General features: G+C 39.7%; 2 protein-coding genes across 2 annotated transcripts; one reads left to right on the top strand and one right to left on the bottom strand.

Annotated features, from left to right (window-relative positions):
- Positions 1 to 7,249: 7,249 nt before the first annotated feature.
- Positions 7,250 to 43,716, bottom strand: jak1 (Janus kinase 1). The gene is made up of 25 exons (XM_083970499.1): positions 43,459 to 43,716; positions 32,615 to 32,826; positions 31,645 to 31,768; positions 28,491 to 28,644; positions 27,698 to 27,849; positions 26,115 to 26,383; positions 25,052 to 25,161; positions 24,449 to 24,628; positions 23,823 to 23,980; positions 23,481 to 23,595; positions 22,734 to 22,932; positions 20,414 to 20,511; positions 19,447 to 19,599; positions 19,269 to 19,356; positions 19,045 to 19,172; positions 18,724 to 18,862; positions 15,960 to 16,111; positions 15,670 to 15,820; positions 14,681 to 14,769; positions 14,148 to 14,340; positions 13,508 to 13,632; positions 12,738 to 12,910; positions 11,548 to 11,665; positions 10,644 to 10,754; positions 7,250 to 9,588 (listed from the first exon to the last, which is right to left on the bottom strand). The coding sequence occupies exons 2-25, from the start codon at positions 32,817 to 32,819 to the stop codon at positions 9,472 to 9,474; spliced, it is 3,501 nt and encodes a 1,166-aa protein (XP_083826625.1). The 5' UTR covers positions 32,820 to 32,826; positions 43,459 to 43,716; the 3' UTR covers positions 7,250 to 9,471.
- Positions 43,717 to 51,245: 7,529 nt separating this feature from the next.
- ak4 (adenylate kinase 4) lies at positions 51,246 to 59,032 on the top strand. Its single transcript, XM_083970522.1, has 5 exons — positions 51,246 to 51,819; positions 52,638 to 52,757; positions 55,236 to 55,408; positions 56,298 to 56,416; positions 56,855 to 59,032. The coding sequence occupies exons 1-5, from the start codon at positions 51,678 to 51,680 to the stop codon at positions 56,979 to 56,981; spliced, it is 681 nt and encodes a 226-aa protein (XP_083826648.1). The 5' UTR covers positions 51,246 to 51,677; the 3' UTR covers positions 56,982 to 59,032.
- The last annotated feature ends 4,727 nt before the right edge of the window (positions 59,033 to 63,759 follow it).

The following is a 63,759-nucleotide window of genomic DNA, read 5'->3' as shown; positions in this document are numbered from 1 at the left end:
CCTTTTTTTCCCCAGTTCTTTGTCCCGCTGCACATCTGTATGAGTGCACAAAATAAATGTTCTCACATCTGTTGCATTCAATGGCTCTGCTCCTGGTTTTTTCCCCTACATTTTAAAACTGAGCTGTCAGAGAAAACTTCCTCCCACTGTTTTGTGGATTCATATGGTACAATTCACGTCCAGCTTCCCCCACTGACCCTGAAAACTAAAACTTGAGTTTACAGAAACTGCCCGCTTGATTAATTCTATTTAACCTATGAACACTGTAAAAAAAAAAAAAAAAAAATATTTTTTTTATTTCTCAGTCCCATTTTCTTCAAAATATCAAATATTGTACTTTATACATGGCATGTTTCCATTGAATTTGATTGTTTGCCTTGTTGAAGCGTATGTCCTTTCTGACACGTGTTGTTTTTTTGGCTGTGCTGTTTTAAAATGCTTTGACCTTCTATTAATGTGAAAAAAACAAATTGAAAGAGTTAAAGAGATTAGATTTCTTAAAAGTATGAATTCATTATGAACACAAATTTATAAAAGACAATTTTCAATTTTGTTTCTACTGAACAAAATAATATTTATATCACTGATGTCTTTCAGTAATGACTGCAAACTACTATATAAATACCTGCCTTCACGTTGCAGAAAAGTCATTCATATAATTTGAATTTTAGCTGTGAGTTTCATTTGAGTTTGAATAATGCAGCTTGAATTTCTAAATAACCCACCCAATAATTCATCAGGTTAGATATTACTCATCTTGCAGATTAAAGATACAGTAACAAATCAAATCCACAGTCTGACTGAGTCTGAGTCAGACGTGTTGAAGCCCCGCCTCCCTCTGCTCGGTGCCGCTGCCTCAACAGCTAAACTGTCTGTTTGATCTGCTATTTCAGGAAGAACTGAGCAAACTCATTTCTGAACAAAGGACAGGGATCCAATAAGTCGAGACACACACACACACACAGCTCCACTGTAAGGGAAGTTTGAGCGGGTCTGCAGTCAAATGCACTCTCCTTCCCTCTCTCTCTCTCTATCTCTCTCTCTCTCCATTTGTGGTTTCTTGTCAGATGCTTTTTGTATTTCCTCTCTCAGTCACTTCTCTTTCATTGATCTTGTTTAAACTCTCCAGACCGACACTTTAGTCGACTCGGCCCTGACTTCACTTGTATCAGTTGAGCGCGCTCACCGCTCACGTGTGAACATGCTCCTCTGCACGAGTGAGGCCGTCGACCAGGCTCAGACTCAGACACACTGTTTGATTTACTTCCTGCTGTGAGTGGAGGAGAAGTGGTCGGCTCTGTCTCTGTCTCTGTCCCCCACCTCTCTGAAAGGCAAGAAGTCATGTCTATCTGTCCCTCTGTCGGTCTGTCTCTCTGTCTCTCCTACAGTGCAAGTGTGTGTCTGTGTGTGTCCAGGCCAGAGACAGGAGCTCAGTGTGTGTGGACGTGAACAGCTGACGCAGCAGAATTTAGAAATCACTGTCTGCTTTTCTGTTTTCCCGTCTGTCTGTTTATCTGCCTGTCTGGTTTCCTCTGTCTCTCTTCTCTGTCTTCTTGTCTGTCTATCTGTCTGTCTGTCTGCCTGTCTGTCTCTCTTTGTACAGTATTCTTGTTTGGTTGTCTACCTCTCTCTCTCTTCACTGCAAAAACTCAGAATCTTTCCAAGAATATTTGTCTTATTTCTTGTCAAAATGTCTCATTTCTAGTCAAAACTAATCTCTTTCCACTTAAAATAAGACTCATCACCTAAAAACGAACTTGTTTTTAGATAATTTTCACTTGAAATAAGTAAAAAAAAATCTGCCAGTGAAAGCAAGATGTTTGTGCTTGTAATAAGAAAGAAAAACTTGCTCCACTATTTCAAGTGAAAATACGCTTGAAAGAAGTAAAAAGTGTCTAAAAACGAGATTTGTTTTGACTAGAAATTGCATTTTGACTAGAAATAAGACAAATATTCTTGGTAAGATTTTGAGTTTTTGCAGTGTTCTTCTTGCCTGTCTGTCTTCTCTAACCTGTCTGTCTATCTCTCTATCTCGTCTTATCTGTCTGTCTCTCGTTGACTTCTTGTCTGGCTGTCTATCTCTCTGTCTACTTGTCTGTATACAGTATCTGTCTCTCTGCCACGACACATTCAGGTGCTGACGTCAGTCCTACCTGAATTATTTTAGTGATAGTTCAGCAGTCGTGTCAGCGTTTTCTCTGCATTTTGTCTCACTTTCTCCAAAGCTATTACTTTAGTATACTGCTGAGCTGTGTGTGTGTGTGTGTGTGAGAGAGAGAGAGAGAGAGAGAGAGAGAGAGAGAGAGAGAGAATCAAAATCAGATTCAAGTGCACGAAGAGAGAGATTCAAACATGTGAAGTGAGTTTTGAGGATGGGATGCAAACAGACGTTTTACTGAACTTGAATGAGTTGTTGTCATGTGAAAACAAAGTGAGAGCAGAAGGAACTTCACTGGACTCGACCAGGAAGTGAAGTGTCTGATGCTGATCTATAGGTTTTAAGTTTCAGGTTTTTCCTTGCTGCAGGAAACAAAGTGCGAAACTGTAACTAAATAGCTGTTGATAGTGTTAATGGTCTTGGCGGCACGTCTCGCCTCTAATTAACTGTTAATTGTTCCTTTGTTCGTTTTAATCATAGACGGAGAAATGTCCAAATATGGAACAGCGCTCTTCCTGTGTGTGACCTCTTTGATCCGTGACTGACGAGACATCGGTGTAATTAGCCCGTTAGAACAGTTGCCAACATCCGTATGGTGTTTAAACAGCGTGAGGACAATTACAGGAGAAACGACTGTTCAGAAATTGACCAGAAATATTCCCAGAGAAGAAAAAAAAGACATTTATAGTCAGCTTGAAGTACGAACTTGTTGAACTGAATTGATTTGGCCTGTTTGAGGCAAAGACGTCCCAGGTTCATGTTCTATCTGACAAACTTGACATGAGTTTCTTTATTGGTTGACAATAGATTTATTGTCATCAATTAATGCCAAAAACCTCCTGGTTCCAACTTCTCAACTGGGTGTTTGTTTTTAAAGTCATACATAATGGATGACGACTCATTCGAATGTCATAACTGGCATTTTTTCACCGTTTTTTCCACTATTTTCTGACTTTTTATCAACCCAAAAATGGAAATAATGATCAGATAATCAATACTGAAAATAATGGTTCCAGTAGTTGCAGCCTTTGGAGAAGCTTCTTCTCTCTGTCGTGGTTTCACTTCAGCTCAACTGGCTCAAACCAGCCGTCGAACGTCACTTTCTGCTGTAGGTCATGTTTGCGTGTTACCATAGCAGCGAAAAGCCACATGTCTTTGTGTTTGTTTGTTTGTTGTGGTGGTGGTGCGACCTTGAAGTTATTTTTTCCATCATTTGTGTTGTCTGCTCGACTGTGTGTATCCATGGAAACACCTGTCTGGATTTCAGTGAGAAGAAACGTATGTACTGTACATCACATGTAAATGACATGCACATATCGAGTAGATTTCCTGTAACTTCCACCTCTGGACAGATGTGAGAGTCGGACCCAGTTTGTGCTGAAGCCGGAGACGGAGGGAGAGCAGCACATGTTTTTTTTTGTTTTTTTTACATTTCACTGAGAGATCAATCTCAAACAGCTTCAGGTGTTGTGTTTAAGAACATGTTTTCACATGTTCACCTTTCTCGCACTCTGACCTGCAGATTCATTACAGCTTCTATCTATCACTTCGAGTTATATTGAGTTTCTTCCGTCACTGATTCACAGATAATGAGAGTTGAACCGGTGTTTGCTTGGGCTGCTCTGTGTGTGTGTGTGCGTGTGTGAGAGTAGTTCTCTAAAAATGTGGCGCTCCTGGCAGGTAGTGGCAGTAAGGAGAGACAGGCTGAAAGACAGAGGAGTGGAAAAACAACTCCAGCTGCCTTCAGCCTCTCAGTCTGCAGGGATCTTCTTTTTTCTCTTTCTCTTTCTCTTCTTCCTGCTCACTGAGGAGTGCTGCTTATGTCTGCCACAGTCCTGCATCCTGAACGTACCTGTAGAGCTGTCACACACACACACACACACACACACACACACACATAGACACATACACACACAGGAAACGTCTCTCCTCCTGCTCTGGTATTAGTATCAGATGGACTCTCACAGACCATTTCACACAGCCTCTCCGAGCATGAGCCAAAACTACATGAATATGTTATTAAGCTCATGTTTTTTTTTGTTTTTTTCTGCTTATTATTGTCTCTCCTGTGGAGTAAATTGTCCTGCCTCTCCAATATCAACAGAGAAAACAATCTCTGTCTGCATTTTTACCGCAGGCCAGCTGACAAACACCATTCCTCCCCCACTGCTGGAGCGATATCTGACAGCAGTCTAATTGTAGACGCTCAGATACAAACACTTAAGGTCACAGTTGGCATCGAGCCCCCAAACCTGTCACTCATGGTGTGTGAATGTGTGTGAATGTGGCTTTGATGCAGATTTTGTGGGATGTTTCTGCACAATCACATTCACAGGACAGAGCTGATGATATTGTTGTCTGTTTCTTTATTGTCAACAAATCCCATGAAAGGACGAAATCCAACAATGGCCGAATGCGTCTCTTAACGGTTTCTGTCTTCCTGCTGCTAACGTGATTACCAGCTCCTACTGAAGACGTCAATCATTAACGCTGGGCGCTGTCGTTTCTTAGTAGAGGGGAAATAAGACATTTTCCAGGGACTATTTTCTGCTGCGGATGAATCTAAATTTGGGGGCTTAAGTGAGAAAAACATATAAAACCTATACAGTAACATGTCCAATTGGGTGACATCAGAGCTATAAATCATAAAATCAAGTTTTGAATCAAAAATTCAAAACTGTTTAAATCTTTTTCATATGATTCGTTGCCATTGAGATCAATAGAGAACATCACCAGTGTCCAAGCATTACAGCAAAAGGCACATTATCATTATTATTGTATTGACTCCTCTAAATAAGTGGCCATGAAACGTGCCATAGCATTTGTGCGTCTGTTACACATCAGTATACACTCATTTAGTTTCTGTGGCCGGACATTAGCCGTGTCTTTTGCCGAGGAGCCGCCTGCTGGGAAGTGTGTGTTGGTGTGATAAATCTCCAACAGAGAAATATGAGCGGCTTTTTACTTGGATTTGTGGGAAACAGCAGGCGGAGCCTCAGCGGCCCTGAAACTACTGCACATTAATCTCTGGTGAGGCACGCGGCTTGTTCTTCTTAATTTATGATCCTAACATATTGATCAGGTGAGAAGCTGTGTGTGTGTGTGAGAGAGAGAGAGAGGAGTGTGGGGAGGGGTCATCAAAAATATCACATGAACCAGATCAATATAAACGGCTCCTGCAGAATGTAAATCAGTGGTGGAAGAAGACGACATGAGAATCGTAAAAGGCAACAAAACCAGGATGTAAAATGACTCCATTACAGCAACAGCTCCTAAAAAACATCAGATACAGTATGTTCTTCAGTAGATCGACACAGTGACGACTTACAGTACTGTGCAAACGTTTTAGGCAGGCGTGAAAAAATGCTGTTATGTCAGAATGCTTATCCATCATGCAATACCATCAGGACCCAGATTTATTCACAACAACCCCAAACATTCAGCCAGTGTCATTTAGGATATTTGGAAAAAACCACTGGCCCAGGTCCTTCAAAAACTGTGTGCAGGTGTACCGACCTAGAAGAATTGATGCTGTTTTGAAGGCAAAGGGTTGTCACACCAAATATTGATTTGATTTAGGATTCTCGTCTCTTTATTCACTGCATTTTGTTAATTGGTTGAAAAATTAACACTTACATCTTGCCTAAAACCTTTGCACAGTACTGTATGTAAACACATGAGGATGAGGAGATGTGATCTTCCTCCTCCTCCTCATCTGACCACTTCACTCAGCCGTGTCTCTGGGCTTGGTTGTGCACATCCGCCTTGATTCTTATTGTTCCAGATGCCACAACGGCTCCTTGACCTCTGCACAGCTCAGTCTCATTTGGGGGAAACACCTTTTAAGAGGCGTCATGTGATGTGAAGACAGTCGTGACTCTTCCTGTCGTGCCATCACATCACCTTAAAGATTTTTATTTCTTGTGCCATCCTCTCAGATTTATCACATGATCGTCTTTCTTTCTTCTTGCACCTTCTCTTACAAGATGATATCCAAACATGTGGATCCTAAAAGTATCAGTTTGGTGCCATTCATCATCCTGAAAGCCTTTAGTTCACTTCACTTCTATTCCCCCCAAACAATCACAGACAAATCATTTTTTTTAGAGTTGAACTGATATTGCATCTTTAAACAGTGGCTCCCACAGTTTGATTGTGTAATAGAATACAAAATAGGGAAGAAATGCCAGTTGACGTGCGTGCGTGTGTGTGTGCGATGTCTCACTGAGACTGAGGGAGAAAAGGTTCGATCTCTTTAGTTCCTGTGCCTCTGTGCCACCGAGACGCGATGTCCTCATGATGATTGTACACTAAAACAACAGCACAAACAAAGCCAGCGTGTGCGCACACGGGCTGAAGGGTGTTTCTTGAATCTCGTAGGCGGGTGCAGTTTGCACCTCAGAGAGTTCACGATCAGTTCTGTTTTTGTTTTTTGTCTTTAGTTATTAACAGAGATATGATATTTTTGTGTCTTCATTTAAACCAGAGTAGAAAATCTTATTTGTAGTCTTTTTTTTTTTTTTTTGTAAATGTGCGTGTTCGATAAACACAAACTCGGCTGATTTGACTTCAGGTTAAAAACCCCAAAGTTGTCAGTTGTTGTGTAAACGGAGCCTCCTGCTCCTCTCAGCTTCAGTGTGCTGCCATTGGACCAGTGTGAAAACTACTACTCATCAGTGGTGAGGCTGCTGGAATTTGCAATATTGAATGACGAACCACTCATGGTGTGTGTGAGTGTGCGTTGATCACAAAGCTTTGCAATACTGAATATGATCTGATTTTCTGACACACTTTATTGGCTGTAGATAAATCTAGATTTGCTGTGCTTCTTGTTTTGTAAACAGTTTTTTTTTCCTTTTCCAAGTATGTGGATTTCTTTTTCCTATCTGACCTGAAATATATACTGTAGATTTTGCAGAAATTTTATATCACACTGACATTGATATTGTTTTACTGTGAATAAGGTATTTCTAGAGCAATTTCAGCATGCCTACGTAGATCTGTAATATATAGAACAAATTGTTTTCAGTATTGATGATGATAATAATAATGATGAAACTGCATTTGGACTGACACAGACAGAACACAACAAACATTGATTTTATTTATTTTTTCATTGTGTATTTATGGATACTTTTACCTTCCATAATTCATACTTTGGTCTTATATTTTGAAAAATATATTTCTTTTCTCTTATTTTGAGCAGAAGGAATTGTCTTTTACATTCCTAAATAAAATGTGGACTGAAGCTCATCTTTGTCTCCTCTTCAGCCCCTTTTTTTGTCGTTGTTGTTAATTTCCGCCAACATTCACAGTAAAAGCCGCGGGGTTGCGTCGGACTCGACTGACCGTTTTTACAAGTGGTGATATGTGACCGAGCGACACTTCACAGCTCCACAGAACAAACCCTCTGCTCAAACTGCATCGCCTATACACAGATAAAATACATCATCTATCATGGGGGAGGATTAAAATGAATATTTTACAAATAAAATGCAAATGTAACGATGTCTGCCAACAAAAGAAAAATTTGCAGAAACAATAAATGCCATTCACTGATAATCTTCAATCTCTCATTTCAGAAAATCTTCTCAACTCCTTCTACATACAGTCCTTTTCTCTCTCACTACTCATACATATATATCTGTATACATAATGTGTGTATATGAGTAAATGTATATAAAAATAATGTAAAGTATATTTGTGTGTGTATGCTGCCCTCAAGTGTCTCTCGCAGGTACTTCTCTTAATCTCTCCTGAGACACACAAGTTTTTTCTTTTAAAGATTTAGGTAGATTCATCAGTCAAGACTGTGTGTGTGCACTTGTGTGCGTGTGTTTATGGCAAAGGAAGCCACCACAGAGGCAGTGCATTAGCATCTGCTTGTGTGTCTACACAGATTTTTGTCATCACACGTGTGAACGACAGTCATGAAACGTGGCGAGATGGTCGTGTTTCCACCTGTGAGCGTCAAGTCCGTGTGTGTGTGATGACTACTGACTGCTCATTGGTTGAAACACCGACGTGGTCACTTGCGTGATGTGGTCTCTAAATTCTCCAGCAGCATTTTCTTTTCTGATCTCCAACTGCTGAAGATTTTGCAAAGAGCAAAAAAAAGAAACTTCTTGTCACTACTTCTGCAAAATCTCTTCCACCTCTGGTGGTTGGAGGAGCAGGACGAGAGCATCAGAACCATGTTTTAGTCTTTAGAAACCCGTAAATAAAAGAAAAAAAAAAAGAAAATGAGATTTTCTGTTCTGGTTCTAAAGTAGCTCACACTTCCTCTCTACAAAGAAAGAAATATTCATTCTAATACATTTCAGACAGACAGCAGACAGCAAATAAAGAGCAATCTGTGAGAATATTATATTTTCTGAAAATGGTTAAAAATGTCCTCAAGGTCAAATCTAAACCCAATTCATATCACAGGAAAAGACAGGAAAACATTAAATTGAATCAATGAATGAAAGAAAAAACCCATTATCGATTCATTGTTTTAACTGTAAAATGACGGCGACTGAGCAGCGAGGACGACGACGCTGCTGCTGCTAATTCAGTGACTGAAAAGATAAACATGTATCAGATATCGCTCCACAAACTAAAACAGATACATATCAGGTGATTTTTTTTTTCCTCTCCAAACAGGAGTGCATGAAACAAAACAGCAGTGGCACAAAGAAACGCTGAAACCAACATCTTCAGTATCTGTCGATGCCTGTGCTCCCGTCCCGTCCACTGGAGCACTTCTCTCTGCTGCACGACTGTGAGCGATAAAAACTGTTCCTCTCTCAGCTCGGTTTCCAACTTTGAGACTGATGTCAGTCCTGAGTCCACACTATTAAAAAGGCTCATTAGAATATACGAGTGACGAGTCCACGAGTTTGACACTTCTCACGATACAGTTACATGTGTTAGATAATCCTTGGAAGTCCTTTTGGAAGATAGGTCACATTAAGTGTGGGCGAAGGCTATAAGGTTCGATGGGATTTACTTGATTCATTAACGATATTCAGACGCTAAGTTAAGAAGAAGGAAGTGAAAAGTATCAGCCCAGCAAATAAAAATATAAAAAAATATAGCAGGCTAAATAGTAGTTGATTAGGACTTACACATTCTTATATAAGGGTTTTTAAAGAGTTAAATGTGAAGAAGCATGACTGAAGCTCTGACCCTTCAGATATGTCCCACTGTAAAATCAAAAGCAGCAAAAAGCTGATGCTGATCTCAGTCCAGTTCTGGCATTTGCATCTGCTCCCAGGTCCGCATGCAAGAAGTCCACAGCGCTCCCAGAGTCTCACAGAGCTGGAGGGTTGTTAAAAGTTTTGTTGCTGCAGCTGCTGCTGCATGTTGCTCAGCTCCTCGATCAGGCGCTTGAAGGAGATTCTCCTCTCGGGCGCCTGCTCCCAGCACTTACGCATCAGCTCGTAAACCTGCACAACACACACACACACACAGCGTCAGTGTTTATGTTGAGACAGAAGCTGTACGTGACAACCTTCAAAGCAGCGGTTACTCTCTTTTCCCCAAATTTAAATCTGTCAACTCTGTGGAATTCATATTTTTTTATTAAATGTGACATTTAACTGAAGCATGAACTGTTCAGAGACATTAGTCTGGTTTGGCTGATTCCTGATCTGCTCTTTAAGGTCAATAGAGACCACAGTACCTCCAAATGTTCATGTTTTAATAACTTAAATCATCTAACACTTGACTCCAGGGTAACTAAATATCTTCAATGTTGAAAAAAGATAATGGAAAGTGGATTTGTGTACGGAAAGCCAGGTTTTTCACAGGTCAGACTTGAGTTAGGTTTAGAGTTTAAGTAAAAGGGAGATTATTTCATGTTATGATATGTCCTGATATTTAAAATCATTCCATACAAAGTGCAAAACACAAAGTAGTCTCTAGGAATAAATAAGTCGGTCAGAAAACGATGTTCAAGTGAACTGTACATGTTTCCCGCACTGAATATTTGACTCCACTCAAAAATAAAGGAACACTGGTCGAGGTTCACTGCTTCCCTTCCTAACACTGACCACTGATCATCCTGGAGTTCGTTTAACTATTAAAGTTTCTACACACTGTGACTGAAACATAGGAAAATATAAAAAATAAAGAAACAACTGTGGTAGGACTGAGAGTGCAGGTCAAACCCCAGACAGTGGAAAACAGAAAATGACCTAGAAAATGTGAACGATTGAGGAACATGAAATAAACAAGTGTGACATTTTAACCACATGCTTCGTCTGCATAAAGATTTATTCACCAAATCTGTTTCTGTTCCTTTTTTTTTTTTTTTTTTACCAATATACCAACATTTCCTCCTCATACAGTAAAAACAGTTTTTTGTAATATTTGTAAGTTTAAGTTTCCTGAAGGCCAAACATTTAAATAAAGACATTTCTGCAAGATTGACTAGATAAAACCTGTGTCCTTGTCTTGTCATGATTGTGTTCATGTTTGTTATGAGAAGACGGTTCCTTACGGGCTCGGGACAGCTCTCTGGGCGTGGCAACCTCTTCCCCTCCTGCAGCACCTTGACCAGGCGGATGATGGTCATCTGTCCGTGGGTTCGACCAATCATACTGAAGAAGAGCTGTGTGGAGGAGGATGGGGAGAGGTTAGAGAGGAAACAACACATGACTCTGTTCAACACCGACTCCTTTCTGATTTAAAGAGAACCCTCCTCTCATCCATGTGCATTTGTTTACAACGAAGACGGCGAAAAATCAATACATGGAGCGGTGGATAACGTTATATTATACGATGTGTGCATTTGTGTAGTCTTAACCATCATAAACAAAAGATTGCAGGTTATGGAGCGTGATGTTGCAAGGTTGGTTTTCAGCCATGAGACGCCAGGTGGAAGGCAGAGAGCCTCCATTCTCACTCCTAACAAGTCATGTAGTTAACTATCATAATTAGTCCGGAGCTTTTTAATTAAGGTAAAAATGTAGCATAACCACGGGAGAAATCCTGCTTAGTTCCTCTTTAAATGTAGAACAGGCTGAAGCAACAGTTTCTGTGTGCTCCGCATGTTGTAGCTTTTTCTATTTCATCCACTTCACCTTTAGCATTAACCTGACCTGTGGCTGTGTCACTGCCTGCCTCCCTGTAATGGACGACGGTGGCAGATCCTCAACTTAGCTCTTATTCATTGGCGCAGCTCCTGGTGGAGTCTGTCATATTTCACTCTGGCTGCGGACCAGCACCATCTGCCACAAACCCTGGCTGTGTGACTGTGACTGTGACTGTGGGTGTGTGTGTGTGGTTGGTTGTTGTTGTTGCCGTGATGTATTCAGTTCTCTTATTTCAACAGGACTGGTTCATTGTGTGTTGGTTGGATGTGTATTTTTAATGTGTGTGTAATCATGATGATCCACACTGACCGTCATCGGGCTCTTGGACGAGTCGCAGTAGGTGATGAGCTCGTACATCGTCACCCCGAAGGACCAGACATCTGAGGCGAGGTAGAACTTGCACTGGGTCAGACACTCTGGGGCATACCTGCACAACACAGACATCAGGTGTTAACAGCATCAACTCCTGTTCAGTTCACTACGATCTGTAATACCGACTCATTTCTCACTTGTGTATTGTGGAAAATATATTTTCTTGAACCACGAATAATCGATCTTTTATTGCCAACACTAAACTAGCAAAAACAATCATCAACTTTAAATTGATACGGCAAATTATTAGCAGACAGTTAATCTGTTTTCACATCCAGCAGCATTGAAAGAACATGATTTATTAGGAGTTGTTTTTCTGGCCACCTGGTGAACATAACTCCAAAATCCACACTGTACAAAATTAACATCAATTAGAAAGGCAAGGCAAGGTAATTTTATTTGTATAGCCCGTTTTTACAAACAGATTGTCTCAAAGGGCTTCACATAGCATCATAACAACATCCTCTGCCCTTAGACCCTCACATCGACTGAGGAAAAACTCAGAAACAAATGAGTGTTGTTCATGTAGAATAAACAAATAATTTGTTTCTTGTTATGCACCTGCAACAAAGTCATAGATGTGTTTGTTTCAAGGAACTACTACTATAACACCTAAGTACTTTGTAGAAACCAGAAAAATCCCAAGACTCTCTCAAAGATCTGTGAATCAGGGTCAAACAGTTCACTCCCCTTTACAATACACTAATTTAATTTGTCGATGACTGAGACGATTCCAGCTCAGATGATACAAACCCAGTGTCTGGAAGCTGAACCGGCAGCTCGACATGGCTCCACCGTCTCCTCTCTGACTTGTCATTTCATTCACACCTTGCTCTTTACATTCATTTCCTTTGCTTTATGTCACCTGACACCGGAGTCAATCCATCGCAGAAAAGACTTCATTTAATTTGCACCTCAGAATTGATCATTTTTCCATATTTCACACAGTTATTCCCTCTTCACTTCATCTACTATAACCCGTCTGTAGTTAATTCATTTTCATTCAGGATCTCCTTCCCTTTTATTCCCTCCTTCCGTTTTCAAAGGGTTTTCTAACAATACGATCTCAGCTATCACAAGAGGTTCAAATTGACAGAGCTCTTCTATCCTCCCTTCCCTGAACTCACCAGAAAACGGGGCTGTCGTGGTCGTCCTTCACGGTGTAGTATCCGTCGTTGTCCTTGATGCTCTTGGTGAGGCCGAAGTCTCCGATCTTCACCGTGCTCTCGTTCTCCACCAGCACATTTCTGGCAGCCAGGTCTCTGTGGATGTAATTTTTAGATCCCAAATAGTCCATTCCCTGAGAAAGAGAAAGAAAAAGAAAAACACAGATTCAGATCAGGGTCTCTATCCATACAAGCTGAGAGTGACTGAAATGTTTGCAGATTAAAACCTGAAGCTGTTGATGAAAACACTCTGCATCAAATGTCAAATTAACTCAGTGTCGGAGCCTTTTGCTTAAAGTTTGGGATGTCTTCATGTTTTCCTACACTCTTATGATGCTCAATTGAATTCTTCTTTTCTCTAAAATAGTTTTATTTGACTTGTAGTGCACACTGTAACCTTCTAACATTGTAAACTGCCATACTGTATACATTAAGTTTATGATTGTCATTTTATTTTCAGATCATAACCTGCCCTGTTTGAAGGTTCCTGTTCATCTTTATCTGTTCATACAGTACCTTAATCAAATGATGAGACCATCACATGACTACAGTGTTTAAAAAAAAAGTTTCAACACTTCCTATATAGAGGGTGTGGGGCGGAGTGGCATTTAAAGAAGCGAGCACGGCTTATTATTTAAAGTAGCTCCACGGTCGTCAGGTGTAAAATGTTTCAGGTCATGGTGTTTCACTGTTAAATGTCAGCAGGTCTGAGGACACTGTAACTGTGTTACCTTGCATATCTGGACGGCGTAGCTGAGCAGGGTGCCGAGGCTGGTCTTGCTTTTGTTTCGGGGGAGATACTCCTTCAAACTGCCCATTGGAAGATACTCCATGATCAGCTTGCTGGCCTGGCCACCTATGAGCAGAAAGAGAGAGAAGAACAGGTTCATGTTTGAAGAACAAATTAGTTTCAGGTTCTTCTATAAGAAATACAGTCAAAACCTTACATTAAAAAACAGGTTTAAAGTGTTAAAGTGTATTTTTCTATCAAGGTGATGTGAAGAAGATGCGGCAAATTTGTCTAGAGCAGCGGGAAGTGTCGTTAATGCCCCTAAGGTTTGTTCAAAGTTTGCCAAACTAAAACAGATTTGCCAAGTTTGAGGTTTTATGTCGTAAATGTTATTGACGTCGTATGGTAAAATACAAAATGGTAAATACTGACATCATTTAAAGTAACTGGGAGCTTCTTTCTAAGTGAAACTGCTGCAAAACTGTTGTCTGACTCTAGAAGTTTGGTTCTACTTGTAAAACTGCGCGTCACATGCTAAAAACACATCTTTGGGAAACCTTTCATGTGATCTTAAATGTGTTTGTCTTCTATCCGTCTTTCTGTCTCTCTGTGTACATCTTTGTACGTCTGACCGATCTTACCTTCCTCTTGGCAGATTCCTTTATATTTAACAATGTTCTCATGGTAGAGCGCCTTCAGGATGTTGATTTCGCTTGAGAGGTTGTTGCTCTGCTCCTCCCGGTTCTCGGGCTTCAGCGACTTCACTGCCACCAGCTCGCCAGTCCTATCTCCCCGAGGGTCGTAGCGACAGAGCTCCACTTTCCCAAAGTGGCCCTGCACAGGGAGCATGAGAAATTGAAGTTGTTTGAAGAGTCATTTATTAGCTCGGCTCTGTGTGGCGCTAAATGTCTAAATACCTTCAGTTCTGCATCTGTAGATAATACCATCATCGTATTTTCTTTCATCCTTACAGCTCATTTAAAGACATGATTCACTACAAGACTGCTAATAATATTGATGCCATTCTTCAAATTCTTAGAGTACGAAATGCACTGCAGGAAATGTAATGCAAATCACCTGCTTTGTTTGTTTGTTTGTTGAAGTGATGATTGTTACAAATGATAAGATCTGTAGTGCAGAGATTAAAACACAAGGACACGCAGGGACACCTCACCTCTCCCAGTTCTCTGATCTTCCTCAGGAATCTCTTCTCAAATATAGTCGGGTCCACTTCAGAAAGAGGTTGCCGTTCGAGGGGTGGGTCTGAGATGTGAAAAAAAGATTAACACATCAACCTGGCGGCTCTTTTCTTCAGCAACAGCTCACTTGCATCATAGGAAGTCTATTGTGGTTGACAGTGTCAAAGTTTCCACTAGAATTTGGTTGTGTAACTGCTCACTTGTTCTCCTTTCTGCACAAATGGCCACTTTTATTGTTCAAGCAACAATTAGGTGTCATCATCATGTATTACACACACTTTATTTGTCTTGAGAGCAATTTGCAATAGACAAGGTGGTTTTGCACCTGTCTTAGGACTTAGACATAAGAAGGTCAGGCGTATTAAGCTTTAGCTTTAGTAAGACTGACTGCAGAATCTAATTATGGCCAGCAGGTGGAAGAAAAGAGTCCATGAAGCTGCAATGGGGCCCAGCTGAGGGGCAGATCGGTGATAATGCACCCAGTGAACTTCCTCATGAACACGAGTAAACAACTCTCTCTCTCTCTTTTTGCACTGTTTATGAGCTGCTGCTGCTGCTGCTGCTGCTGCTGCTGCTGCTGCTGCTGCTGCTGCTGCTGCTAGGTGAGATACAAAACATGCAAAACATTCAGCTCATATTCCAACTGAAAACAACCGTCTTGAATTTCTGACCCCTGTACCTGCTCGGATCCTGTCCTGCACTTTGCATTCTTGGACTGTTTGATCATATCTTAATGGCTCACATCTCTGCACAGTGTTGAGGTGCAAAAGCCTGACGCATGGGCAATAAAACCAAAAGTGCAGAAACAAGATGCTGCCTGAGGTTTTACTTCACATGAGCACGAAACATAACATGCAAAATTCTCTACTCTATCTCTCTATATATAAATAGTATACATACTGTATGTGTGTGTGTGTGCATGTGTAGACAATGCGTATAATATATTCATTTTGCTAATACATACTTTGTGTTCCTAGCGACTCGATATCTCTGACGATGCCCCTTAAGAAAGGTCTCTTCATGGGGTCGTAGTTCATGCAGAGGGTCATCAGATCAGCCAGGTCTGTGCAGTCTGGGGTGGCCAGTTGGCACTCTGTCTCATAAAATCTCTCCTTCTGCTCGGCACAGACACAGATAAAAGTGAATAGTAAATGCATGTTAGCAGACAAGGCGTTAAAAATAAATGATTAACAGGGATGTTTGGGATAGCTATCGAAGTTTTGATGCATCAATTATCTTGTGTGTGTCACATACCTCTGTGAGTTTCTTGTCTTTGAGGGGCACTTCTCCATCGTAGCAGATCTCCCACAGGGTGGTACCAAAGCCCCACTTGTCGGCCGCGATGCTAAGGGCGGATGTGTTCTTCACACACTCCGGAGCGATCCATGGGATACGATGCACACACTCTGGAGAGGTCAACAAAGTCAACTTGAGCGACAGTGAAACAACTAAGCACAGATCTGTTACAGTCAAGCTTGCTGTATGAGCTGCAGGAGACACACTCTGATCATTTTTGAATGCGCTGTAATGAACCCCCCCCCCCCCCCCCCCCTCCCTCAAGACAAATGACGCTCCTTTAAGATGTGAGACATGCCAATAAAATGAATATTTTGTATATTTCTCTTTCTCTGTTCTCTTCATACAAGTCTGAATGCATGCCTTAAATGATGTTTAAGGGTGTTGTTGTATTATATCCATCATTTTAATTGTTATATAAATCTCTCTCTTTTTTTTTTTTTAATAATAGATATATACACTAATCCTTCGGCACCTTTAAATGGATGCTGATGGTGGAGTCCACACACACAAAGGCGCAATTTAGACCCAGAGACTGTGCAATACTGAGAGGCAAGATGCAATAGGCTATAGGAGAAAGTGCAATAATTTTTTTTTTTTTTTTACTATAATTATTTATTACTTGTGTTAACCAGGAACTTGGTCGTACTGTCTGTAAGTGATCTCTGTTGGTTGTGTGCGTGAGTATGTGATATGGTGTATGGTTTTATAATCTGTATGCAGGATGTACAGCATTGATTGTCCATGACAATTTTCCCTCCGGGGACATTAAAGTTTATTTTGATTTGATTTGATTAATAAGACAATTAAAAAAAAATTTTAAAGAAAAAAAGTCAGCAATAAAGATATGAGTGTTTTTTGCGTAACTTGTCTCTTCTACCAAAAAACTACATCTGCAGGGTCTTAAAATAATAGTTCTTAGGTTTTTATAAGAAGAAAATCCATAATCCATATAATTGTTACAACAACAGGTGGAGAAAAACCTCCATGCTGAATACTTGTGTTAATGCACTGTTTGGAGGTAATGTTTGGGATGTGATTGCATGGATCTCAGCCAACACCATGATCCACACCAACAGTGTTTGGCTTTAAATATTGACTGCCTGCCTCCATGGCATCTAAAAAGCATTGGCCGCGTCTGACTGGAATATATCACTGACTGGAAGCAAAAGGCAACTCTCTCTCCACATCTGGCTTCTGGCTCCAGAAATCCATAACATCAGATGAAGTGGCATGTGTGTGTGTGTGTTAGCAAGTGCATGCAGCTCTGAATGAAATCCAGCATGACTGACGAGGAGTAAAGAGGAGGAGAGGCAGTTAAGAGGCTAAATGGAGACAGGAATGGGAGTGGGGGGAAGAGATAATTGGGTGTAATAGTTGGAAAGAAGGACAACAAAAAAAGCAAAAAGAGAGAAAGTGATGCATAGATTTGACGGGGTTGGTGTAAAGCAATCAGAGACTGCTGGGAAGAAAGGAAGAGTGCTCCCGGTGGGTTTCTGAGCACTTTATCCACTATGTGTTCAATCAGATCTATGCATGAGGCCATCGATATGTAACTGGAAGACTGGTTCATCTGCAAAGAGATGAAGACAGAAGAAAGAGTTCTGGGAACCGAGAGCGAGAGAGCGCAGTATCCCCAAGAGCGTGCAGCGATGGACATTTGCACAGAAACATTTCCAGTCCATCCTGTGGGTTGCCAGTATACATCTGTGCAACCACACTGCGTTACATCCCACGAGTTCTGGCTATAATAGACAAACGGAAACATGAGGCGGCTATTTGAGGGGAACTGTGCAATCTGAGAAATGTCCTTGTTGTGTTGTCTTCCCTGAACTTAAGATTTAGTTTTCACAAACCAAATTACAGCCCAAGAGGGAAATGTACCCAGTGCAATGTTATTGATTTTGTGGCAAATGTCATTCCCATCACAACCTGCTTCATCTCAAAGGTTCTTTACTTCTACTGTATGTTTCATTTTATTGTTTTCTTTTCTTAATTGTCTTCAAACTTGGCTCAATTAACACCTGTGAGGTTTTGTGCACCTCGTACGGTTGGGACACTATCGCTGTGACAACATGTGTCCACACAGACACCTGCCAGTGCTCGAAACACAAACCTCTGTGGTAGTTCCCACCACGGCTGATGTCTCCAGGAACACATTTTCCCACAGTGACACAGACGATGTAAAAACAATACCAGATTGTTACTCAGATAGGGCAGTGCATAGAAGAAGCTGCACCACGCATCTTATTACTTCATAAAGGTTAAAGGGTGTTGCATGTTTTGTAATTACTGGGAAGAGGCCAGTCATCATTCTCATGGACTCAAGTCTCAACATCACACTGTGTGTGTGTCGGTCTCATGTTCAAAATAATAATAATTTTAATTGCCCTCGCAGCCAATTTATATCGCTGGATTTCTAGTTAGATTTAAGAAATTAGTTTAATTAACTAAACCATTAATTATCCAAATGATTCCAGTTAAACTTAATTGCACATACTGGGCGTGTCCTCATTTTAGTTTTACTTTCATTTCTATCTGAATTGTTTGAAAAAACGGAACCTATTGGGAAATTTTCCATTGGCTATTATTACAATCATTTAGGTTTCACTTTTAGTACCAGTGAGACAGAGGGTGTGTGTGTGTGTGTGTGTGTGTGTGTGTGTGTGTGTGTGTGTGTGTGTGTGTGTGTGTGTGTGTGTGTGTGCGCGCGTGCTCTCACCCTCTCTTGTGAGCACTGTGATTGGTATTCCCGGGTCGCTGAGCTTGATGAAAGGTTCTCCTTCATCCGGGCCAAGTCCGTCTCTGGCCAGCAGGATGTTCTTAGCGCAAACATAGCCATGGACCAGCTTTTTGTCCTCCTACAAACACACACACACGCACAAACATACACAATTAACCTAATGTATTAGTGCATAATCAAAATGTTATATTTTCAGATCATGTTTGAAGAATTGTGTAGGTAAGGCTGTGACTGCAAACAACATTATATTACTTTGCTATGTAAAATTTGTGTGTATGTATTTGTGCTTTTCTCTCTTACCAAGTAGCTGAGAGCTGACGCCAGCTGGATGGCCACCTGGAACTTCCACGCCGTCTCCAGCGGCTCTTGCTGTCTCCTCAAGAACACGTCCAATGGTCCGTGTTGGACGTACTCCTCCACCATGATATCTGGTCACACACACGAGAAGAAAAAAAAAAGAAGGTTAAGACACAGCCCCACATTTGTAAACTCACACACCTACACTCTTTATAATATGCACTTACTCTCCAAGTGGCGGACACACACTCCATACAGCAGCACGATGTGTTTATGGGACACTTGTCGCATCATGCTGGCTGTTTCGAAGAAGGCCTGTGAACCCAAAGGCAAAGGTGAACACCGTTAGGATATCGGATGTAATCAAAGTCATAATTAGATCAGGTGTGTGAAAGTGTGTCTCACCAAGGAGATGTCCCTGTGTCCAGAACCCAGCACCTTCAGGACCACCTTGACTTCCTGGAAGGATGAGTAACCTGCGTCCTCGTCCTCCTCACTCTTCACCCTCAGTGTGCCTGAGTAAATGTTGGTCCTTGTGCCCAGGCCGAGGTGCTCCTCCTGGTTAACACAGAAAACAGGGAATTACTTTAAACATCGACATCCATAACTCAAACTATGGTTGTCATAAGAAAAGGATTTCTGCAACCAAATTACAGCCTTTTTTTCTACAAACTCCACTGTTTAACACAATTATTATATATTATAATAAAATATATTTGGTTACACTTTACTTGAAGGTATCGTCATAAGAGTGACATGACACTGTCATAAGACTGACATGACACAGTCATGAACGTGTCATAAACATTATGTCAATGTCATAACGTTGTCATTAAGTGTCATTCGGTTTTTGTAGGGTTAGGGTTAACCGAATGACACTTAATGACAACGTTATGACATTGACATAATGTTTATGACACGTTCATGACTGTGTCATGTCAGTCTTATGGCAGTGTCATGTCACTCTTATGACGATACCTTCAAGTAAAGTGTTACCATATATTTTCTGTCACTGAAAACCGCTAGTTAAAGTTTGTTTATTCATTGTAGTTCATTCAATGTCTGCTCTTGCACGCTCACTGAAGTGCATTGTGTTATGCTGACAGATGTTTCTATTATTCTTTCCACCCCATTTATATCAATGAGGGGAGGCTAATAACAGAAACACCTCTCTGTATTGTCAGCCTAAAGTATATCACATACACTGCATTCATTTTAGCAGTTTTTTTTTATTCTAATGAAAGACTACATGTAAATAAGAATTGTACAACTTATATGCTGTCATTTGACATTTTTACATCCTGTAATGTGATTATAACAACTGCATTGCTATTGTAACATGGGAGATAGACATGAACTTGTGATGACGTACCTGTTCAAGGTCCTCCTTGAGAATGCGATCGAAGGTGACCATGGGTTTCTGAGGGGCCTGTTCTCTATCTTTAGTGACCACCAGCAGGTTAGAAACCTCTGCAGCAGAAACACAAACAACATTTAATATGTGCACGCTAGAGTGTACAGTTTATTTACATAACTGAAGCATGTAGACGGTGTTTTCGATTTTTCTCTGTTCAATCAACTTGCAGAAACTGTATTGTTGTCAAAGTTGTCAACAAGTCTGACAACAAATTCAATTTATATGAAATAAAGCAGAACTAGTATTCAGAGGAAGCTAAAGCCTCAGTTGAAGTGTGCCTCACAGCAGCCAGCGATGTTATATATACATCTGTATCTATATACACACACACACACACACTGGCATACAACATGAAAGCAAAACATGCGGTAAAACAGGCACTCAACAATTACGTCAATGTGGAGATGATGTGAAGAGCTATTCAGGTTAGGTTACTAGACTGGTTCAGTTTATTTTTTGTGTGTAGACAGCAATGTGTGGGAGGACAAACTTAAAATGGGACTGTGCCTGTTACCGTACTATGTATATGTGGGTCTAAGCGTGTCTGTGGGTGTCTAATGTTGTGAAAAAAACAGCACTCTGTGGTTTCAGGGAGAGAGAGAGAGAGAGAGAGAGAGAGAGAGAGAGAGAGAGAGAGAGAGAGAGAGAGAGAGACGGGTGTCTGCTGCACTCAATCAGCTTTATCCTACATTCACCGTCAAAGAGTTGTTACAGAGAACGTGTCCCGTGATATGATGATAAAAGTCAAATACAACATGCAACCACTCCGACCATCCAATATTACTTATCACACTGCACACACTCCTGAAACTTTCATCCGGATCTAGGCCTAACCTTTATCATTTATTTATTTATTTTAGGTGAAAATGAATTTTTTTTTTTTTTTAGTTGGACTAGAAAATTCTAGTTCAACTAATCACAACCCATATTATCAAACTATGATGTTTTTCTGCATATCGTGCAGCCAAACAGTTTCTATCTCATTGTGGGGATGTGGGCATGGCAGGCATTATTTGTTATTGTGAAAACATGGATGTTGCATAACACCATAAACATTTGTATAGTGACAATAACAAAGTACTGTCCTTCTCCTCTAAAGCAAATAATAAAGCCACACCCTTAACCAATACAGCTCTGTATATACGTAATAATCAACACCGTGCCACACCACACAAACATAAACACCTCAACACATCCATGTTTGCATGCATACATGGCTCCACCTTTCCCTAAGTGAAGTAAACATGAGAGCTAGTTTGGCTCCGGAAACCCACATTTACAACTCTCTTCCTCCCTGACACCATTTCACACAGACACACAGACACACACACAGACACACACACAGACACACACACACACACATATTGTTCCTGCCAGCATTGCCTCACCTACCCTCAGCTAGAGAGAGATACAAGTACACAGCCTTACACTTAAAGAGGCACCTACACTCAAAATGTAATGTGGGGGGGTTAAAGCTTTGTTTCATTGACCTCTGTGGGTTGAAAGGTTCGGGTCTGCTGCACTTGTGACCCCTTGATCCAACATCGCAGTTAGGTGTGGTCTGTTGTACTTGTTACCACACCCAGCTGTGATGAAGATGTGCACAAAGCAGCACAGAGAAACGTTGTACTGACACTGCACACACAGAGGATGCAGAGACCACTTTTTGCCCAGGCAAAATTTCCAGCCAGCTGTGGCATTTATCACCGTCATGATATCTTTTCTCTATACTTACTAACTCTGCATCCTTGTATTGTATTTAGTGCAAACCCCGGGGTTGATAACAACTGCTCTGCTGGGCTTATATAACACAGCACAAAATCTCCTGGTCACACAAGTAGTAAACAATTTAAATGTTATTTTACTGTCTCAGATGTCTCAGATACTCCTTCGAGACTGATGATGCTGATTAACTTTATCTCCTCTAAATCTGTCTGCACTATTCCGCAATATATGACTGTACATTTTTTGAGCATGACAGTTGATGCTGTAAAAGTATTCAGTCATTTCCCTATCTGAAAAGAAAGAAACAAACTGAGCATGAATGCACACAGGTATATGTATTCTCCAGAAAAACAACAGCTGTGCAGTCAGTCAGCCTGTTTAAATGTAATTATTCAAAACCGTTGATGGTTCACCTGAGAATCTGTGGTATATCTGTCTGTCTGTATCTATATATGTGACTGTCTGTGCTTAAGGTGATCTCTAGCTCTGTGTGTGTCTGTTCATTTGAGTATTGGACAGTAATTCATGTGCCTTTGTGTAGGTCACGTACCTCTAGGCTGTGGAGGGCAGCAGCGGACCAGCTGGAACTGGAGGTTGTCGGTACGAAGACTCTGGCCCTCCAGGTGCTCGAGCAACTCCCTGAGAGTGGGCCGCAGTGTTTCAGTGCCATACAGACGGTACCCATCAGAGACCACCTCGATCTGGAAGTTCTTATAGTGGCGCACAGGACGAGAGTCCCTCAGGTCAATCTGGTGGGAGAAGAGAGAGAAAACGAGGAGAAGGGTTAAAAAAAAAAAATGTACAGAGAGAGAAACTCAAGAAAGAAGGCAAGTATAGTGGATCAAAGATGAGAACAGACAAGTATTACGGGAAATGTGGAATTCTTTGGGACCCAGTGTGGGTCTTCTTTGTCAATATGAGTGTTTGTACAAGTGTTTCCTCCCATGCTGACTCATAATGTTACATCTAAGCATAATCTAAGCATCCTCTAATCTAATACAAAACAAACTGGAAATGTTTGTTACTTCTATTTGAGTCATGCCCTCTGAACACAAGATCTCTCCAGTTCATCCACTGACATGTCTGTTTTTTACCTTTTGTAACAATACAGCATTCGCACATATCGTGTTTCACTATAGCCACAAAGCACAGTATCATGTTCAGAGAACTCAGTCATTTCCTGGTTTGACAACAGATTCCTTCCACCTTGAAATAATATTGAAGTTCAGTTATATGTATTTAACTGTGGTAATATTTGTATTTGTTTAAACTCTGAAAACACTTAATTTTACTCCACCTCAGTGCAGACCACAGTGATGATGATGTACTGGTAGTCGGTGCAGCTCCAGCGCAGGATGTATGTGCCCTCATCATTGCCCTCTTGGCGCAGCTTGTGGATGGCATACTCCGTACTGGAGAGGGTAAAACACGATAAATTACTTTTTATCAACAGTAGGTTACATTTTATAAGAGCGATAGATGATGAAAATGATTGATTAAATTGTTTGCTGACTGCACTAGTTTAGCAGGTACAGTAGCAAAATCAACATTTAGACAAACAATGATTTAGATCAACAACAAGGATGTGTGTCTACAAAGAACAACACACATCGCAGTAAAGAAAGCTGTTGGTACAAACCAGATGGGCCCATGGCAGCCGTCGTTAATGTTGTTTACTACTGAAGATGGGGCCACCTCCTTGCACAGGTAGTGATGGGCATCCACTGTCAGCCTGAAGTACCCGTCCACAAGGGCTGCGAAGGACAGAGCCTCGGATCGAGAGGCCATTTTCATCTCCTGTAAAGAGAAACGACCGGGGAAGACAGACCAAGAGATGAAGATGATGATCAGAGGAGCAGCTATTACAAAGCCACAACACTCCAGAGGCCTATCTGAGAGAGTGGTGATGTATAACCTAACTAGATCCCACTTTCAAATGAAGGCTTAAGTCACCATTAGTCATGGCTAATGGCATGCAGGAAGAGGGAGCTCTGCTTCAACACGTTGCTTTAGAAAGTTAATGTTCCCTTTAGTCACATTAACTTGGAATACAAATAGACGCAGGAGCTCAAGTTGTTTAAATTCCTGCCAGTAAGTGAGCATATTATGGCCGTGGTAAGAAGCCTGGTTTCTACAGTTGGTGACCAGCAGGTTTGAGTTATTATTATATCAAAACGTTATTCAAAAAAGCAGATTCAGGTCTCATTGACATTACAGACGTTGATTCCAAATGAACTTCAGTGAGCTTTGATTTGTCCGTCTCACCATCCTCTTGTTGTCCTGTCGGTAGATGGTGACCGTCTCCTCTTTGATGACAACATGAGTGATCTGATGGAAGTCACAGAACTCCACCCAGCCTTCGTTCGCCTCTTTGTTTTTGTCGTTTTTCTGCTTTCCATCCATCTTGTTTTTCTTTGACTTGCCCTTTTCTTTGGAGACGGGGATCTATTTTAAAAGATAAACACAGCAGACGTACACACAAGTTAAACAAGGATATGATTCATGAACGTTTCGAAATATTCACAAATTTTTTAATGATACTGTATGTTACTTGTCACCCACAGTTCCTATTAAGAAATACTAAAAGAAAATGCACATGCCAAACTGCTATTACAGAAATCACACATGTAAAACTATAAAAAAAAAAATAATAATAATTGGTTTAAATAATTACTAATTTGATCCAGGAAAAGGTAATAAAATTGTGATAAAATACTTTTAATACATTTTCATATACAGTATATTCGCCTCGGCTCTACACATGTTATCAATAGAATATTTTTAGGACTACGCTCTCTAAATAACCGTTTAGAGATTTGTCTGCTAGACAAGGTCCCTGAGGTATTATTCTGACAGTCTTTGACTCACTTTGGCAGGCTTCTTCCTCCAGGAAACGCCAGTGGTGCCAGTAACCAGGACTTGCATGTCACTGCTTGTCTCCATTTTGTGACTCTGACTCTGGCTCTGGTTGAAGTAGCCTAGAAAGAGCAAGAAAACATTAGAATGCAGCGGTTACACATCACACCCTAATATTTAATTACTTGACGTTTGCGGTGATTATGCAGCAACGGATCACGTCAAGGAAATGTCTTATTAGCCATATGGCTACTGGATGTTTATTTTGAAAGAAGATCCTGATCTTAAATAGGTTACTCAAACCATCCAGATCTGCCTCGGTGGTTGAAAACTTCACACACTGGTTAGACTCATCAAGGGTCTGGTGTACTGTGTGATAAGTGGGTCGACGTGACAAGTAAACAATCTTGTTTCTTTCACTTTTGGTTTTCGCCATTTGCACATAGTCGCACAGTGTTTTGGTATATTTTCTTACATCACGTTAATAACAATCATTTTATCCATCTCCCTCTCTTGGCTTGCCGCAACAGTTTTCCTCCAGTCTTTGCAACATGGAAGCTCACAGGGATTATCTTGTGAAACAAGAGTTAATTCTATAATCTCCTGTAATTCTAGAAAAAACTACATCTGAAACATGAACCCACACTGAGTTGTTGTATGCACCAAATCTCACAAAGGTTAAGGATTTTTTGTTTACCAAACATTATACGTACGTGAATTTCACAAGATTAATATTTACTAGAACAGGCAAGTGTCTAATGATTTGTTGATGCATACGGCCGCAGGGAGATGTGCTTTGTTGTCAACAGCCAGACTACTGCTCTCGCAACACGGAGCCAGACTGACATTAAACCTCACACTATAATAAACACATCAGGTCTACCTCAGTCCTCTTACCTACTGGATTTTATTCAGAAAGACGTGTTGATATACTGTTAGGATTAATCTGCTGCACAGATCTATAATGTTTAAAATTCTTACTGTGGGGTAATGGGTTAGCTGTTAATGTTATGAACAGCCCTAGTTGAAAACTTTAAACCATGGACACTGCCTCATCGCTCTTTTGAAATCTTACCATAACCTCCTCCGTTGCAGAGATCTCCTTCTTGTCTGAGACTGAGCGCTCTGGGCTCAAGCAGTTCGCTGCCCAGGCCGCTGGTCAGGCCCTCCAGAGTGGCCAAGTACTTGATCTTCAGGTCATACGTTGTGATGTTGCTGTCCTTGACGGTACGGCGGTTGAACTCATTAAGGAACTTCTTGAAGACGTTGTTGATGCGGATGCGTGTCAGAATGTTGCGCTGCTTGATGTTGCAGTTCAGGGACTCAGGGATAAAGCGTTTGTAGCTGATGGGAATGAGACAAAAAGACAGGCAGAAATTCATGAGCAACTTGCAGCATTTATATCCAAAAGCTTTGAGAAAGTGCTTTGAATGTAAGGAAAGCTAATGTGTCCCATTCCCTCTAAAAGATTATGGACTGTGTAGCTAATTCTGTGCTAGTCCCATACACAGAATTTAGCCTTGAAACTGCTTCAAGTCACACTGACTGTCCCCAACAAGCATCTCAACTCATTATTTATCTCTGTCTCATTTCACTTCAAAAGCAAAACATTTATGCTGCTGGAATTGCACCAAAACAACACCAAAGAGAGAGAGAGAGACAGCTCAGTGCCACCTGACTTGTAAAGTTTAGTTGGCCAACTTTTGAGAATTCTCCATCACCATAAACAAAGACAAGATCTTTGCTCTTCAAAGTCTGACAGGAATTCAGAAAATGCTCTGAAATAAACAACAATCTATTTTCTCCGGCCAGTGAATAAAACCTTTGAATATAACTCACGGGAGAGTTAGCATTTGTTGTTTGTTGTGTCACCCCCTGTGGAGGTGCAACATGTCTGTTTTTTGGGGACAAAATGTGCTTGTAGGCTCAGTGCCACTTAGTGCGGAGTCACCTGTCCTTGAAAAGCAACACGAGTAAGAACAAGTCAAATAATTCAGGGTGTATACAGGAATCTTGAAGTTAATTTTAATAGCTTTTTAAGACTTTTTCAAGACCTTCTCAATATTTTTCAATACCTCACCGCCACTTCAAGCTGTAACCATTTACATCAGTGACACTTTTAACGTAACAGTTTTAGTTTGTGATAAAGACTATAGACCACTATGATACAACAGAATTCAAAATAGGCTAGGATAATAAATCAAAGGCAAAGTTTATAAAAAAACAACAACAATCTTCTTTTCTTTTTCATGTACCGGTTCATCTTTGTTTTTTAATAAAATGAATAAATTCACACACTTTTACAATGTTTTTTAAGACTCAAACTCTTGGACAGCTAATTCAGAAAAAAATACCTTCAAAATTTAAGACTTCATAAAGTCATGGAAAGACTTTTTTATACTTTTTAAGGGTCTTAATTTTCCCAAAATCGATTTATCACCTTTTAATACTTTTCAGGACCCGGCGGATACCCTGTAATTTCACACGGTGGCATTGGAAAGCTCATGTCGCCCTCTCTCTCAAAGATATAGATACAGGGTTTAATTTTAGGATCGTAATCATGAGCCTGTGGAGGTCGTACCATCAACACTAATTTACAAGATCAATACTTCAAGCACATGCCATACTGAATTTGTGTTGGGTGTGTGTGTTTATTACCTTATTTCCTGGGAGGGATTGGGCATGTTCATGGTATAGTGAGTGATTGCGAGCACGGCCATGCCCAGACACTCGTTCTCTATGTCATGCTGCTCTGCCTCTGACTGGGACATCCTCAAACGAACCACACCCTTTTGAAAGTCATGCTGGCCCTGAGAAATAAACAAACATTCATTTATTGTGTTTAGAAGGAAAGTAAACAACGAGACACATCAAACACATTATGAACATAACCAACCCTTTTTGAGATAGAGCTTGCGAATTAGCCCCGATGATTTGGTGCTTGATGTGACAAACAATGAAATTAAGACGCATTTATTGGATATTCAGGTGTATTTCTTATATTTTGAACCACTGACAAGTCAGTTAAGTTGTTATTTGTGGTTTGGTTTTATTTTTAATGAAGGCAGAATTAAACTCTCAACAGTGGCTCTAAATTAAACAGAACAGTGTGCTGTCTATTGCTGACCTTAAGTGCACTTCCTGATATTGTTACAGTACATTTCCTCCTAGTTGTTGATGTTTTGAAACTCAACTGTGAACTCGGTTCAGACAAAATGTACTTTCAAAAGTATGTCAAAAGGAACAAATAATAAATACACTATACATTTTTTTTTCTTTTAGTGTAGTCAAATATTTTTAGCTGATCTGTCCAATATTTTCCTCTTATGAACAAATATATGAGGTCTAAAACACTCCCATGACGATCCCAAGATGAAGAGTCATCATTATTGCGTGATAATAGTTGAGAATTGTTTCCAGAATAAGTCAAAAGCAAAAGGCAAAGACAGACCTGTGCAAACAGGTAGTCCAGCGATGCGGCATCCAGTAGGGGCGTCCCCTCAGGCGTCTTCTGTGGGCTAAGTCCTCCTCTGAGTTTACTGATGCAGTGTCTCCAAACTGGAGATTCTCCTTCAGTGGTGCCATGCCAATTTCTGAAATAAAACCTGACCGGAGAGACACATAGGACAGTTTGTCATATGAATACCAAGTGTGAATGCATGCTTGAACCTGTTATTATTTAACCCTAAACTTAACAAGTTTTGAAATTGCTGCCTGAAATTTCTATAATGCAAGGAAGTCCTTGAGTCATTGTCACTGCACTGATAGCATTTTAGCCTCTGATGAAAGAGATGCCTTCAAGAGGAAGTGCTCTTTTGGCTTCTTCATTCTGCTCAGTTACTTAAGTGTAAAGGTTAATGTTCATTAATTCTCATTTTGTAATCTACACTTAACTTTACCTTTGATGCAAAAACTACCTAGTGACTGAGACTCTCAGTGCTGGGCAACATCTCACTATTCTTTCAGGCTTTGACCCATTTTCCTGTTTTCTCTGAAATGAAGCAATTTTTCAGCTAGCCTGCGCTCTTCAGAGGAAATATATGATCTGACGTCTGTACACCTTCCCAGACCAACAGCACCACACTGGTAGTGCAACACACTGTTGTGTTTCATAACACAACACTTGCTTGAATGAAGACACCTCTCTTTGTGCCTTAAATGCACAGCATGTTGTTTTCTCTCAATCAAAACAATGAGAAATGTGCAGGAGGTTTCACCAGACAGCAAACTGTCTGCAGAGGTGTCCTCCTCTCCAAAACAAACACATCAGGTTATTTAAACTTGTAAAAACACTGAATAAAGCATTTACATGAAATGGTTGCGAGCCGAGCTACAGGTAAAATTTGCAGAGCTTGTTTCTCTGGTAAGTTACAATATCTTCTTCTGATTAGCATTATATTCTTAAAAACAACCAAGACCTGGAAAGTCCTTCATAAAAATGCATCTTAAAACTGGATAACAAGTGAATTTTGACCACATTTTGCAGACAACCACAAGTGCACAAAGGGGATGACCGACGCCACTGACACCCGACCAAATGAAACAAACTGTTATCTTTATTAAGTTAATGACTTAAAATGGGTAGAAACATTTGGAATAATGCATAAAGTGCACAAATAAAAAAAACAAAAAACACATGCAACACAGGTCTTGGTTTAATTAGTTTTTTCTTTTTGTTTATCAATTGTTTATCATGATGTGTATCTTGGATCTGAAGGAGCTAATTACCCGTTGGAACAAAGGTTTCTACACAAAACTTCATATTCAGCGCACTTCAACTGAAACGATGAAAAGCGATTATATGGTTCAAATGGCCATTAACGAATTCTAGCAAACTAAAATCAGATACTAAACATGACAGATATCAAACATTATTATGTTGCATGGCCTTTATAAGAGTCCTAGCATGCTGACAATAACCTTAAGCTTATTGGAGGACTATTGGCACAACTGAAGACTTGTTTTTTTCCACTTGACGGAGATCCATTCTGCTGGCACTTGCATCCCTGTGTGTGTGTTTATGTGTGTGTGTGTGTGTGTGTTGAACTTTTGTTTGAACTGTGTTTATACTCGAGATTGTGTGTATGTCTTGACTTGACCACAATAACCTTGTTTGGAAGACTGCTGCACTATGGTAGGCAAAGCAGGCTGCAGCAAGAATTACACAAACACACATACACACACACACACACACACACCACAGTTGGGCTCTCTGCACACTCGCTTTTCTCTCTCCACTAGCTTTTGTCAGAGCAGAGCACAGAGAAAGAGGAAGTGTAATTGACACCACAGCAATGTGTTTTTTCCCTCTTTGCATGAGGTGCTATCAAACTTGTAGAACAGATTCTCTGAAGAGAGACTTAACCTGTTTGTGTCCAGATGTGACACTCCTGGTATTAGTTCATGCCACAATATTTAAAACGCCACTCTCTGATGGACTGGTAACTTTCATCTTTCAGTTGAATTTGACAGGTTTGTCAGATCTGTCTGTTTTTTTTCTTTCCTCTTATTAAGAAAAACGTAAATCCAGATCTAACAAGTCTGTGGAAACTTGTGTGTGCGTGTGTGTGACTTGGCTTGTCAAGCCAAATTGTGCAATTTGCCAAGTTACGATTTCATGTCCAGTAGTTATTTGTTACATTATCGTCAACATCGTTTTTCACAGTACACAATGAACCGCATTGTCACAAAGAGACAGACTGTACTGGGACATATAGTTCATATAATGGTGTGATGAAGGTGTGCCCTTTTGATTCTTCCTTTAGCACTGTATACACCTGACACACTCAACATGTCGTCTATTATTATTTAATCTAAGAAACATTTCACTTTCTCATTTGGATTTTAACGCTGAGACTTTTAAGATGAAATAAAAGTTTAAACAGTTAACAGCATTTGGAAGGTGTGATGTGTACTTGATTCCTCTTGCAAATCATTTATCTATCCACAGAGACTAACAATACTAATATTTTTCAAAGGAGGTTAAATCGAAAGCAACTGGACTTAGTTATTTGTCCAGTTGCTTTCGATTTAACCTCCTTTGAAATACTATGACCTGGACAAATGAGAATATGCACCGGCTCCAACAATACTAATAATATCCCTCATTTGCCACAGTCTTTCAACTTCTTTTGAAGAATCCTGAAATCCATTATCACTCAGCCTCAGTTTCACCCCTACTTTAGAAAGAAAACATCAGAAAAGGAAAGAGTCCTCCTGCCTATCTACGAGTTAGAGTGGGTTCAAGTGGCCTTTAGAGTAGCCACAACACTCCCAGATGATTCACTACGGCTCTACTCACTCCTCCAGACATGACACACCCCTGGAGCCAGTTTTCATAGCCAGGGGACAGCAACACCTAATCATGTGGTTTTGGTGTAGAGGTTTGACTGGGCACCCAGCACAGAACAAGGCATATTGGTCCCAGTGTCGCACGTTCAGATGAGTTTCTTTCCTCAATGATATTCAAACTATAACTCTTACTTTGGGTCCTTACCTCCCTTTACCTTTTCAAATTACATTTCTACTACACCACACTTCATATTCAGTGCATTTTAATTAAAAGTGATGAAATGGACACAAATGAATGATGACGGCAGCCTTACCTCATCCGATAGTGCAACCTGATATTGGTTTCGTCTGTGATCTTGAACTCATGGTTGGGGGGATACCATGTTTCAGTTAACTCGTCGTACAGGGAAAACAGATTATGGCACAGGGGAGAGATTGCTGGGAAAGGGAAGAGAAAAGAGGAAAAGAGGTCGATATTCAGACCAATTGTTAAGAGTGGGAGCAGTGATTTGCAGCCCCTGTGTCCACACAGACAGGATTTAGGAGCAATGGCAGAGAGACTGAGCCCTGTGCTTCTAACCAATCACAGAGGGCCAGAGTGAGGGCTATCAACGGTACTGATTCCTGCATATTGTATCTTTAAAGGTGAGACGGTAATACATGTAAGGTGTGATTTTAGATAACAGTAGCAGTCTCTGTGGCAAAGTCTTCCAATAAATACTCTGCATTGCCACACTTCATAAGGTAGGCTAATCATTAACTCATTAACAATTAATGACCATTTGTTACAGATCAAGACATTTAAATGATCCCTTATTACATGTCAGGGTAGTTTTACTACCAGTTTACTAGTTAGCCTCTATTATAATAAACATTAAATAATACTTATCATTAGAATCAGTTTCTACTATCTCTGGCCTGTTCTTTCCTTCCCCCCTTGTGTGACTGTGTCTTTTCTGTGTACTTGCTGTAAATATCTTCATTTTATTCATTTACCTACTTTCATTTTGTTTTGTTTTATTCAAGATGTTCCTAAACTTCTAAATGTTAGTGCACACCAGACACAGTAAAACATTACTGCTTATTATAGATACCTTGGGTGATGATGACCTGATTTTAAGAGTACGGATGCAACAATTCATTGGACATCTACTTGTCACATAGGGCACACAGTATAATTTCTAACAAGCTGCTCAGTACTGGCAACAAACAGAGACTAAATCAGGAATTCAAGACTGTGGTAACTTGCCAACATGTTTTTTTTTTTTGTTTTTTTTTACTCACAGCATTTTTTGGCAGCATCCACACAGAGCTCCTCAGCAGTGTAGCATCCTTTTAAGTACTCTAGCTGGTGCACGTCCGGCGAGTAAAAGTGGATCTCCAGGCCCCAAGTGGTAGTAGGAGAAGAGGAGAGTGGAGCCCTCTTGCTGGACTTCCTCATCTTCCCACAGAGTTGCCTGCCTAACTCCATCACCCACAGAGTTGGCATTCAGACACTGGATACATGAAGTGAAAAAGAGAAATGGGAGAAGTGACAATTAAAAATACATTAAACTTTTTTTGTTGTCAGTTTCTGTATGTGGCAACTTTCTTTGCTTTCATACTGTGTGAACTCCAGAAAAATTTGGTAGTTTTGATAAATCGACCAACAAGTTTCACCAAATAAAAACAAATCAAAAATCCACATAGTTGGATAGATATATTTACTTTATTAATCCCGAAGGAAATTCAGGTGTGGTCAATTGCTCACTGCACTTTTTCATCACGAAGAACATGGGCGCTATCCTTCATGTGGCTTGACTTCCATATTAACTGCCTTACTGCCATAAATACTCACCAAATGTACATTCATTTGTAAACAGTCCCCCACTAATGCACTGTTTACTCCTTTTACAATAATGGACGACTGTGCAGAGCTGCTACATGAAATTATTTATTTCTATAAATTAGATTTCATATCAGTACACCATTTTGAACAACTAATGTCTATAGTCGGAAGAACTGCGTTTCGAGTTGATTAACAAGGACAAAGAAGTTAAAAGAAAACAATAAGGAAACTAAAAGTAATGCCTGCCTTATCCTTGCAGCTCTGCATTTGATTCTGCTGAGTATGAATAAAACAAAGGAGAAGAAATACCGTATGTCGGAAACCACAGAGTTTTTAAATCAGAGAATTACATTAATGGTCACATAATCCTTAATCCAATTCATTCTTCTCGTATAAACAACAATTTATCATATTTTGAATAATTAAAGTTGTTCCAAAAGTAATTGCCAATAATATAAATATTTCATCTAACATAATTATTAAGGACATTTGGGTGTATCAAGTACCATATTCACTAGAACGAGTGCACTCGCGTGTCTTCTTTCGGTTTATACCTTTCAATCATGTGTGTTTGGGGTGAGTGTGTGTTACACAAGGTGGCAGGTTTTATTGTGTGTTGAGCACAGGCAAACAAAGAGCTCAGAGAGTCTGAGTTCAATGTTCATTAACCTGATGACTCATAATAAAACTGTACAACCCCAACTCACGTAAGCCCACAGCGCACAGTGACGTACCATGCACTCACGCAGTGCAAGTGCAGTGACGTCAGCCTCTCAAATGAGGAGATGACATCAATGAGGAAGGCAGATCATCGCTGTGCAGGGGCTGTTCGCCGCTGGATGAGTCTACCGCCACAGTGTCTACACCGGTAGTGTGACAAAAGCAGTGCACCGACAGCAGACTGTGAATCATCACTGCTCACCAACAGCTTTTTTACTTACTGGTGCGTTGATTAGTGACACTGACTTTGGGATTGGAACCACTGGTCTCTCTAACATTGCACAGGCAAATGCTGCAATCACAGCCAAGCAACATTCAGGCTAAGCAGTGATATACTCCACACTGAGTGACCATATGAGCAGCATGTAGAGCTGGGCAATATGATTTTCAGTAAATATTTGGATTATTTCATGTTTATTTTTGCAGGAGCAGAGGTACATAATGGACAGAGATGTAACTGAACATAACTCAATAGGAGGATCTAGATGTCACTTTTGAGTTTTTTTTGTTAATTGTCCAATCCTAGCCGTGTGTTTACCTCAAAATCATCAATCATTATTTGTCTTTGATATACGAGTTTTCTTTACTTTGTCTTAGTGCTAATCATTATCAGCCGATTCTCATTTAAAACATGTGATCAGAATTAATGCTTCTAGTCACCTAGTTCATACTCTACAGCGGAGAGAAGCACTGTGTGCTGTAGCGCCACCTCCCACCTTGTTCAATGCACCAACACACAACAGGCCACCAAAACAAAACAAACATCTGCCATGCTACTTTCACAAAGTGTGTGAGACTATTATAATGAACGCCATCTGCAATGCATGCCAAAAGGGATCATTATCTGCTGTGGATCAGCTGATCTCACCCATAGATAAACATTATCGGTATTGGCCACAAAAAAAAACCCCCATCATTGCAGCATCAATAGTACAAACGTAGACTTTGTTTCTCTGTGTACCAGGCAGAGCCTGATCAGTTCACTAACATTATTGGAAAATGTGCCCACGTTTTAAAGCTGCTATTGCTACTATAGCCTGCACGATATTAGCAAAATGTGCGATGATGTGCGATGATTTCAATATTCAACATTGCAATATGACGATATGACTTGCGATAAATAAGCAAATATAGGTGTGCATATTAACCATAAAGTTTCTGTGTATATGCAGGCCTGTAGAGGCTCTGTAACACCGCAACACAAATACACCAAAAAACAGGGGAGAAGCCTACGCACTGTAAACAACACACTCCAAACATTATAAATCGACTAAACACAAGTCACACCAGTGCAAATAAGCTGACTGATGCTATGTGGATGTTTTTCAGGCGCGCCGACAGAAGTCCGCCATTGTTGTTGTTATGTTAGGTGGCTCAGGTTACAGGTATGAGGTGTATGAGGAGTGTGAAGCGCGTGTGAAGGTATGGTGCCAGTAAATTAAAATTACTCATCGCCTTTCAGCCAGCCTTTTGTTGTTTTTGTGTGTTTGTCATGCATGTTGACATTGCAATGATGAGGAAAATAAGATTAATCGTTGATCGGTGAACCCTACTACTAATACTGACTGTGACTAGTGCTGCTGGTTTTGGTAGGTGAGCCAGGTTAAGAAAAGCACTGTGTGTAGGTAAAGGTGCAGTGGATACATAAGCCTACTGAATTCAGACATGAGCATAATAAGAGAGGATAAATAATTTATATGATACACTGACTCACAAAGACAAAGCTCTATATGCTGCCATGTCACTGTTCAGTATGATGCCTAGAAAACACACCACACCACAGTAGCAGAGCAATGCCCTGCTATAGGGCTGTCACACCCATGAAATTTTAGTTGACGATTAATTGCCATAAAAATAATTGATTAACAACTTAAATGTCTTTTTCTGATCATTTTATGCCACTATTAATTAATAATAAACATACAGTACATCTCATGAGGAAGAAGAAGAGCCATTCATTGGCATTAAGCATAAACACAAACTGCATTTCTGTTGAAATAAGATAATAAAATAATAAGATAAACAGTATGTGGCACTCCACCCATGCGTCACTAAACCATAGCAGAAGAATGGGGGCGCAAAGTGATGATGTCATTAAAAGAGCACCAGTCAAACCTCAAACAGTGGAAAACAACAAGGAAATAGTGATGGAAATATGGTATTTCTGATAGTTTCATCCATCTGTTCTTATACAGATGAACAATTATGCAAAATAACAATTATGTAATAGCTGTGACAGGCCTATCCTTGTAACTTCACTGACAAAGTTTGCCAGCATATCTAGAAGCAAACACTGATAACTAGCCTACTGCATAAGCAGCCATCTTGATGTCACACACACTCAAACTGATACTCATCAGTCCCTACAATAAAACTGTCAACTGGTTTTAATGTTGTGGCTGATTGATGTATCCATGCAGATGTAAAAAGAGAAGAGGAGAAAATTGAGAGAAAGAGACACAGAGAGAGACAGGGAGATCCTACTCACTGTGACCTAAATAACTCCAGTACAGTGACAGACTGTCTTTGTTCGTCCACTTTATCACTGTCCTTTTTTGCTTGTCATAATTCCTGTTAGGTTCCTATTAAGCTGACAAATAAATTCCATTAAACCACAGTTAAGATTATGTGACAAAACTGCGAAGTGGCCTATCGACCAGCAGTCACCATTTCTCAACAGTCTTTTCATTAAAGCTGAATTTCTTGAGAAGAGCTTTTCAGTGAGTCATCATTCTGCCTTTAACAGTGTGTGAGTTCATCAGGATGTCAATTTCCCTCTCTCCTCTTTTTTCAACTTAAATTCAACAAAATACTTTGGAGTGTATCTTTAAGACACAGTTGAACAGTTAGTTGTCCTGTAAACCATAAACATATGACACAAATCTAATGTGGTGTAACAACAACACTATCTCTAGAGATTAAGCTTATTGTTCTTTGCAGGAAATTTTCCTTCACTTTCCGTACACCCACAAATTACACAGTTGAGACCAGTCTGACGCCGGTTTTACTGGCACTACAGTTATGTAATCCTCAGAAAAAGATGTTCAGTTCTCTCCCCCTGTGGTGTCCATCTGCTTTGTTTGGACATGGGTTTTACTTAAAGGGACTACGAGGAGTTTCGGAAAGCGAAGTGTTTTCACACTTCATTTCCCATGAGCCTCCGCGCGCACGGTGAAATTCTTGGACCAGCGCAAGACGGACGAAAGCCAAAGCATTTGCCAAGAATGTTTTCACTAATCAAGAACAAATGTCGGAGGTTCGAAGACGATCAGATACCGTCGTAGTTCCGACCATGAACTATGCCAACTAGCGATTATTCCCATGACCCACCGGTCAGCGTCCGGGAAACCAGGAAACTAGGAAATGCTGGGCGAGTCGACCACTAAATAATAATATCAAAATAACTATAAAGACAAAACGATATATTTATCGAAAATGGACCCATTAACAAGTGATTCATCCACATTAATATGAGACTCTTTTATAAGCAAAAGCAAACTCCTCGGGGTCTCTTTATCCCACATCTACTGAAGACAAGCAAATCTCAAGTCCAGCACAAAGCAATTTCATCTTTTTTTCCCTTTAAAACAAATTACTTGAATTTGAATTTTTTGAATTTTTATTTTTGCACAAAGTTAAAAGAATACAACATAAAACATGGTAGGTAACAATAGGACAGTGCAGGGAGAGGCAAAAAGCCACAAGGGGTTTATTTTTAAGCCTCCACCTTATATTACAATTTAATGTTTTACAAGATTTGATTGATTATTGATGCTTATTGATGCAATGTTTCTGACTTCACATGTGGTATGGTGTTAGTTCACTGTGGACAGAAGCTTTTCACTTTTCTACGCGTTACCTGACGTGATGTAAGAGGCAGTACTGCGCTCTGAGGGAAGCACAGCAGCCTGGACAATTTGTAGTGTAAAAATACCAGAGTTCAAAGAGAGGTGAGTCTACATTATAGTGTTTAGTGCACCGGACATTTCATTCACCCCTTTCATTGTGTAATGTGGTATTTACTGTACTTTTCACTTTGGGTGCATGGATCCAAGGGCACAAACCTGAGAGTACGGAGTATGAATCCATAAACTGTGTGGACAGATTACTAAACCAAGAGCCGACAGATTAACACATCATGGATCTTGTGTCCCACCCAACCACCACCCCCACGCAGACTCTACACCAGGGTTTGAACCTAATATTCTCTGTCATTGACAGGTTTTTTTATACCGGCGACGGAAAAATCTCAAGGACATCGGCCATTTTGACAGATTGCGATCAACACCCCTGTCCAGTTGGTGGCGAGTGTGTGCATATTAATTAGCTATCGTCGAGTCTTGATGTATGACCTGACCTCGTTGGCTGCACACGGCAAAATGTCACGGCAGCTGAGTGTCCTTCTGTCGCTGTCATATTCCTGCCTTTTAGATGGCGTTATTTAGCAGAACTAACAGATTATTTTGCAGAACTAACAGAAGCTGATATTGTATCTCTGTGTTTGTCCAGGTAGGGACTAGTAGACACTTGTCGAGTAATACGAGGAAAAACAAATACTTTTGCAGTCAAGGTTGCGCAAGTGGCGCTTGATGTCTTATATCCATGGTGAACACACTGTAAGTGACAGGACGGGGTGGATGTCTCTGTTCATCTTTTCTTTCATGCCCATGCACAATTTATAGTTTGTTCAGATCGAATATTAATCAAACATGAATGAATGAGAATTAAATGCTATTGATTATGTCTTTATTATCGTTTACAAACGAAAATTAAAATGACGGTTAGATTATGATGGGATGTTTATGACCATGTCAGTCTCTCTTTAAACCCTCATACATTTGGTACGCACATCAATCAATTCATTAATCAAATACTTGCTTGTGGAACCACAAAAATTGGTCTATTAATTTTTTAGTCAATCACCAGGAAATTATTCTGATCAATTGTTTTGACTCATAATCAGACCAAACAAGACAATATTTGTGGCTACCAGCTTTGACTATGGGAAACTGTGGTGGTCATTTTTCACATTGATCAATAATGATAAAAGTAATCTTTAGATGCAGCCTTTTGTGCTTGATCTGGGTATTGTCTTTGTCTGCAATCAGCAATATGCATGAATACTGTGTTGGTTGGGTTGAAAGATCAATTGAAAAGACAATAAACTCGAAAACAAAGAAACAGGCTCTCATTGCATCGGTTTTGCATCAGTTTAACACACCGAGTTGAGTTGGGAGGGCACAGTCTTGTTAATTAATGGGAAAACACTGCCGATAACTATAAGCAAATATCGGTCAGGTGATCATCTGTACCGATAGTTAACGTGCATCCCTACTTCACACAGCTTTACAAACGATCGCTGCGACGTCCTGACATCATCCAAGTTGTTGCGCCGTTCAGTATCACAGAACTCTGTCCCACCAACCCTTTCTTCGGACACGCGTAAAGAAGCCACTCGACGTATGAAAGAGGAAAGAATCCCGATAATCGACGGGTCTCAGAAAACAGATTGTAAACGCATAAACGTATCAAATGCGTCATTAGCAGATTGTTCCTAATAATCGTTTTATTAGTGTGCATGTAGACGCACCTGATAAAACTAAAACTAAACAGAAGCATTGTAGGGACAAAGTCCTGCAGAAAGGTAAGCTGTTTTACAATCAGGTGTTATACAACAGGGATGGGTCATGGCCTTATTTCCTTCTGTGGTAAACAACAGAAAACATCTGACTGTGTTTCACATTGTCCTTTTACAGTCATTATCTTCACGTCACAGTTCAAGTTCAAACTCCTGAACAAAAACACACTTCATGATATTACATGCAACACTGGTTTTATCCACTCGAATCAAATCTCACTGTACTCCACTGTGTTTATTTACTTTGTGGCATTTCTCTCTGTGTGTATTTTATCTTTTTTTTTCTACCATTATTCTTTGTATTCCTTTACTGCATTTCTTGACTGTAGCCTACTCTCTGATTTCTTTACTACTACTTTACAATACTTCATATCTTTACTGTGTTTCTGTACTGCATTTCTCCATTGTATTCTACACCGTTTCTCTTTACTCAAAGGTTTCTTTACACTGTATTTCTGTACAGTGCTCTGTTTCTTTATAGACTTTATTATTTATATGTATTTGTTTACTGTGTTCTTCTGTACACTGGTAGGCCTATATCTTTACTATGTTTAATCATTGTTCTGTGGTTCTCTACTGTTCCTTTATTTACTTTTTACTTGTAATGCGTTTCTTTTCTCCTCTTTCTTTGTTTTTTAATGGTACTGTGAACTGACTGTACTATACTGTATTTTGCTTTGCCTCTCTACTTTAATCTGTTTTTCTAATGTACTCTACTATGGAACCAACACACACTATATAAAGTCTAGTAAAAAAAACTCAAACACATACATGACTGTGTCACTGTCACATGTCTAGTACTTAACTCTATTATACTGTACTTCATATCTTTACTTTAGTATTTTACTGTGTTTCTAGTAGTACTTGTGTGTTTCTTTACTGCTCTTCCTCATGTGTATCTTGACTGCACTGTGTTTCTGAACTGTTCTCTCCTGTGTTTCTCTCTTGTACACTTCTCTGTACTATGTTGTGTTGGTTTAGTTTTTCTACTGTTTCTTTATTTTGTTTATTCACTCTCTTTTCTTTCTTCTATAACTGTTTCTTTACATCTGTTTCTTTATTGTGTTTTTCAGCTGTACTGCCTTACTCAATTGGGTTTATTAACAGCATTATTAAACTTTACTCTATTGTGTTTCTTTGCTGTTTATCGACTGTACTATGTTTTCTTTTTACAGTGCTCTGTGATCTTATCTAATGATTGAATTAAAGTGCAATGCAATTAAACAAATGCACAGAGTAGAACTTGAGTGCAATGAGGAGCTATTGGTATGAAACATATTTCTCACTTGTGCCACACCCTTAACTGATTGTAGGTGTGATCTGAAAATGAGTAGAATGAGAGTTAACCAGTTGTTAAAATGCTCCCTAACAAATTTCATCAAAGCTATTATAATTCTGGATCATAAATAAATATAAACTGATGGTCAAATAATGTTATCAGGGGGGAAAAGGCTGCCAACTGAAACTGCATTGGTCATTAAGCACAATGAACATGTTTGAGATGTTGATTATTATCTAACAGTGAATGAACAGATAGGCTACTTACAAAAGGATTTAGTCGCACTGAATGATGTTTTAATGTGTTTCTTTCATATGGATAAATGTTCTGCCTGTTTGGACTTATTTTATTAAGTTGACTTTATTGTTGTTGTTGTTTGATACTGACAGTTTTGCAATCAATTCCTCTTTGATCTTAGGTGTGGTGTACCGTACCCTCCTCTTCAGTGATTACTGTTTGTAATAAGGCCCTCATGTTGGCTACATTGTTGAAAGAACATACCCTGAAATATCTTGAGGGGATTTTCTGATCTAGTTTTTGATGATTCAACACGTTGGTAGGTTGACATTACGCACGTCCATTCACTCTGACACAGAGTACAGCTACTCAGAGGCTGAACCTGTTTTTATAAGACGTTCATTCAAAATTTGCTCTTTTGAATAAGTTCTTGAAGGTGCAGTTTTCTTCAGCCGTATTGGCACTTCTTGAGTTTTGAAGAAAAGGGCTGACATTACGCACCTTATTCTATAAAGATCTGAAACTGTGTCATATGTCATTTTAAATTACATAAAATTAAATTATTTAATTTTAACTGAACTAGTATCAAGAATTTATAGATTTACATACTGTAGGGTTTTAGTTATGACTGAACTCCATGTTCAAGTGTTGTTCTGGTGCTGTGTGATGTGTAGAGCAATTATTATTGTGAATGTAAATCATGGCACATTGTTTTCAAATAAAAGATTGTATAAGGCAAGAAGAACATAGTTTACCACCAGCAAAATGTGGTATCACTTTCTCACACCCACCGACCAGACCAGACAATAAGTTGATTGCAAAGATCACTTGGTTATTACAAGAAAAGATCAAGTGAGCAATAATCTACTGCTCTTTGGTGTCAAATATCATACTGTCATGGTGGGAACCAAAAGGTGGGCCTGTTTCCTTTCTTCAACTAAAGTAATGTAAGTGAAAAAAAGGGAAATTCTAACTACAAATCAACTTTGATTATTATCCTACATCTAAAAAGTCCATATTTGCATTATTTCAGTTTCATTTCTCCTCCTCATTTAGTATTTGAAAGATTAATTAATTTCCAATGAAAAATTATTAGTCACCTGTTAAAAACACATACAAGAGTTCATTAATACAGTATCAAATATAAAAACACAACATCTTTGTATTCAAGTGAATTTTGAAATGAGTCATCAATTACTAAATAATTGGGGATTATCATTCAGTCAATTGACCTACAAACTGCTGCAGCAGTAAACATGTCTCTAACATCCAAACAGTCATTATCTGCTTGTTTAGCTAATAACACAATTATAGAAAAAATAAAATAAAAAATCACTTGAATCCATCTTTACTGTGTTGAAACAGTAACCAAAGTGTGGCTACCTTTTTCAATGGCGATAAAGCTCCAACAACAATACATTTTCTGTCAGATCCTGTGTTCACAATCCTCCACAACTGACGATGCCAAAAGTCCCTGCCTCCAGCTTCTCAAACGTGAACATATAGCCTAACTGTTATTTGGGGGTTTTGCGCTGATGAGCAGCAGCCACAATCTGAACACCTTTGACTTTTAGAAACAGTGATGACATTTCACAACTGACAACTGACTTACCTGCTGTGCAAGAAAACAATAGAAAAACGGACAGACATACTCAATGATAGCAATCATTAGTTGCAGCCAAAATAATGCATAACCATTTGACCTAAATCTATCTTTATTTTTGCTGAACTGAGGTCTCCCTGGTTCCCCTGGCCGCAGAGAGATGAAACTAGAGGCACATTTCTGCATGGAAAGGGCTGCCTACACATCACACTTATGACGAGATTTCGGTTTCGCCACTTTTTTATATGGTGGAGAGATCCTTTCGGCCCATGGTGGACTAAACTGCGGTTTGATTAATTCCAAAACAAAAGTGTTGAAACACAAATTGTGGTTGTGAATATTCATACCCATAATTTTTTCTCGAGGCAATAGTCAAACTTTACTTTAAGTCCAATAGTTAGGCCCTCGTGTGTGATGACACAATTATACTGGATTGCATTACAGTATAATATAGGACCTTGCTGATATTTTGACCTACATTTACTTACTGTAAAAATACATATTACTAGCTGAAACCTTGTTAAGATTACATTTTAACCGCGTTGTAAAATAGATCAGCGTCTCTCTGCCTTTATCTGACATCGATTAAGTCTTTTTTTTTACTATGAATCCAAGTACACTGACGTCGGGCTGACATTAGCTTGTTAGCCAGTTAGTTGACGTCTCTATATGACCAAAAGCTAACCCCCGCTCGATGTTTCCCCACTTGACACCAAATGAGAAAAACGACAAACGCTTGTGTGAAGCTAAATGGACCATAAAACAACCATTTTATAAATTATTATTATCGATGAGTGCATTTAATAAAGGGTTATTCACTCACCTAGCGAGCGTAGCCAGACAGCTGGCAAGTTACTTCCGTTTCGATTAGTACATTAGACGCTTAGACCAAGTTGGAGCTCGGGCTCTACGGGGATTTCATCTATGACCCGTCGACTATTTGACTCCAAAACTTTCACAGAAAAGTATCCAGAATCCAGAAGTGAAAAAAAACGAGGTTAAATCCACGAAATATCTCGATAATTCAGAGGTTATATGGACACACGGTTGCCTTCTCTTCGTGCTAACCCTTCCTGACAAGTGACTGCCCCATTCCCGAAAACAACGCAGTGGACGTCCAGAGAAAACGGCCGCTGATTGGCTGTTGAGCCTGTCACTCAAGGTGACGACATTTAACCCTTTGTTGGACTCAGGCGACACACAGTGGCCACTCTCACTACTTAGATGATGTGATTCCTGCAGAATAATTGTCAGTTTGACACATAGTGGAGGTAAGTGTAGCTTTATCCGACATTAATTCTGCATTAAGTAAGAGAATTATCATGGTTATAGATTTGCCATGATTTAGGTGCAATAGATTAGTCCTCAAATTTTTGTCATTTGTATTGAGACACTTTTCTTAAAGTCTTTGGCACCGTTTGTGCAGAATGGACTGAAGGATGCATGTACATATTTCATAGGCTACTGGATGTGATGGTGTAGCCTACAGCTCTGTCTTGTACTTATTGGGATGGAAGTGAATATGTCATTCTTGATTTATTTCACATCCATTAATCCAAAATGTCTGTCTTCTAATTGCACTTTCTTAGTTTTATTGTTGAACTCAATAAATCAAAGATATGAAGAACAAAGACGCCGGATAATTTAAGGGTTTAGAGGCTATTTTTCATTTGAACTTGGAAATTAATGTCAATTAGTTTATTAGCTTACTGTAGTTAATTAACTTCATCTTATACTGATCACTCCTTTCACTGAATCCAAATGACAATTTAAAATCATGATGAGTTTCATACTTCTTTCTCCGCATCTTTGGTTTTATTTTCTAAGTCTTTATCTATTCTTTGATTGCTAACAGTCAAATTGAAATACATCTGAGAGCTGCAATATTCTTTTTTTCTTTTGTTACATTGATTACCTACTAAACACCAAACTAGAGCCTCGTGTAACGAATTTAAAATGTAATTTGTTTTTATTTTTTGCTTTTCATCTTTTACATTTTTGTTGGTATATTAGCATATTTATGATATCTAGGACACAATGCATTGTTACTGTTGTTAACAACTAAAAGTTACATTCTGTGAATAAAGTTAAAATAACAGACACTTTTAGGAGTCGTTCTGCAGGAAATATAGGCCTACACAAATAACTACTTTGATGTGTTTGATCTGCAAAACTTTTTCCTCACAAATCCTGTGTTTAAAGTTACCACATTACAGCTGTGCACACTGGGAAAAGACCAGCATCATGATGCAACAAGATTAACAGTCCAGTAACAGAGAGATGACTGAATTTTTCAACAGGTTTTTATTAGACATTTCAACTATTTCACTAAATATAACCTATAAATAGTCTATGAATTGTCGGTACAATTATACTTCTAAAAAAACAACAACAACACAGATAATAGATGAAGATGTGGTGTTACAAATACTGTAAAATCTCAGATGAACTATCCAAATCAAGCTTAACCAATAATGTTTGGAGGCAAGAGAAATTTCTCCTTCAGCAGATCAATGACAAAATCCTTCTAGTATTAAACTCTGCACTAACATTATTCTGTAATCTGAAGGATTTAATATTCAAGTAAAGTAACGTTTTACAGTGTAGGGGGACCTAAACTGAGGAAAGCCCCTGCCTGGGGATCTAATGTAGGTAGAGCTCTTCAAGTGACAAACATGAGAAATAAAGGCAGGTGGAACATGTAAGGACATTTCCCTCTCATGTCACGTCACCAAGGTATAAAGGAAGGTTATCGTTCATCTTTGCCATTCTGTAGGTGGTAACCATGTAGGTAGTTCCTTTTATGACTTTGCTTAACTAAGCTATCCACCATCTTTGTAATTGTGCTCCCAAAACCTGAACGCATGTACAATAGTCATGGGCTTGGCTATATTTGTAATTACAGATGCAACGGCCCTACCTCTGGCAAAATTTGCATAACTGTCTTTTCTGGGTATGGTTTGTTGCCTCTAAGATGTTCAGTTGGAAGACGTGCAATTTGACAGTTTCAGCTGGTGCAAGAGAACTCCCAATGAAAAGGGAAACCAAACAAGAAAAAGGAAAGAAAAAAAACCTTGAGAGTAAAAGAAAAGAAAAGAAAAGAAAAGAAAGAAAGTAAAAACACATGAAACAAGGAGTCTCCTTTAAAGCAACAGGTCAGCCTCTCTAGGTGATGTCATCAAGACAAATAATGGAGTTTCCCCAGCACCGACTGCCGATGAGAGATTAAACAAAGATGACTGAAGATATCCATGCATGATCAATAGTCCTGTAATATATAGCACCTTGGAATGTAGACAGAAAAAACTGGTCTTTTACATAAATTATATTTATTATGATGGTTAAGATTGTAGCCTCGTTGAGCTGTCCCATCCCAGTACCTAAATTCCTCTGCCATGGGTTTAGAGTAAAGACTTTCCTTATCCTATTTAGCACTGAGCACATTTAATAAATGGTTTAGGACACAACTCTCTACAGTTTTACTAAATTATTATTCATTATCTGTCTTTGATCATGCAGGTGCCTACAGGAGTTAAACTTAAAAACTAAATTTTAGTGGTTTCTAAAACTTCTATCAAATGTTTATATTCTGTTTATGAATGCTGGACAGGAAAAGCAGTAATTAACTGTAATGTCAGCTGGTCTATTGTTTCTGTAGCTCAGGGAATAAACGGGGTGATAATAGGGAAATTTCTCTCTTCCTGCTACACAAAAACAAGGATGTGAAGATTTCTGTGTCAGACAAAAAAGTGGGTGGGTTTTAAGGGAGGGACTTCCCAGGTCACATCCCAGTAATCACATATTGGCTTGCATTAAGTGCGACAGAAATTCCCTATGATCATGGCCGTCAGTGGCAAGTAGAGCTCTGGGTGTTTGCAAAACCAGCTGTTGAGAGCGCCGTTGTAAAATTGAGTGTGTCTCTTTCAAGTAGTGTCAATCTCACCTGACTTTTCATATTTTATTATTATGAAATTTTTCTTCACCACAGTGTACCTAGACATGACGCGGTGAGTCAGAAAAACATGTGACAAGGCGAGTTGAGTACATTGAGGTTAGAGTGAGACAAAAACAAAGTAAGTATCATGACTCTTTGGGGATTTCCACGTCAGCTACAGTATGTACCCTATGAGTGAAACATGCTAAGGACAGCTGCAGAGTGACCTGTGGTTTATCAGACATGAGTCAAACTGTTCATGTAATATTCATAACAGCACTCTGAAAAATATGATTCATTTCAGCCCGTTGGCATCACAGATCATACAGTGCAAGTGTGTTTTGCTCTACGAAATACTGATGTCAGTCTATAGGTTATACCCAAACAACACTGACTAAAATGGAGAATATAGCTGTCTTTGGTGTGAATCATACAGATGTTGTGGGGCACTATTTGAAAAAAAAAAATCCATATTTGCACAAGCCTCTGTTCTTTGTTTTTGTTATCACTGGGTGAACTGGTATGAAAAAAATAGGCCATGCTTTATGTGAACCACGACAATAAACGCTATACAATTTTAGCAAAACACACATTCATCATTCAGGTTTCAGATACAGATTACACAACTGCACAGAGCTGCAGACGTTGCTATCTGGACCACAAAGCATGTCAGTAGACCTTTAGCGCCCTCTGTTGATAACTATGTGGATATTCTCTGCCATGATAGAGGGACAGGACCTAATCCAAAATAGTAAAGTGAGGAAAATAATTATTGTAGTGAACCATAAGGTTAGACTCTGATTTAGTTTATAAGGTTTCCAGATATGTCATTTTTGTTTAAATGTCACATGGATCTTACCAAGAAAAATACCCAAACAATTTGATTCAACCTTAAAACTGACACCATTGGGGGATTATTATACACTTCACTATTATTAATTTGTTTCAATCATTCATTAGGTGATTGAACTGACCATCTGATTTTTCAAAGGCAGAGATAACAGAAAAACATACACGTTTAAATCACAGAAAATTCATTTTATTTTTCCTCCAGTTGAGCAGAAGTTACAGATGAGTCATGAAGATAATACAAATGTACAGATTTTGACCATACTGTATTTCTTGCACTAAAATACACAATAACAGGCCAACTGACGTCTGTCATACCACTTTTTTTTTTTATATCACATACTCACACTTGTCGACCTCCTCTTGGGTCCTCTGGCTCATTAGCTGAGTGAGTCCTCATCCACTGCACAAGTGTCAAGTTGGCAGCCATCCTTCAGTTATCACAGTACTGTACCTTTGATGGGGACAGCATCAGCACTGTGATAACTGAACCAGGGCAGCCTGTCAAGTCTAGCAGCCCATGGCTTCACTCCGCACGTCATCCAACCATTTTATGCATGCTCTAGGTCAACAAGTGCAAAGATTAACAAAGTTGTTTAGTTTTTTTTACTTTTGTACTTACGCAGCTCATTTGGTGGCATCTAAAACAAAACGTGTGCAACTTGCATCGCCTACATTTTAATATATATAGTGTAGGAGATTAATGTAAAGAGTAATGTAGTCCTGTAACCTGACAAATACAAGCACTTTTTATGAAATCCTTCAGTCACCGACAAGTTAAGAATATATAAAATATAAAATATATTTCATCATTTGAACAGAAATATCAAGGGGTCGTGTGAAAGTGGGTTCAGACATTCATCCTTGTACTGTCATTGGTTTCCCTTATATCATATCTGCTATTGTCAAGAAAAACTAAAGGTGAGAGCGGCTCAGCAGTAAATGTTTGACGTTATAGATACAAGTTCCCACATGCATTTGACTCTGAAGATTGAGATTTTATCAGTTCATTTTGTGTCATTTGCTTCGCCTGTTTTTCCAAAACACAGACTCTGTTGTCCATGTACGGTAAAATGGATGTTGTTGATACATGAATGCTTTTAACAGTGGTTAACATAACATTACACAATCATGTTGTAGGTTATTTCTTATCACTTAGTTATATGGGTTTAGGGATAAAACAGTAACTACTGTCTAATGCTGTGAACCACGCATGAAAATCCATTTCTCACAGGACTTAAATGGTGTAAATTAGTCACTCTGGTGATGATTATTTATATTTGATAACTGATTAGTCATTTAGTCTGCAAAACCTTTTCTCTAACCTCTTGGGGAGATTAGCTTTACTGTAATATATGACAATGAAAAGCAGCAGATCCTCTCATGTTGAGACTGAAATCTGACAAAAAGCGAAAATTCCTGTTTGACAATTAATTAAATATAGAAAATGGTTCGTCTTTGATGGACTTATCAGTCAAATGAATTATTATAGCTCTAATTCAGGCAACTGCCACCTGTGTCTGAACGGAGGACGGTTAATGAACTCTGTGAGCTACTGTGAATCTGAAAAGAACATGGTCAGATTCTTGGAAACAGGAGGAAGACAGTTGCTTTTCAGCCTTGCCTATTTCATCATGATCTCCATGTTTGGCAGTGTCAATAAAGAAGTATTCGGTTGTTCAGTTGTATTGCTGTTTCTTTGTTTTGCACAGATGGTTCCTTCAGGTTCCAACTCATGAAAACAGATGGAAGATATGCCTTTTTTTCCTCCTCACCTCTTTACTACTAGGAATTTGTGTAGGAAAAGTACTTTTTTAAATGTATTTTTTTTGACAACTGTATATCATTCATACCAACCACAAGGCCGAGTGACGTCAGACTTGTTATGATCCTCCTCGCGGGCTCCGCCCCCCTCTCGAGCAGTCCGGTCGCGTCGCTGGCCGACGTAGCGGCTCCTCCTCCTCCTCCTCCTCCTCCTCCTCCTCCTCCTCGTCAGTCCACCCTCCTCACTTCTTGTAAACAACTCCATTAGCCCCACTGCACAGGGCACTGGCCAAAAAATGTCCATGTCAGACGTACACAGCAAAGCAACATGTGCAATAACTGAATAGAGCAGAGGACAAATACATTGTCAGGGCTTCGTGTTGCGTTTGATGGCCACTGGTGTCTGGAAAGAAAGAAAGAAAGAAAAAGAAGACCCCCCTCCTGTGAAGAAAGCGCGTCCATATTACATAAACCCTCAATGTAAATAACTGGAGAATGGGTCATAACCTATTATCAGTGAAGGCATCAATTCACACAGGCACACACACACAGACACACTGCCACGCCAAGGAATAGCTAAAGACAACAGCACGTAGCCTCCTACAGACATAAGCCGAGCTCATGCTTGTTGCTGTTTTCTACAAATAAACAAAAGTTAGCCAAATCAAAACAACAAGGCCATTTACGTCATTTCTTAGTAGCATGCATACCTACTTTAAAAAGGCTCAGCACGTCCGTTAAAAATCGACTACAGGTAACAAACAGCCTACAAGTGCCATGTTCGTATTGAATATTGTGCAGCCAAAAACGTTAACGCCCAGCATTGCATACACACCCCTTTTTCTGGGCAAAAACAAACAGCATGCTGAACAGGGTCCAAATATTACCATTAATTCTTATTTACATCAACTCCGCGTTAAATAGAGAGCAAATATTAAGCCGACTCACCTGCAGTTTCCCCGTTTAATTCCCCGTGTTTACATGAATATTTTTAATGACGCAGCAAGACCACACAGAGCAACGTGATTGTCGCCATTTTTTGTTGTTATTGAATTCTCCAAAGCCATGTGACAAAAAAAAGAAAAAAATGATCGTGATTTTTTTTTTCTTTCTGTCTTTTTCTAAAAGAGGCTTCCGGGTGCGGAGAAAAAAACTAGTTTCGCGAGGTTGAAATAGGTTAATCTTCCCGAGTTGTTTGTTCTGATGGATTAGTCCGGTCCTACTCCACTGACTGGAGACTGAAGCCTGTGCGCAATGTTTGACAGCCCCGAGACGCTGCTGCTGCCGCCGCCGCCGCCGCCGTGTGGCTCGCAACAAGTCCTAGGCTACTCACTAGATTCCTCCCGTCCGCAAAATGTTGCGCGGGATGACAGCGACTCATGTGCTTTTCTGCGCTCGCTGCCAAAGCCGCGCAAAAAAAAAAAAAAACACACACACACACACAAAAATGACAAACAGTGGCCGTGAGCAATAATTAAAGCCCTGATCCGAGGTTAGTGCTGTCAACAAGTGGTGGAATCTAAGAATAGTCCACTTTCCAAATTAATACTGAGATAACACATGCAACAAACTCTGGTTACTACAGGAGGTCATTACTACAATAGGTTAGCCTGAATAATAATAATAAAAATAAAAGTTAATCTATTGTGTGGTGTAGGTAATTAGGCTATTCCTAAATATATATATTTTTCTGGGATCAGGTGACATGGACACGCCCTTCTTATTCTGGCTTCTCAGCATGACACGATGTTTCTACAAACATTAACATATGTTGGAGCAGGAATTCACAACACTGTTACTTATTTATTGATTTGTAGCTTATTCTCAATATAATTCTCACACAAGCTGCACTATAGTTTAGGATTTTGTCAGATAGATAGATAGATAGATAGATAGATAGATAGATAGATAGATAGATAGATAGATAGATAGATAGATAGATTTCCATCTCTTCAGAAAAACTACATCATCGTTGACGAGTCACTTAAAAAACTACAGTGACCAGTTTACCCCGCGAAGTTCGTGCATATCAGTCATCCGCATTTTTTCTGGATGATACGCGCAGGAAAGTAGGGCGTTGTGGAGACTCCCTCATTCATTCGCAGAGAAAAGTACCCGTCCTTAAAGACGTAGGTCCGCTTAAAGTGTCTACAGGAGACCAGACCTGAAACAAAACAAAAAAAAAGGGAAAAACGCGTTTTGACTTGATCCGAGTCACAGAGCAGGACAGGACAGCTCCAATGTGTACAGGCAGGAGGCTCTGCGTAAAGAGCCGACGCCAGACATAAGCTTAAATTTACTTTGGCAAGACTAGTGAATAAGCCACTCAGGCTTTGGAGTCGTTAGACAGCTTCATGCGTGCAGCTGATTAGGATTTTAATTAGGGGGCAATTTACTAGAGTCAGAAACAGGGAGGGGAAAACACTCCACAGCAGTTGTGCTGCATTTCTCAGACGCAGCAGCAGCAGCAACAACAGCCCGTTTCTGAGGAGGACATGGCCAAGTTATTCCGAGCTGCTATCATGGGTCCACCAGGATCAGGGAAAGGGACGATATCCAAGAGGATTGCGCAGAGTTTTGGTCTGCAGTACCTGTCCAGCGGCCACTATCTACGGGAGAGCATAGCCGCAAATACAGGTAGGACACATCTGGCTATAGCCTCAGCCCTGTGGTGTCACCAGGAAGAGCCACTCTGCTGGGGGAAAAAAGGAGTCGCTCAAATGCGTCATTTTCTATGTTGCGTATGAGAGTTTAAGAGTTCCTTTGTGTTCTCCCCCTCTTAATACCACTAATATTGTATTAAAAAGGGTAATCTATGTGGAAATATACAGAGGGAATCAAGACCGAGCTCAGGTTTCCTGTTTAATGAGCTCATCTAACAGGAAACATTCATCCAAGAGACAAGGACCAGAGCAAACTCTCTCTCTCCTTTTTTTTTTTTTTTTTTTTTTTACCCCACTGTCTAGTTTGGTGGAGACTTAAATTGAAGGAGGTTGTGACGCCAGGCGGCTCTGACACACACTTTCAGAGCTGTTTTTAAAGTATTTTCTCCAAACGTTGTCTTGTCTGCACTGTTGGTTGTCTCTTTAAACTTCCTCACCAACTGGACCTCATTTAACTCCCAGCATGTACCAAGCTCATGTATAGTGAGATGGAGCTCAGTGCAGAGAGAGCATAAGTAAAAACATGTGTGGGCCTGGCAAACTTAAAGTATACAGTAAAGTTGTGAATTGCTGGATAGTGTAACGACACTTTTTCCCTTTTGAATTAAGTCCAATGTTTTTATAAATGATTGAACTTCAGTAGGTGGTGTCACTTTCAGGGGATAGGATCACAGGCGTGGAGTTTGCAATGACAGTGCAATTCTTTATGGTTCCTTTGTTTCATCTTATTTGAAATCAAATAATGAAGAATTATGTGCATTTATCTACGTGAACTTGTCTGTTGTGTACCAGAGGCAGGTGTGCTGGTGAGGAGCTACGTAGACAGAGGCATGCTGGTTCCTGACCATGTGATGACCAGACTGATGCTGCCTAGACTGGAACAGCTGAACGACCACAGCTGGTTGCTGGACGGTGAGTAAAAAAAAAAACAGTTTTTCATTAGTCACTGTGTTTGGTCTCTGCACTGTAGTGATGGATGATAAACCAGATTTAAACACAACAATCCTCCACCTTTGACTCTGATTGTTGATTGACCTGCCAGCCACCCCCTAAATCTGATTGGTCACCTAAGGTACCGCCCACCCAAAATCCTGAGGCAGAGCCATTAGGCTGGCTTGTCTTTCTTTTTTTCTCCCCTCTTTCTTTTACATTACTACATTTACATGTGCAAGGCCTCCACAGTGCTATAAGCAGTGCCCACTTTTTACTTGAGCCTGGAAAAAATATGCTCTACATTATCCTACATCTGTGAGTAGTTAGTACTTTGAAGTAGGCCTACTGAGCCCAGTTACCAGTGGGTTTATAATACTGTATGCTCTAACTTACAGCAGTCACAGAGGGTTTAGTTTTCAGTTTCAAATCAAAGGTTGAAGATATTCTTCCAATTTTTTTTTATATCAGCTGTGTCCCTGTGCTTGTTTTTATCTCTGTTGCAAATTTCTCCATTTATAATGTATTCACATCCAGTGCCAAGTTTCTCTCAGCCAGATTGGTGAGTCAGAACAGGTTTATCTATTTGTCTCCTTTTGTGGCACAAATCATTTCACTATGAAGAGACAATACTCTAATTACAATATACAGTCCAATTTTGAATACGTGATACTTAATACTTAATTTGTCTACTACAAAGGGGCAAGTTACTGGAGATCATTGAGCCTTTTTCAGTGTTAAACATTACCCGCTATCTTCAAGAGAGATGCCAAACAGAGATGAAACAAACTGGTCAGTGTAAAACTGGTTTAAACCTTGAAACATGATCAGCGAATAAACAATTTAGCAAGAGAGGGTGGAGGGTAATCAAGGTCACTGACGCGCGCACACCCACCCGCACAAATAACAGACACATGCCTGTATTTGTCTCATTCATCATGTTTATCTCATGACTCTGAAAGGCTGGGTTGGTTATTAGTGTCAGCAGATTGATTTATGTGCTTTCTTTCACAAAGCCTTTGTGTTGCCCAGTGTGTGTATGTCAAACTGGTTTATTTTTATGCTCCTATTAACTATCACTGACACATCTAAAACACCCCCCCCCCCCCCCCCCCCCCCCCCCAACATATACTGTACTATACGGACATAACTGCAAGGTCTCTGTCTCTTTCCCTGTTGTGAGCCTTCCTGTCACTCATTTGTTGGAAACATGATGCTCTGGTGGTTAACGACTCTTTATAGACTAGACAAAGGGACATACAGAGTTACAGCTGGATTCCACTCCAATGCATAAGGAAGCAATAAACCTCAAGGACGAGCCCACACTCATTCATACACTAAACCATACTAAAGCAGAAAAACATGGTTATGTGGTTTTTAGAAATGTGCTTGTCATTTCAGCAATCTACTTTTTTTTTATGTTTGCTGATAGTTCTGGTCACTGTCACAACATTATGGTGCCCAAAGGAAGAATGTTACTGACTTTGTTGATCCCCTGACCTCTGACTTTTTTTGGAGGGGTAAAATATCGCTATAACTGAAAATAATGGGCTCTATGCACAGCTCCACTACTTCCTGAACTTAAGGCAGCTCCTTTATTTCCCGTCGTACATTATTAATCCAGGTGTGTCTGAGTAGTCACAATGGTCAGACACACCTGGATTAATCGGTTTGTCCAATAATGTAAGACAGGAAATGAAGGAGCTGCCTTAAATTCAGGAAGTAGTGGAGCTGTGCATAGAGCCCATTGAACAAGTGGTCATTTTTGTTGACTTTGGTGATCGCCTGACCTTTACTACTGTTAGCAGGTGAATATTTCTTCCCCCTTTACCATTACCTTATAGATAGCACATATATTCTAAACATGTATGGATCACAGGTCCATGTTGGGATTAATTTGGATGTATCAGATAATCTTGTGCCTTTCATAAAGTCAAAATTTAAAGTTCTTTTATTATGATTAAGTAAAGCTGAAGATATTAGCATCAGGTTCAAGGGTACTTTGTGTTTAGGTCAAATTAACACAATAAACATAACCTTACTGATCACACCTGCTGAACATCTCCATGTTGGCATGTAACTTTTACAAAAGTAAATCCTCACAGAGCTGCTGCAGTGACTGTAGATTGTCTTGTTATTGCTACTAGTGATTCATCCAGGTCACGTAACTGAGGCCATTGTGTTTTTCAGAAAGTTAATGGACATGCACATTGTTGTTATTATAACACGGCTACAGACCATTTCACTGGAAATCTGGAATAAGCCTGAGTCTAAATGACTTGCCCTCAGCTCCTGATAGTATCAACCACTTGCGTATGAAACTATGCAATGGCCTTTTGTTCATGTTCAGTATTTCTCCTAATGATGAGAAGTTATCAAAGTCACATACATCCAGGTTTTGAATGTAGCTGACAGAAAAATAACACTCACATTCTCCTTCTTCATCTACTCTCTGTTTAGGTTTTCCTCGGACGTTGGCGCAGGCCCAGGCCCTGAACAGTCTGTATCAGCTCGACTTGGTTATCAGCCTCAACATACCCTACGAGACTCTGAGAGAGAGACTGAGTGACCGCTGGATCCATCCAGCCAGCGGTAGAGTCTACAACATGGGCTTCAACCCGCCACGAGCGCAGGTCCCAGAAGCTTAGATGGATGTGACAGTGTAGTCACACCTCATTGATTTTTTTCAGGACATTTTATCCTTTCAGTTTCTCCCCCCACACAATCTGTGTTGTGGTGTTTTGGAGCTGGTACAGATTTACTGTTTTGTTTCAGCAGGTTAGGAGCTTCTAAATCAGACACTGGCATCAGATGAGGGACAACATCCTCACTGCCCCGCCCTCCTGTACACAACAATGACACTGCTGCTGCTTGTTAATTCACTGTGCAGAGTCATTGTTGTCATATAACTTAACTTAAAACAATTTAATAACTGTTATTTATATACAGTTTAAAACAAATGTACAAAATGCTGCTGAAATTATTAGAGAATAGCAGGGCTGTAAAAGAAAAGCATTACCATTAGTTACAGCAAAAGCCAATTTGTGACAACAAACCTTGCATTTTTAAGTCAATGATATCGTTGGACAGTTATTCCTGGCGCTATCAGCAAATACCCTCAGTTCACAGCACCACTTGTTTGCTACCCAATTATGAGGCCATGGACCGTTTGCCTCAGAGCATGGTTTAAACAGCTTCACAGGAAATTAATCTTAAATTAAATATTATGCAAAAAAGAAAGGCAGGAAAAGAGAAATTGTATTTTACTGTTTATTGTATTGAAGGTGGACAATAGCATTTATATACAAAGCTACATGTGAGGTTGAGATAAGAGAAAATACACATCTGCTGGGAAGCTGTGATAAATTTTATATTTTTTTGAAAAATAAAAAATAATATTCTTACGATAAGGACGGTAGTCATGTGTGAGTTACTGTTTTGTATTATAATCCTCTGCTCTCAGATGTCAGTGTGCTGTATTTACCTTTGTTCCAATGTGTGACCTTGTGTTGCCTTCCTCAGGGGAAGGATGACGTCACCGGGGAGCCACTGATTCAGCATGATGATGACAAACCAGAAGCCCTGATGGCCAGACTGAGACACTACAAGGATGTGGCCAAGCCTGTCATAGACCTATACAAGTCAGTACTAGATATTTAGCTGACATTGTTTTTGTCCCCAAATGCAACATATATTTTCTAGATTTATTTTTCAATAGACAAAGTGAAGGCTTAGTTGCTGCTGACTCAGATGGAAATACAGCTGAGAGAGGGAGAGCGAGGGGTGGACTACTGACTGCACTGCTAGCAGCCAACTGTCTAAAAATCCTTAGCCTAATTAATGACCAAAAACCCAAATAACACACATTATGCTAACTGCACTTTTTTTTAATGAATTTGAACCACCTAAAGCACAAGACTAAAACTGATACTATATTAGCTTCTCCTGTCGTGTTGATGAATTTATTTTGAGTCTTACACCTCTCAGGGCTTCAGTTGTTTTAATGTAATATGTATGCTTTTTCAACTGTAGCCAGAACATACTTACTTTTCTTGTTTTTTTGCTGCTTCCTCACTCAGGTCACAGGGAGTCCTGCACTCATTCTCTGGCACAGAGACGGACCGGATTTGGCCTTATATCAACTCTCTCCTCAGCACCAAGATGCTAACGCAGCCGTCAGACACCCGCCAAACCCAGACACCCTGACAGCACTCTGAAAGAAAAGACCACAGGGAGACATCAAGAGGCCTTCAGAGGAAGTGGGTTTTATGTCTCTACATGCTGGCCTCAGTGTCGGCTTTCATCTTCCTCCTTAATGCTGGAGTTTAGAGAAAAGGACCAGGATGTTGATCAAAACTATTGTCAGCCAACTTGTGTTTGGATCAGTCACAATTTTTTTTTCTCCTTCAAATGAATGGTTGTATGCAAGAGGTTTATGTTGTGTGTTGCGTTAGGTTCCAGGCTATGATAGGAAATGTTAAGATTCTTCAAGGTGACATAACTAAAATCATTAATTTCACACAAACACTAATGATCCAGGGAAGCCTTTAACTGACTTCTTGTTTCTAATTGTTGAAACTTACACTGAATACAAACCTCGATCCAACAAGGCAGGTAGTGAAATCACAGGCAAAAGTAAATATCCACCAATATTTTGTTAATTAGAAACCAACAACAGAGAGGAAACATAAACGAAACCTGAACAAACTCATTATAAATACATTATAAAACTGTTGTCACAGTATAAAAATAAAACTTAATGAAAGCAAATAGCAAATATTACTTTCATAATCAATTATCTTTTAATGGATAACTGATAATCAATTACTTTAAATATTTTATATCGAAGCAAATATCATCAGTTTATGTCCATACTTTGTTTAATTTTGTGGAGTGAAACTCTTAAATTGCTCCTTGATGCTCAAACTGAAACGAGGGAGTTGTAGTTTTTAACTGAGTAGAAAACGCACAACAAAATCATTTATATAGTTTAGTTTTTAACTACAGCTTGAAGTTACAGATGAATTGAAAGTAATGCTGACACTGTATTGTGTCAAATCTAAAACCAAAATCTTTTTCCTCTGTAAATGTAAACTTTTGCAAGACTGTGAGTCGGCTGTTACCCATGTAACCATCCCAAAGGACCTGCTTTTTACTTTATGGCTTCATCAGCTCATTGTATTATATACATTCATCAGATAATGCATTGTGTAAACAGCTTTTCTTTACATTTGTGCTGGAATGCTAAAGAGCTATATGGAGTCATACTTAAAGGGCTGATACACAAAGCACTCACCATCACTCTGCAGCGCACACTGTGGCTGGGATGAAGACCAATGCACAGACTAAAAAGTGCCTTCAATATTGTTACATTACCAGGGTTGCCTTGATATTTTGAGCTTCAAAATATCCTGATACTTTTGTTACAAGTTGAATTTTAGTGTTTGTCAACTTAAAACTGTAGGAAGTTAAAAGGTCACTTTTATGATTCTGATAAGGTCGTTTCTGTAAAGCTCTTGTTTGATTGTTTATGTATAAACCATTGTTCAGCTCTGTCCATGCTGGTCCTGCCATTTTGAAATTTTCTACCCACAAACAGCAACATGCACTAAATCACTGATCAAACACTGCACTGTCCAAAATTAGTTTTCTGTCATTTGCTCTATGAGAATTTTTTTTTTTCAGAGGATACAAAAAGTGAAATGTTTCAGTCCAAGTTTTTTTTTTAATGATTTGTGTGTGTGTGTGTTTTGTTTGTGTTACTTATCTGGGGTCAAAGGGTCATGGGTGTAGTATGTCGTTTACAGAATTACAGCCCTTTGATGATTTTTAGTTGAGTTGACAACTTGACTATTATACTGTGGAATGAAGGTGAAATTACAGTAAGGAAGAAATACTCTTTCACTAAATGATATTTGGTGACATCTGTTGCCTGTTAAGAGCAACTTGCCCTCACTTGTCTCAGTGTCGTCAGCAGCAAAAGTCTGTTGATGTTCACTTGATAAATTAGGACGATGTCTGTAGAGAGAAATTCATTTATACTGTGGTTTCTGTTGTGAGGCTCAGTGTGCACTCTCAGCCCGTGCTGCTGAATGAATGGGTGTGGTGTGAACGTGTTGACTTGTACATGACCGTATCCAACTGTTTTAGTGTTTTGTTCATTCAGTGGATTTTTTTTTCCTTCTCTATTTTTATACCTTGCTCCCCAAACATGTTGCATTCCAAGAACAATAAACTTATTTTCTCTTGGCTGCTTACTGTGTCTGTAATTTGTAGTTGTTATATAACACACTGTTGCTACTGTACACATATCTATCTATCTATCTATCTATCTATCTATCTATCTATCTACTGTATAGGTTTATTTCTTTCTCTATCTGCTGTCTCTCCAGGAAACATTAAAATAATGGAAAACAACTTTGCTCCTCCTCCTTCTTTGCTCCTTGATCTCAAATGCGAGAAAAACAGGAAGCAGTAGGACGTGCGAACTTGCACTTAACACAAAAGCCACAGTGGTTTTCACCCTAAAGACACACACACGCATGCACGTATTTAGGGATAGTTTCTGCATCTTCCTCTCTGGTCTAATCCTCTCAGATCTGTAAATAAACTCCATGTGCGTTAGAGCTCGGGGGAGGACGACTCCACTGTCACGGATTACAGCCACGATCAGCTGTGTTTACATTTGACAGAGGCTGCAGCGCGGTTGTGCATGTGTGAACCGAGATAGATGAACATTTAGAGGAAGCACAACTGTCTCACCTGCACGACAGGATTATTATAACAGTGCGTTCAAAACCGGAAATACAACACCAGTGGTGTTGTGTTTCTATGATTTTTTTTTTTAATCCCCTCTTGATCGTTGTTGTTATGGGGACCTCTACTGTAGGAAAGTGGTGCTCCTCTCATGTGATGTGACCTCAAAAATCATTTACTGCCAGGCCTAGTCTGAATAATAGAGATTTTATTATCGCTGCATATCAACAGCACTCATTTTCCCATTACTAAAAATTTCCTTCATGATGACACATAACAGCTGGTTTCTTCAGTCCACCCCGGGTTTTACCGGACTGCTTCAGCTCTGACAGGACGCGCTGAGCGGCGCAGTTTCTCACTCTGCAGATCCACGAACATCCACACCCGCTCCAGCTGCCTCGCTTTAGCCCATCCACATGCTCTACAGCTCCACCGCTCGCCATCGCGGTACCTTGTTTGCGGCTCATATGCCAAAATGTGATTTTGTGGTGATGCCGTAGTCTGTTGCCACCTCTGTAGATTCACCCACAGGTGAACTGGGATCAACCGGACGAGGGGGGGATTCCTTCATCTCAGCGCGTCTCGCGGGACATTTAAGGCTTTGACCTTTGATTGGCAGCGAATGACAAATCAAAGGTCGGTGTCTGTGAGCGGAGCCGGGGTTCAAAGCGCATCTCCACCACGGCACAAGACGGCGCTCCCGGGAGAATGGTAGCAGGCGCTCTGCAAGGTAAAAACCTGTATATTTATTTTTTCCTCTCTCATTCATTTGATGTGATTAAAGGGGCATGTTTTATGGGATGCCTTGCGCTTGGCACCAGGCTGTGAGGAAGAGAGCATCACGATGTGTGTGTGGATGTTACATAATATCAGGCTACCTCTGGAAATGCTGACCACTGCTCCCCCACAGTGCATCTGTGCTCGGTGGACACACAGGTTATCATCGACATGCACAGGTTCCCGGAGGAAATGAGCATGGTTTTCTAATTTTATAACGAGACACGTTCATCTAAAATCACAAACTTGTCTCTGTGCTCCGTTTGGCCTCTATTTGCGCGCAGGAGCATCTCGAATGACATCATTTTTGGGTTATTTTTGTCAGGGTAGTCGATTTATTTTATTTCGTTTTTTATCTTATTTTGCACATTATTAATAGGCAAACACATCCAATAGTTTCTGCATCATGATCATAGTTAGTGTTGCTTTCATTCTAACGATAAATGACATGAATGAGTGGGAAGGTTTTTTTCTTTTTCTGTCAGTTGATCATATTTGGTAACGGCATCTCGGGACACCTGCAAGATGCATCACACACTGTCCGCAGATCAGTTTTATGATCCAAATCTTCAACGAACACCAGAGTGTTGAAGACATTTATTCCAGGTTATGTCTCCTCTTCATCACCAGTATTATCAGAATCTCCATCTTCATCTTCCAGTGCTGGCTCTACAGCCTGTATATTGAGAGGACAGCTCTCCTCTGATGACCAATAGGGCTCAGTCACGTCACGACCAACGTCAGGCACGTCACGTGAGCAGCTTAACACAGCTTGGTGCGGTTTCATGTTCCCCATCATGAGCCACTGAGTCAGCTTCTGCCACAGAGGTGCTGTTCATCCATGAAGGTGCACTGGATTACAACAGGCGAATAGTATAGACTAGACACCTAAATAAAAGCAGGAGATTTTACTCTAACGCTTGTAGAGTCATGTTCATACAGTATCACTTTATGGTGTGATAAAAGCAGCAGGTGCATGATAAAACTTTATAGAGTGAACGAACAGGCAAACCAGTAGCTATACGGTCGACATCATTGTTCTCTGGAGATTGTGAAGTTTCACGTTTTTACTAACCAGGACACAAATCCATGGATCACAGGATCACAAGTCTATTTAGACTCCGTTCCACAGATTGAAGTCCTCTTGTCAGTGTTGTTAAATGAGTCCTGCAGCTGATCCAGCAAATTCCTGGATTCTGCTTTAACTGTTATGGGGATAATCATTAATCCTCAACATATCTTTGAGGATGATCGTATAAAGCCAATGACAACAGTGATACAGCTTCCTTTTTGAGCCACGGGGCTATTGGTCAGTGTCACATCACACCAATGTCATAAAACAGTTAACATGCCCCGGAGTGCTTCTTGGGACTTTTAAAAAGAGAGATGTAAATAGAAGAGGTCTCCTCTAGTGTATTACCAAACCCTCAAAGCCAGATGGGCATTTCCATTTTTGTTGAGAGCCTGGTGTTCATTCCTATTCAATAATAACCCCAAATCCATCAGGGTTCAACTAAGGATCTGCACTCCAATGCTTTGCTTTTAGGGCTTTTCATTACTAATTGACTGATTAAAGGCTAAACATGATAATAAAAAATAAAAAAATCAATGATCAATTATTTCATTTGCTTAAAAGGCACCAGAAAACAGTGAAACATGAAGATAAGGCCATCGTTTCTCAATGCCAAAGGGGGCTATGGTTCTATAGTTTTTTTTGTCTGACGGCAACAACTTTAAGTTACTATCAAACTGTTTATGACAGACGAGCTTCAAATACTCTTTTTTTTTTTTTTTTTTTGATCAATTATTTATTGGTTTTTTAACAGACAACTGATAGGGCATGAAAGGAAACACAATCGGTGGGGTAGCATAATGAAATACTGCCTTGTTATCTTCATTTTACCCCATTAATCCCCTTCCCCCCACCCTCCTCCCGATTGGCATATTGAATTAACAGGGTTGTTCAATCAATCAAAACCAAACAAACAATAATATTAAAAAACAACAACAACAACAACAACAACAACAACAATAACAACAACAAAAAACAAAACAGAACCAATAATATCCCAAAGCACTCACTCATACATCATTCATTCACTCACTCATTCTACCCTAACCCAGAAATTTCATGACCGCACACATAGCCAGTATGTCAGTTGCATGCACATCTGTACATGTACATTTTATATGTTTTAGTCAAATAGACAGAAACCAAAGTACACAAGAAATAAACAGTTCACTGCACAGCCAGGAAAAAAAAAACAATAATAATACAATTCTTACATTAAACTTTCAATTTTTTTTACCAAGTTTGACCAACAGCTGATATTTTGTGTTTTAGCTGAATGTAATCGTGCAGTGGTAAGCTCTAGCTGTGCAATGTCCTTGTATGAAGAGAGCCATTCCTTGATTGACATTACATGTGGGGGTTTCCAACGGCAGGCTATCATCCTCTTAGCTGCTGTAAGCCCAGCAAACAGAAGACGGCTATTATTTGTTGTTAGTTTCAGAGAAGAAATATCATTAAGTAATAGTAGAGAAGGAGAGCAAGGAATAGTTCTCTCCACTACAACAGACAATATACTTGAAATATTTTCCCACAATCTGTTAACTTCTGGGCACTGCCAAACTAAATGAAAAAATGTACCAACGGTATTGCCTGAACAAAAATCACAAAATGGGTTACTTTTAAGTTTCATTTTATAAAGTCTTTGGGGTGTAAAATAAAATCGATGGACAAACTTATAGTGAATCATCTGATGATTCGGGTTTCTAGATGAGATAGTAATATTTGACCATATAGATTGCCAGTTGAACTCTGAGGAAGCATTTATAATGTCACTTTTCCAAAGTCTATTTAAAGGCAGATGTTTGTATGAAGCCTCTACGATCAGTTTGTACAACTCAGAGGCAATACCCTTATTTTTACCTTTAGTATTCAGTTTAATATGAAAAGGATGATCTTCTAATTTGGAGTCCCACGGAACACCTTGAGCGCGCATTGCTGCCCGTAACTGTAAATTAAAAAAAAAGGAAGTGCCCGGAAGATCAAAAGTTTTTTGTAATTCCCGGAATTCAAGGAGACCTTGTATCCCTATGATGTCCTGGAGTGTATTTACTCCCTTATCACTCCACTGGGGAAAAGAAATGGGTTTCCCATCTATTAAAAGACTAAAATTATGAAAGATTGGAGACTGACGAAAAAATTTTGAGTGTATTTTTGCAAACTGTTGGACTTTAAGCCACACAGTGAAGAGATAGGAAATAATTGGTCCAAAGTCACGTTTCACTAGCTTATGAGAAATATTAGAATGTATCAAGTTATGCAGGCTATATGGAGATGTTAATTTCTCCTCAATAGGGAGCCATGAAACCTGACTGTTTGGATTTAACCAGACAGCAAGTGGACGTAGGACAAAGCAGCTTCAAATACTCTGTTTTCAGCTTT

Source organism: Trachurus trachurus (assembly GCF_905171665.1).
Source record: "Trachurus trachurus genome assembly, chromosome: 4".
In the NCBI taxonomy this organism is placed as follows: domain Eukaryota; kingdom Metazoa; phylum Chordata; class Actinopteri; order Carangiformes; family Carangidae; genus Trachurus; species Trachurus trachurus.
Note: the sequence above shows the minus strand (reverse complement) of the source record. Positions and strands in the feature narration are given on the sequence as shown.

Coding starts and splice junctions, on each gene's coding strand:
- jak1 (XM_083970499.1), bottom strand. CDS start 32,819: ATGCCAACTCTGTGGGTGATGGAGTTAGGCAGGCAACTCTGTGGGAAG. Junction 25,162..26,114: donor CTGCAACGGAGGAGGTTATG/GTAAGATTTCAA, acceptor TGCTCTTTCTAG/GCTACTTCAACCAGAGCCAG. Junction 24,629..25,051: donor GGAGGAAGAAGCCTGCCAAA/GTGAGTCAAAGA, acceptor CTTTTAAAATAG/ATCCCCGTCTCCAAAGAAAA.
- ak4 (XM_083970522.1), top strand. CDS start 51,678: ATGGCCAAGTTATTCCGAGCTGCTATCATGGGTCCACCAGGATCAGGG. Junction 55,409..56,297: donor TCAACCCGCCACGAGCGCAG/GTCCCAGAAGCT, acceptor TGCCTTCCTCAG/GGGAAGGATGACGTCACCGG. Junction 56,417..56,854: donor CCTGTCATAGACCTATACAA/GTCAGTACTAGA, acceptor TTCCTCACTCAG/GTCACAGGGAGTCCTGCACT.